Here is a 63,032-nt window from a genome sequence, read left to right on the forward strand (position 1 = left end):
AGCCTTTCTGATAAGTATATGTGAATGACATATTGTTGATCGGAAATGATGTAGAATTTTCTGTAAAGCATAAAAGAGTGTTTGAAAGGAGTTTTTCAAAGAAAGACCTCAGTGAAGCTGCTTACATATTGAGCATCAAGATCTATAGAGATAGATCAAGACGCTTGTTTTCAATGAGTACATACCTTGACAAATTTTTGAAGTAGTTCAAAATAGAACAGTCAAAGAAAGAGTTCTTGCCTATGTTGCAAGGTGTGAAGTTGAGTAAGACTCAAAACCCGACCACGGCAGAAGATAGAGAGAGAATGGAAGTCATTCCCTATGCCTCAGCCATAGGTTCTACAAAGTATGCCATGCTGTGTACCAGGCCTATTGTATACCCTGCCCTGAGTTTGGCAAGGGAGTACAATAGTGATCTAGGAGTAGATCACTGGACATTGGTCAAAATTATCCTTAGTGGAATAAGGATATGTTTCTCGGTTATGGAGGTGACAAAAAGTTCGTTGTAAAGTGTTACGTCGATGCAAGTTTTAACACAGATCCAGATAACTCTAAGTCTCAATCTGGATGCATACTGAAAGTGGGAGCAATTAGCTAGAGTAGCTCCGTGCAGAGCATTGTTGACATAGAAATTTGCAAAACACATATGGATCTGTATGTGACAGACCCGTAGACTAAAACTTCTTTCACAAGCAAAACATGATCACACCTTAGACTCTTTGGGTGTTAATCAGATGGCGATGTGAACTAGATTACTGACTCTAGTAAACCCTTTGAGTGTTGGTCACACGGCGATGTGAAGTATGGGTGTTAATCACATGGTGATGTGAACTATTGGTGTTAAATCACATGGCAATGTGAACTAGATTATTGACTCTAGTGCAAGTGGGAGACTGAAGGAAATATGCCCTAGAGGCAATAATAAAGTGGTTATTTATATTTCCTTATATCATGATAAATGTTTATTATTCATGCTAGAATTGTATTAACCGGAAACTTAGTACATGTGTGAATACATAGACAAACTGAGTGTCACTAGTATGCCTCTACTTGACTAGCTCGTTGGATCAAAGATGGTTAAGTTTCCTAGCCATAGACATGAGTTGTCATTTGATCAACAGGATCACATCATTAGAGAATGATGTGATTGACTTGACCCATTCCGTTAGCTTAGCACTTGATCGTTTAGTATGTTGCTATTGCTTTCTTCATGACTTATATATGTTCCTATGATTATGAGATTATGCAACTCCCGAATACCGGAGGAACACTTTGTGTGCTACCAAACGTCACAACATAACTGCGTGATTATAAAGGTGCTCTACTGGTGTCTCCGATAGTACTTGTTGAGTTGGCATAGATCGAGATTAGGAAATGTCACTCCGATTGTCGGAGAGGTATCTCTGGGCCCTCTCGGTAATGCACATCACTATAAGCCTTGCCAGCAATGTGACTAATGAGTTAGTTGTGGGATGATGCATTACGAAACGAGTAAAGAGACTTGCCGGTAACGAGATTGAACTAGGTATTGAGATACCGACGATCGAATCTCGGGCAAGTAACATACCGATGACAGAGGGAACAACGTATGTTGTTATGCGGTTTGACCGATAAAGATCTTCGTAGAATATGTAGGAGCCAATATGAGCATCCAAGTTCCGCTATTGGTTATTGACCGGAGATGAGTCTCGGTCATGTCTACATAGTTCTCAAACCCGTAGGGTTCGCACGCTTAAAGTTCGGTGACAATCGGTATTATGAGTTTATGTGTTTTGATGTACCGAAGGTAGTTGGGAGTCCCGGATGAGATCGGTGATACAACGAGGAGTCTCGAAATGGTCGAGACGTAAAGATCGATATATTGGACGACTATATTCGGACATCGGAAAGGTTCCGAGTGTTTCGGGTATTTTTCGGAGTACCGGAGAGTTACGGGAATTCGCCGGGTAGTATATGGGCCTTATTGGGCTTTAGGGGAAAGAGAGAGGGGCTGCCTAGGGCAGGCCGCGCGCTCCCCAAGGCCTAGTCCAAATTGGACTAGGGGGAGGGCCTGCGCCCCCTCCTTCCTTCTCTTCTTTCTTCCCCTTCCTTTTCTCCTACTCCTAATACTTGGAAGGGGGGAATCCTACTCCCGGTAGGAGTAGGACTCCCCAAGGCGCGCCATAGAGAGGGCCGGCCCTCCCCCTCCTCCACTCCTTTATATACGGGGAGGGGGCACCCCATAGACAACAATTGATCTGTTTGATCTCTTAGCCGTGTGCGGTGCCCCCCTCCGCCATAATCCACCTCGATTATATCGTAGCGGTGCTTAGGCGAAGCCTTGCGTCGGTAGCAACATCATCACCGTCATCATGCCGTCGTGCTGACGGAACTCTCCCTTGAAGATCTGCTAGATCGGAGTTCAAGGGACGTCATCGAGTTGAACGTGTGCTGAACTCGGAGGTGTCGTGCGTTCGGTACTTGGACCGGTCGGATCGTGAAGACGTACGATTACATCAACCGCATTGTTCTAAGGCTTCCGCTTTCGGTCTACGAGGGTACATGGACACACTCTCCCCTCTCGTTGCTATGCATCACCATGATCTTGCGTGTGCATAGAAAATGTTTGAAATTACTATGTTCCCCAACAATTGTGGCCATGGTTAAAAAATTATATAAAATTTTGCATATTTCGGTGCGGTCCGAACTATTTTTAATCCCGAAATTTCGAGTCACATTCAAACTGATTTTAAAAATAAATGTATATCAATATAAAATCCAACAAATTGTCCACGCATAAAAATCAGTGCAATTTAAAATCTCGAAATGAAAAATAAATAAATTTGAAACTAATTGCCGGTTTGATGTATTTTAAAAATATACAGCCCATTTCTCATTACTGATAGGCCATTTTCTCGGCAAGCCGAATGAAGCTCTCCTCGTCTTGAAAGATTTGCAGCCCAACAGGCCTGACAAAGCAACTTACTTGACAAATCACAAAAAAACTGGGCTGGCCATTTTTAGAAAGAAAAAAAAACTACTGGGCTGGTCTGTGGTAAACATAAAAGAAAAGGCTGTCTAGACAGGCCAGAGTGCCCCGCACATCCCACTTGACACCCTGCTTCCGTCTCAAAAACAAATTAGATAAATGCCACTCCAATTATGGCAATTCATAAAAATGCCACTGCAATTTCCAAACTTTGAAAAATGCCACTGCAATTTTTGCAAACTTTCAAAAACGCCACTGTAATTTTTGCAAACTTTGAAAAACGCCACTCCGGACTTCGAAAAATGCCACTGGAAATGGCATTTTTCAAAGTTTGGAAATTGAAGTGGCATTTCTCGGAATCACCAGATTTGGAGTGGCATTTATCAAATTAACCCAAAGCAAAAATAACTGGGCGAGCTGCTGGGTCCCTCGTGTCAGCCGCTCGCTGTGCAATTCGACTACGTTGACAATGGCACGGGACCCAGATGTCAGAAATCCATTAGGAGGAGCCATTTTTTATTGGCTTGAAATAAGGAGGCACTTGCTTGCGTACTGCCATGACCTTGGTGGGTCCCTGCTGTCATCCTCTCCACGTACAATCATCTCATGATTGTGTACGCCTCAACCTGGTAGGCCCACAAGTCAGCCTCTAAACCCGTTGCAGACAAATACAACCCATTTAAAAAATAACAGCCCATTCCACGGAAAGTTCAACATTCAGAGCAAAGTAACAGGTCTGATCCAGATATAGAGTACTGAACTTCCACGTCGACAACCATCATAGCCAAGTTAACTATCTACTCCCACTAATACTCTAGTAGTGTACAAGTACTAACTTACTCTTAGCTAACTAGACGATGCCGGCCGCCATCTGCGGTACAGGCTAAACGCCGGCACCGGCGTCCTCTGCCTCGCCTCGGACTTGCCAAAGGTGCGATAGGGAGTGTTGCTCGCGCGCGTTGGCCCTTTCCATGCCGGCGTGGTCCACCGAAGCTTCAGCTTCTAAGCGGGAAACCCACTTGACGAGCTGGTAGTAAAATTCGACGTCACGAATGCATGCGTGCCCGACAGCCTCTAGGGCTATTTGTCGGGCGCCGGCCTCCACGTAGTCGGCCCAGTTGCGGGCGCTCTGTCGCGACCCAGAGCATCGGTGCGCTGCTGCTTCATGTCCCCCTAGCGGCGCAAATCGGCGATACGCTGCTCCTCCGCCAGGCGGTCGCGCTCCAACAACCCCTCATACTCCGCATTGCCATCTAAAGACCGATAGAATGCCTCCTCCCTCCGTCTGCCTTCCGGTGAAAAACCGAACACTAGTTCCGGCGGTGACCGCCTCCGGCGTCGCCTATCGCGAATGGGTGGGGGCATGGCGGACGTGGCGAGAGCGAGGATAAGTGGCGAGCGACGTCGGGCTGGTGGGGGCTTAGGAGGATAGGGCGAGTTGGGTGATGGTGCCACCGGAGAAGCCCGGGAAACAGTAATTATAGGCGGAAGGTAGGCGAACCAGCGTGTCGCGGGAAACACGACGGTCATCGCGATCATCGGAATTCAATGCATAAGCAGTCATGGCTTAGCGTGCCAGCTTGCCGTGGAAAACTAGAAAAACTGAAATTATGACTGTGTCGTCCAGTCCCGTCAGTGGTGCGTCCCGCCCGTGCTGGGTGGCACGCCGGCATGACGGTCAAACGAGTGCACTCGAATCATCCAGATGAGGTACTCCCTCCTTGGCAAAAATGATTCCACCACTCATCATCTACCTTGGTTGGTGAGATTTTTGAATTAAGCCCTGCAAACCGGAAAGGAGGTAGTACGTGTGTGATCCGCCATTTATTCGTGTAGGATCGAGTAGGTCGTTTTTTGAATTGAGCCCTGCAAACCGGAAAGGAGGTAGTACGTGCGTGATCCGCTATTTATCCGTGTAGGATCGAGTAGGTCGGATAGTGTACGTGTAGGATCGATTAGGTCGGATGGTGTACGTGTAGGATCGCATTAGCTGATGAACGTTCACTGGGAGATAAGGCATCATGTTGTGCACAGCAGTAAGAGCCGATCCGTTCGAAATGTTCACACGAGACTCACAGGCCTGGCATTGTAATATGTTCACATTAGTAGCCCAAATTCAAAACCAACTAGTACGATTCCCATACATAAGATCAACATGTTAATGCATCTCAATAATTCACAGATCATATACAAATATGTAGCTCCAAAAGCAAGGATCTAGAAAAAATATATGTTCTTCCTACTAACATGGATGCTTCTCTTGGACAACATTCAGTACAGAGTGAAAGACAAATTTGTTTGTGAAGTCTACAATTCCTCTTGCAAACGTAAGTGGTTTCATCAACAGCTGGAACCATGAGAATGAACCACATGATGGAGGAACATCCACTGCAATATGATTTGGTCTTCTCTCGATCACACGGCGAGACTATTTTCGGAATACAAACTTTAACTTAGGTAAAATGGTGCCCATTGTATAATCAGACCAAAGCAATGAAGCACCCAGTGTTGGCCAATAAATAGTACAGTACTACTTTTCTGCAGTCCATGAAGTGACTATCCAATCTTTCTGTGTCTATTTTCAAATGGCACTACATGTAGTGAGTATACTATTCTCTTGTGCAGTTCAACCAAAATTGCGGTCACTTTGTTTGTTTGCCAAATAGCAATGGACAGACATCTCTATCTGCACAAATATCAAGCAGCTAGTAAACATATACCCCACCTTGTATTTTCGGTTTAAACACGCCTCTTCTGCTTAGCATCTATCATGTTTTGCACTGGACAATTTGATACAGTCATGTTTTGCCCTGGACAATTTCATACTGATTTGATTTGCTCGTTCAGAGCAGAAATATAGCGCCTATTCTTCATAAGACCAAGGATATCCATGTTCGCAGTGATGGAAGAGGTGAAATCGATACAACCGAAATTGAGCATCCAACCATTGAATCCCGTCCTGCACCTCCAATGTAGGTCCACCCTGCCAATAAATTCACATGCAAACCACTAGTATTACTATCTAATGACAGTACAAAAAGAGTAGCAAGATAGTAGCAAACCATGTACCTTCGTAATGAACAGCTCATAGTGCCACCAATTGGATATAAAGGTTTGGAAGAAAACATGCTCCTAATGTTGAACCATTTGGACATTTTGTGCAGTTCCACTAAAATCGAGCATCCGTGTTTGCATAGATATTGAAAGTGTGATTAATATAAAAGTGGCACTAGTTGAAGCATAGACTCACAAATATAAGGATTCCAATTTCTTAATGGGAAAAGGTAGCTGATGTCTACTACGCAACCTTCTTCTTGTAGACGTTGTTGGGCCTCCCAGTGCAGAGGTATGATGCCCCCGATTCAATCGTACACTAATCATACACGCAAATGTGTACGATCAAGATAAGGGACTCACGGGAAGATATCACAACACAACTCTAGACACAAATTGAAATAATACAAGCTTCATATTACAAGCCAGGGGCCTCGAGGGCTCGAATACAAGCTCGATACACAAGCGTCAACGGAAGCAACAATATCTAAGTACAGACATAAGTTAGACAAGGATGCCTTAAGAAGGCAAGCACAAACATCAACGATCGAAGAGGGAAGGTCTCCTTCCTGTGACCTCCTAACTACTCCTGGTCTTTGGTGGCCTCCATGTAGTAGTATCTGTCGGCGGTGGCATCTGGCTCCAGGGATCCACCATCTGGTTGGAACAACCGGAAAGAAGGAAGAAGGGGGAAAAGGGGAAGCAAAGCAACCGTGAGTACTCATCCAAAGTACTCGCAAGCATCAGATCTATACTAAGTATGCATTGGTATCAAATGGAGGGTTGTATCTGTGGACTGAACTGCAGAATGCCAGAATAGAGGGGAAGGCCTAGCCTATCGAAGACTAGCATCTTCAAGCAGCTCCAAGCATCTTGCAGCATGTAGAAGAGTAAAGAATAGCAGTTTAATTAACAAGCATGTTGTAGCATTAATGCCCAGAGATCCTTCCTCGACTCCCCGCGAGAAAGCAATCCCGGAGCCACATATCTAAGTATCCATTTCTAGTTGTAAAAGATCAGGATATAAGTCTGAACGTCCGTTACCGTGGACACGGCTATTAATAGATAATCTTCCCTGCAGGGGTGCACCATGTTTTCCAACACGCTCGATCACTCTGGCCGGACACACTTTTCTGGGTCAATGCCCGACCTCGGAAGATCAACACGTCGTAGCCCTACCTAGGCTCAGCAGAGAGGTCCCCGCCGGTCTACATCCTAAGAACTCCGGGGTCTGGGCCCATCGCCCGTTGCACTCTGGGTCGTTGCGAGCAGGGCGGACCAGGCTCCACCACTATAGGATGGTGCCGGCCCAGCCGTGCCACAATGCTGAACTGCATGTTTGACAAAGCTTCGGCTGATACTGCGACATCGAGGCCCATAACTATTCTCGCGTGGTGGTTAGTGCGTAAAGGCCAAAGGCCAATTCAGAACAAATACCCAAACCAGCATGCGGAGACAAGCAGAGACTCACGATAATGTGACCCCGTCGCGCCGTCTCGAGGAAATACGGCAAGGGCTAGCCCAGCCCACTCGGGGGCGGCCTGCCTGCCCGGCCGTGCCTCGTAACCATCTTGTGGGTGCTCTCCGGGCCGCCTGACTTTCACCAAGGTATCAAGTAAAGTCAAGGTAACCGTGTGTCCAAACATCAAGGGGAAAACCCGAGGAATCACCCACGGAGGATTCCACTCGATGCAATCATCAAGGTGAACGTAAGAGGAACCACCCTCAAGGTTTACACTTGAGGGGTTGCACGACAGAGCCGTATCGGGAATGGTGAAGGAGGAACCACCCTTGATGACCACGACCGAATAGCTACACTACAGATATCTCATCAGGAGTGATGTATGAGGTTCCACCCTCGGCACTCGATGGTAACTCTATAGAGTCGAGCAACAAAAGGGGCGTGATGTGATGTGAGGTGTCGGGCTCTGGTCGTCGATCACGTTGCTCGAGTCGTCGATGATGAAGCAGGGGCAACAAGGACAAGGTGGGGGTCACTGATGGATCACTAACCAACCTATACTAAGCAGTTTAGGATAAACAGGTAGGTAACAATAAGCAGGTTACAAAAGCAGGATATGCATCAGAATAGGAGCAATCAATAATAGTAGCGAAATCTAATGCAAGCATAAGAGAATGGAATAGGCGATATCGGGATGATCAAAGGGGGGGCTTGCCTGGAAGCTCCGCTGAAAGGGAAGAAGGGTCGTCGTCGACGTAGTCGATCACAGGGACATCAACAGCAGTCTCGGGGTCTACCGGAGAAGAAGAGGGGGAAGAAACAATAAATACAGTGCAAACAAGTGCAAAACTATGCATGACAAGACAATAAGCAGCGCTAGGGGTGTTCTAACATAGTACTACGCGATACCGGCGAAGGGGAATAACATCCGGGAACGTTTTCCCGAAGTTTGGCATTTTCGGACAGATGAAACGGAGGGGGACGGTTGAAGGTTCGCTATGCTAGGGATATGTGGCAGACAAACTGGCTGCGTATTCAGATTTGTCTCGCCGTTCTGAGCAACTTTCATGTATAAAACTTTTTCATCTGAGTTGCGGATTATTCTCTACGATTTTTTTTAAAGATTTAAACAATATTCTGAAAATCCCTGAAATTTTGCCAAGTCTGAGAATTCGACAGTTTTAAACATCACTTGGCTGTTTTCAAAAGGCTACAACTATGGATCTATACCTCCTATGATTTTGTGCCTTATATCAATTTTGAGCATTTTTCTGTGATCTACATGTTAGTACCAATTACATCCATATTAGAGTTCATTTGCTTGATCACCAACAGCTCTAAAGTAGCTATGAAAATAAAGCTGTTTTCTGTTTTTCTGTTAACAGAATATAGAACTTTGTGATTTTCGAAGGAATTAATCCACGCATTATCTGAAGCAGGTCCAATGGAACAAAATGAAGCTTGTTACGTCTACTTTCCATTAATATAAGTTTCACCCATGTTAGGACTTGTCTTAACGCTGTTTAGGGGTTGTTTAAAGGCCTAGTCAGTGTAATATTAGTAAAGCTTGTTACTGTAGCAGTGTATGCATACAGCAGGCAGTGGCTGCAGGCGCTCGCGTGCCGCAGCTGCAGCGGTGGCGAGCAACGCGGCTGCAGGTAGCAGAGCAGCGGGGGCCGAGCAGCAGCAGGGCGAGAGGGCGCGACCGGCGCGCGGGCGGCGGACAGCGCACGCCGCCTGACGCGAGAGGAGGCGATGCCATGGTCGGAGCGAGGCGAGCGGCAGAGGCGGGCTGCAGAGGGTTGCGGCACGACGGAGGAGGTAGCAGCTCGCAGTAGCAGGCGAGCACAGGCGGGGTGGAGGCAAGGCACGGCTAGCGCTGGCGCGGGGATGCGGCGGGGTCCATGGGCAGCGGCGGGCGAGGGTAGCAGCCGGCGCGGTCGGGCGCGGCGAGGCGCTCGCCCGCGGACAGAGTGGGTCGCAGTCGTCGCGCGGCTGGGCGGCAGCGGGGTCGCAGGGTTCGGCCAGGGCACGGAGGGGCGTGCGCGCGGGCTAGCAGGGGTGCGGAGCAGGGCGTGTGCTCGCGGACGCGGTCGGACGGAGGCCGGTGCGACACGGGCAGACACACGGGCGAGTGCGGTCTCGGGCGGGGCCGCGGTGCGGCAGACAAAGGCGGCGTCGACAGGGGCAAGAGGACGAGCGGGCAGTGGTGCAGCCACGGTTGCGTGTGAGCGCACACGGGACAGAGTCGAGGAGCGGTGAGCATCGTCCTACGGCGGGGGAGAGCATCGACGGGCAGTGGCAGAGGTAGGGAAAAGAGGGGAAGGTGCGGCGCTCACTGTCGTTGACGAGAAAGGGGGGGTCGTCGAGGCTCGACAAGGCCGGTGAGGAAGAGATGGTGACGAGCGTCCACGGAGCGGCAGAGGCGAGGTCGACGCGGCGACGGGGTCGGGGCGCCGCGGGTGTCCAGATCCAGCGAGGGGAGGAGGGAAGCAGCGATGGAGGGAGGAGCTAGGGTTCAGGGAGCTGGGGCGGCTAAATAGGCGGCGAGTGCCGGCGGATGGCCGCCACGGCGTCGGCCTGTGCCGTGGCGGGCACCGGACATAGCCACCGAGGGGGGTATGAACATGGAGATGGGGAGCTGGGCCGGTCCAGCTCGGCCAGTGAGGCCAGCTGGGCCATTTGGCCTAGGCGGAGGGTTTTTTATTTTACTTTTCTTTAGCCTTTTTCCCTTTTCATTTTCCCACCTCCATTTCATTTATTTTAGGGCAATAAACCACTTTATAAAAAGTTGGTTCACCACCAATATTAAGAACTAAAATTTGTCACATGAACAACATTTTAAATTTGCCATTTGAAAACTTTTGAGATTGACTTGATTTTGAATTTTGAATATAGAGTGGGTTTGAAACATCAAGAGTTTATCAATAGTAATCGTGGTGATGTGGCGTCATTAGCAGAGGGTTACTGTAGCTTAATTATCCGGACGTCACAATTCTCCTCCACTACAAGAAATCTCGTCCTGAGATTTAAGGGGTGGAGTAAGGGGGAAAGACTCGGGAAGGACGGAGCCCAACACAAGATAGGTACCTGGGGGCTATCTCAGTGAACATGGCATAGAGGCATCTCTCGAGTTGAAAAGTCAAGAAAGCCATCGAGAGCAAGGTAAGAAGGTGCAATAAGAAGCTTCAACCGGGTAGGCAATCGTTCGTTGCCTGAAATAGAGGGTGAATGGGGTTCAGAGCAATGGGAATAAGTATTGTGTCTGATACCAGAATAGATCGCCTCTCGAAAGGTGGCTCGTGATGTTCATACGAAGCCAAGTGTGAGGAATAACTTTAGAAACAGGGGTGTACATGAGAGTCAGGTTTCGATCCTGTGGAACTGTGGGTTATGGGCCCACCATGTGGGTTAAAAGCAGAAAGGGTGCTAACATTTGCACGGTTATGATAGCAAGGCAGGTCGGAGGATAGCCTGTCAGTTATATTGGCAACAACGTTGGTACCAAGGGCGAGGGACGAAGAGAACCATTTTCCTGCTCGTTAAGACGAGGCGGACCAATAGGCAAAGTTCTCGTCCATCGGCGGCTACCGGATTGTCATCAACAATAGTAACAAGGTCTTACTGACAGAGTTGGTACACCGAGGTGTTTACATAAGCAGAGAATTATCACTGCTTAGATATGTTAGGTTACAAGAAAGGTTAAACAAAATAATGGAAAGGAAAGTGTAGACTCGAATCAGTTATCGGCGTTCTCGAGTGTCTAAAAACACAGAACCCGTGGAAAATTTGAATCGGGGAGAATAATAGTTGATGAAGAACTCATAAGAAGTTATGTAGTTTCGTGATATTCTCGAGATACTAGAGGGTAATACTCAAATGTAGATCAAAGTAGAGGTTGGACAGGTGAAATGATCTGAAGAAGACAAGTACTTTAACTTGTCTGAGAAATGGAATCAAAGGAGAACAATCATGGTTGGAACCACGGTTGCAAAGGACCAAGCATAGATACAAGACGAACTTATCACAAGGGGATTATTATTATTACAAGAAGCTTCCATGATAAGTTCTAGATCGGGTCCATGGGCATGAACACAAAGGTTCAAGGTCGACTCCCACTTCTCTAATGCACAACTTTCCACTCACTTCTCGTTTTCGATGAAGCCGTAGTGTTGAGATTTTATCTGGCATAACACCAGTAGAGTATGACCCATAGAGGTCTCCGGGTTCACACAGATTAGGGAAGGCATAGGTTCAACCCATTAGGGTCATCTTAGGAACATATATCACAAACTTCACGAGTAAATAACTCAAGCCCGAAAGCAGAGTATGATTGAGAAAGCAGAAGATACAATTTACCAAAGGCATTATGTATCCGAGGAAAAGCTCACAAGGTTACTGAATATGAAGGAAGCTGTTGGATAAAACTCAACAAAGGATCTGGTGGTTCACAAGGGATTTGAGGTGAGCATCGGTACTCAACCAGAAGAAAAAAAGAATGCAAGGATATCATATTATAGAAACAACTAACTAATTCAAAGCTCGAATGCAAAGGAATTATGATTTCCAAATCGGGGGATCAGAAGCAGAGGCCCTGATCAAAGACAAGTAAGTTGGATAGGCATAGATCGACAATCAATCAAGGTTTGAATTGCCGAACACCAGCTCATGTCCGGGGTGGCGTCTGAGCCGAAGGGAAGAATTATAACTATGATTGATGATTGCAAGCATTCACAAACATATCGAATCAAATGTTCAAAATAAAGATGACAAAAGATACTACTGAATATTGCCAGACATATGGAAAGTATCCATAGTGCAAGCAGACAAGGAGGAGCAAGAGCAATAGGTTACTAAGGATTTTCGGAAGATCAGATAGTATTCCAAAGAATTTTGTGAAACAAAGAACAACTATGGACGAACGGATACTCGACAAGCGCGAGTAATTATCCGTAGGGGTATTCATGTGGCAAAGAACTGCAAGGCAGTAGGCTCAACGGATTCTCGGGAATACGGAGAGTATCTTCGGAATCTTCTGGTGCACCAAGCAATCATCTAGAGCGAGGGGCTCTCCGGAGGAAGTATTTACGAGAAGCTAGAGTTAGTGTTAGCAAAATCATTTAACCCGAATAGAAGAGAGATCGGAGTCCCAGAGTATAGACGAGGAGTAAAAGATCCTAATACCACCCAATTGGCGACGTGGGCCCGAAAGCCACACAGTCATGTTAGTAAAATAGTTTTCAAAGACTAGACTCAACTTCGGCCAAGGAGTTGGAAAGGGGGTTCCTACAGGCAGTCGGCTCTGATACCAACTTGTGACGCCCCCGATTCAATCGTACACTAATCATACACGCAAATGTGTATGATCAAGATCAGGGACTCACGGGAAGATATCACAACACAACTCTAGACACAAATTGAAATAATGCAAGCTTCATATTACAAGCCAGGGGCCTCGAGGGCTCGAATACAAGCTCGATACACAAGCGTCAACGGAACAACAATATCTGAGTACAGACATAAGTTAGACAAGGATGCCTTAAGAAGGCAAGCACAAACATCAATGATCAAAGAGGCAAGGCCTCCTGCCTGGGACCTCCTAACTACTCCTGATCTTCGGTGGCCTCCATGTAGTAGTATCCGTCGGCAGTGCATCTGGCTCCAGGAATCCACCATCTGGTTGGAACAACCGGAAAGAAGGAAGAAGGGGGAAAAGGGGAAGCAAAGCAACCGTGAGTATTCATCCAAAGTACTCGCAAGCATCAGATCTATACTAAGTATGCATTGGTATCAAATGGGAGGGATGTATCTGTGGACTAAACTGCAGAATGCCAGAATAGAGGGGAAGGCCTAGCCTATCGAAGACTAGCATCTTCAAGCAGCTCCAAGCATCTTGCAGCATGTAGAAGAGTAAAGAATAGCAATTTAATTAACAAGCATGTTGTAGCATTAATGCCCAGAGATCCTTCCTCGACTCTCCGCGAGAAAGCAATCCCGGAGCCACATATCCAAGTATCCATTTCTAGTTGTAAAAGATCAGGATATAAGTCTGAACGTCCGTTACCGTGGAGACGGCTATTAATAGATAATCTTCCCTGCAGGGGTACACCACGTTTTCCAACATGCTCGATCACTCTGGCCGGACACACTTTTCTGGGTCAATGCCTAGCCTTAGAAGATCAACACGCCGTAGCCCTACCTAGGCTCAGCAGAGAGGTCCCCGCCGGTCTACATCCTAAGCACTCCGAGGTCTGGGCCCATCGCCCGTTGCACTCCGGGTCGTCGCGAGCAGGGCGGACCAGGCTCCACCACTACAGGATGGTGCCGGCCCAGCCGTGCCACAATGCTGAACTAGACGTTTGACAAAGCTTCGGCTGATACTGTGACGTCGAGGCCCATAACTATACTCGCGTGGTGGTTAGTGCGTAAAGGCCAAAGGCCAATTCAGAACAAATACCCAAACCATAGTGTATTATTAGCATGCGGAGACGAGCATAGACTCACAATAATGTGACCCCGTCGCCCCGTCTCGAGGAAATACGGCAAGGGCTAGCCCAGCCCACTCAGGGGCGGCCTGCCTGCCCGGCCGTATCTCGTAACCATCTTGCGGGTGCTCTCCAGGCCCGCCCGACTTTCACCAAGGTCTCAAGTAAAGTCAACGTAACCGTGTGTCCAAACATCAAGGGGAAAACCCGAGGAATCACCCACGGAGGATTCCACTCGATGTAATCATCAAGGTGAACGTAAAAGGAACCACCCTCGAGGTTCACACACTACTGGAATCTGGCATTTTGTCGTCTGCCTCCTCTTTGCCGTCTGCCAGCTGACGGCAAAGAGGCTCTTTGCCGTCCACTTCCACAAAGCGGACGACAAAGAAAGGGCTGATGGCAAAAATACTATTTGCCGTCAGCTGCTTCTTTGCCGTCAGCCAGCTGACGGCAAAGAGCTAGAAGGCAGACGGCAAAGAGCCAGGTGGGCCCCACAGGGCACGGCGTGGCTAGGTCAGCTTCTTTGCCGTCTGCCTAGTCTTTGTCGTCTGCCTTCTGGACCTTTGCCGTCCGCTGGCGGACGGCAAAGAAATGGCCTAGCTAACGGCCGTCTCCCCCTACTATGCGCGCTCTCTGTCTCTCCGGCCCCACCCCACCTCTCTCTCCCCTCTCTCTCACCCCGCGCCCCCAACTCACCCGCGCCCGCACCGCCGCCGTCGAGCACCGCCGTCGCCCCACCCTGCCGCAGCACCACCCCGCCGCCCCGGAGCCCTGCGGCCCCGTCGCCACCACCGCCCGGCGCCCCCTCCGCCCAGCCAGCGCCGCCTCGCCGCCGCCCCACCCCGCCGCAGCACCACCCCGCTGCCCCGGAGCCCTGCGGCCCCGCCGCCACCACCGCCCAGCACCCCCTCCGCCCAGCCAGCGCCACCCCGCCGCCCCGGAGCCCTGCGGCCCCGTCGCCACCACCGCCTGGCACCCCCTCCGCCCGGCCAGCGCCCCTCCGCCGCCGAGCAACCCCGCCGCCCGGCGCCCCTGGGCCTGCCGCAGGCCGTCCCACCCCTGCCGCAGGTGAGCCCCGGCCGCACCCCTCTTCTCCTTTTTTTCTGTTTTTTCTGTTTTTTTAGTTTAGATTACTTTTAGTTTTGTTTTAGATTTAGTTTAGTTTAGATTACTGTTAGTTTGGTTTTATATTTAGTTTAGTTTAGACTAGCAAAAATGCCCGTGCGTTGCAACGGGAGAATGCAAGGTGCGAGAATCAAGCTAGTGGCATAAATATTGTATTGGTGCAAACACTTATCATGTATTTTTTTACCATTAAATCACTATTCTTTCTTAATTACAATATACCATGAATAATATTTGCTCTCCTCCGTAGCTCAGAAATAAATGGTTCAAATTAGCAATTTAGTTCGGGAAATCAGCCAAATAAGTTAATAGTACTCCCTCTGTTTCCTTACGTTTTGGTGGTTCAAATTAAACTACCAAAACGTCATATATTTAACAATGGAGGGAGTACTTCTGAAATTATGTATAGGAAAAATTGCGCCCTTGTTGACATGTTTGTTACCACAAATTATTTTACAATGTAAGATTATACAAACAACAATATATGTCCCAGCCTTTTTCCAACAAATGACAGAGTAGAGGCCATGTACACATTGTTAAAGAATGAGAATATCAGACTTATATATGGTTGGATGGATTGTACCTACAAAAATTCCCTACAAATAAACATATCTTCTTTGCTGAATGTAACTTCACCAATCAAACCTGAAGAATCCCAGAAAAAATCAATCATAGACTTCACATGGAATCAAACTTTTTTTTTCGAAACGGAGGAATAAGATTTCCCTCATCTATTAAATAAGGAGAGAATAGAGTTAGAGTTTTACAGGACACCCCATACAAGCGACATGGCAATTACTCACACAAAATGATAGTCCCTAGTTTCTTTGCGCCGGCAGTAATCCATAACTTTGCCTCTCCAATGATGGTTTGGAGGAGAATAGGTGGTGGCGCAAATTTTTGCCGAAATACCCTAGCATTTCGCTCGTTCCAAATGGTCCAAGAGGTGAGCATGATGAGAGAGGTCATGGCATGCCAATTCGGGTTTGGGTCATCGGTTCGCTTGACCCACCACTTCTTGACGGAGTCATCAAGATGCCATTCGGTAATGTTGACGTGAGGTAGCCCAAGCTTCTCGATGATAGATCTCCAAAGCCTAAGTGTGACACGACACTTGAAGAAGAGGTGTGGCCCCGTTTCTTGCTCTCTCTTGCATAGTGGACAAAGACCACAATTGACCCAACCATGCTTCTCCAATCGATCGGCAGATGAATTGGTGCCTAAAACTGCTAGAACAAACATGTTCAACTGAATTGTTTTCGGCACTGGATCAACTCATAATCTTACTTATACATTAAAATGTATGATGCTTATAAACCAAGATAATTTTTTAGACAGCTAAAAAATAATGTACAGGGACTGCCCGTAGCATAATTGATGGTTACATGAAACATCTAAAATTTTAAGAATCAAACATGATCCAAGGAAGTGACACACATCTGCAAGTATCTAATAATAAAATCCATATGAAAGATAACCTCCACTGATTGAAAAATTGTGAGTTCCACTCCTTTGCTTCAATAGCAACGGCCACTTAGTCCAGCACATCCCCATCAGTAGAAGGCAAAAATGGATACACATCTATATGGGCCTACTCCTATCATAGTTTATACATAGCAACAAACTGAGATTACATATGGCTACATAATAAGATTCCTTTGCATCATAGTGTTCTTACTTTGAAATATGGTAGCACCAAATTGGAAGATTCTAATTTGTTAGTTTTGGCACAACGGAAAATTCAATGCATATACCTACTCAACACCAGGATCAAGCAGCAGCACGTTGAGTGAAACTAACAAATTTCAGTCACTGTCTGCTGGATTTTTTTAGCCATAAGAGTAAGGAAAGCATCTGAATAGATCTCAGTATTCAAAATTAAAATTAACAGACCTACAACATGCATGTTTATGTATAACATGTCTGCAAGCAGTATCTTTTTTGAGGATTACATCAAGACTTAGGCCGACGTCAAGGCTGCATTGTTTTCCTTCCAGAGCTGATCATGGAGTTGGTCCGGGACACCATACGCAACCACAAGGTCTCCATGAGCTTTTTTAGCATCATTGGCTAGTTCATGAGCCAGCCCATTGTTTGTCCCTCTTGACAGTTCTGATGTGATAATGCCTAAAAATTACTCAGCGCAGATTTAATATCAACAATAATTGGGTAGGACAATGATCTGCTTACAGAATCAGCCCCTAGCTCATTTCCCCACTGCGTAGTCGATCTCCACCACCAAGGAGCCTCAGAATACGTTATACAATTCCTTCAGTCCAACTGTAATAGCGCTGGCTTCGGCCTCCTTGACAATTATTCATGCATCCAGAAATGCAAACACGCCACCAAGCTCTAGCACCTTCGCCTCCGACATGGCAATCAAGCATACTCGGAGCCCATGCAATGGGCCCCACGATGATCTTGCACCCTTGCGGCTCAACCGGCGACGTCGTCGGCGGGTCAAGGCAGCGGCAGAGCAGGCGTGACACAGATGCCACGAGCTGCTTGGCCGCCTTTCCTCAAAATTCAACACAACAACAAAGAGAACTTGGCTAGAGATTGCACTTGAACACTTAGTTGCAATAGAAATGATTAAAACTTTCAAGAATACAAATTTGGCTGTCCGTTACAGTGGGAGATGCAGTGTATACGACGGCAAAAACAGGCAAGGAAAAAAACAGGAAATGGTTAAATGTGCTTTTACATTCTGACAGCATCCTTTTGCCCTGCATCACATATAGTAATGATGTCACAAGCATGCTCTTGACGAGAACGATTCACATGTGCTGGCGACCTATAGAGGATGGAGAAAAGAAGGACAGAAGAGGGAGGCTTGTATCTATCAAGCATAAATATTTACTGAATAAAATCGATCTGATCCGTACCAACTTGAGCAGGATTGTCGAATAGCTTCCTCTTATATAGCATCTACATCAGAAAATCCGGCACACCAAATATATACATATGTTCAGAGATGACACAGATATCATTCTGACAATGTAAACCGTAATAAGTTACAACCTCCATTACACATGTAATTTTATCAAATTGACAAGGCAAGTTATAGGAATCGTAACCTAAAAAATGGTATGTTCCTGTTTGAGATCTTTTATAGAATCAATAAGGTATAACGACATTAGGGATGAAGCATCAAAGATCAATTAATAAAATCAGGGATTAGGGAATCATACTTACCTTGTTAAGAATGATACTGATGGAATTAGTGAAGGGATGTGTGGTACGCAGGCCAATGGACCCGTGCATCCTTGATGCACACATGTACGTACACGAAGGTTGCTGGGTTGATACTTGAAAGGAGATCGATTCATCTGTCAGCCGGACATACACGAACACGATTTTGTTTTGTATCTTTCGGGAAAGGCATCCTTTCTTGACTATGTATCCATTACTAAATGAAAGTTATTTTCAGATTTTTTAACTTGGAAGATCAATAATTAGCCTCGATCCATATCGAGTATGTAGCAGTCCCCTGTTTTCCTTGAAAAAGCAAGATTGCGATTGCACATTTTTTATATTCAAATAGTCAAATTAATACATTTTGTTAAGAAAAAAATCCTTTAGGTGTGCCTTTTGTTTCTCGAGGGTCCACTGGTTCTGTAGTATTTGTGTCTAATTTTTTCTAGAATTCATTTTTTACTTTTTGTGTGGTGTATACAGTCAAACTAACTAACATATGCGTTCAATAGTGATTAGAAGGCACTTTCAGTCAGTTAGATGGATAAAGATCAAGCTTGGCACCACAAAAATTGAGAGGAGAACTGAATATGAATTATCCTCCATTAATCATTCATATGATCCTTAGATCATCGATCTACCAGTACTGGCAGTACATGAGTCTAAACAACATACATCTTGTGTGAGGCAAAATAAAATAAGTTTCATGAGTATCTTATGGCCATACCTGACACATAACATTATCTCACCAAATTTATCAAATCCATGGGAAGCACATTTGAAGAATAACAGGTTGAGGAAAATAAGTGCCAAACCAAATTCTTCTGAGATACTCAATTTCATGAACACAGCACTCCCACTCCTCCCTATATTTGCAGCAAGCAGTTCATGAGAAAATCAACATGCAGTAAATGAGAGGTAGTTGAAGAAATATATCAATAACTTGCGCTGAATATAGCTATCTGATATGGATGTGTCGATCCAACATGAGTTATCTCTGTCTCATGCACTGACTATTGTGTTATAGTTGAAAAAGTCAATTGTGAACCCCATAAAACTAACCACTTGTCATTGACGGGAGCAACTTGAGGCCAAAGTCGGAATCAGCTCACGTGTTCTAGCAAAGGAAGATGTGATCTGAACAATGGCAGAGAGATCAGTCCTAGATTTTTTCAAGCAGAACAAATACAAAGATTGCAGAAAAAAGGTGCAGTACTTTCTGACCAGACCAAGAAGAACATTACTTTTTATGACTTTAGATGAAAATTTTACAGAATAATTTGGCAAAAGCTAGTACATACCTCTGGGGTAGCATGTTCGGCAGGGGATGTTCTTCCGGCTCAGATGTAGTACGCTTGGGCGGCGGATTTTCTTCCGGCGAACTCGGCTGAGACGATCCTGGACGACTCTTCAAAAGTTGCGATATGAAGCGATTTAATGAAGATTCCGGTCGAGGGCTCCTTCTAATGGCAGCCAAGTCCCTCTGAAATCTGGGTCGGGCACGCCATGGATTCGTGTTGCAGCACTTATCCTGGGGGAACACGGACTCCGATCCAAATCGGAGACATACGGCAGCAGGAGGTTGAAGATCGTGGTGGTGCGGGAGAAGATTGAGATGGATAGGGAGGGGAACGAGAGCAGGGCGGCGGCGCCGCCAGAGAGGAACGGGCGCGCGGCGGCGGCGCTACCGTACGCATTGAGGAGCCCGTGCTCCTGTGTCCTACACGTATTGTTTTTCTGCAGGCCCATTAAAAAAGGCCCAATCTGGAACGAAACACAAACTTTAAATTGTACTGCGGGTTAATTACCTAAAATTACAGGAGGGTTAGAACGAATCAGGTCGAACGGACGGACGAACATGCTATTAGTACCACCTCGTTTATATTACGATTTTGTCCATACAAATCGTAAAAACGTATTATGACATGAGAAAAAAGCGTATTGTGACGGTGAACCCGACAAAGTCAATCCGTGTTTTATTATTACGAGAACGTACCGGTCAATCGAGTTGCAGAGACAAAATTTAGTACCACCTCAAATATGTTTTAAATTGAAATTGAAAGCGTAAAATCTCGGGAAGAAGCGTATTGTGACGGTGAACCCGACAAAGTCAATCCGTGCTTTATTATTAGGGAAAGAAAAAATAACTAGCAAATATGCCCGTGCGTTGCAACGGAAGAAAAAAAACTCAATCTTAGGAAAAGAGTGGTTTAAGAGCCCACATAGATACACGCCCACCATTTCAACATGGCAGAGAAGCAGTAATAGCATAAACCATGAATATGAAATATTACTAAAGCTTAATTTCCCAAATCAAGTTTAATAGTGCCAACAATAGTTACAGAGGCATGCATTGTTTTCCACTATAGAGATTGCTACAGAGTATCTACTTCTAGTGTGGATTTTCTAACTTGTAGTTGTATTTTTTACATGGTCTTCCTTGGTCTTTGTACCCGAAATATGACTGTTTCTTGCAAAAAGAAAACAAAAACTCAAATGTGCAGTTATTTTTTTTCATGTAGAGCATACATGTTTTGATTGTTTGAACCTATTCTTTAAAGATGTTTTGATTGTTTGCATCTAATTTTAAATTTAGAAAAGAGAAAATACACTCAAATCGTTGCTCCAAACATCAATTTTGTGAGTGCCCGTGAGTTTTATACAATTTTATATGGGTGTTCGGCTCGGCTCCCATCCCATGGACATATGTTCATGTTCTTACAAACGCTTGTAGACGGTGGCAACTGCTGACGCGGATGGTGGTATGTGTGCATGGCATGGTGGTCTTGGCTCCCACTCACCGCCGACCATGCTTCTCGACAGATTGGTCCTAGAGTATTCCTATTCCTATCGTCTTGAAGCTAGCGTTTATCAGGTGTCGTTGGAGGAATAACCTGAGGAGCATGGCGTGCTTCCTCATTGCATCACTCACCGCCGAGTCCATACTGGGTTATTCCTCTTTATTTTTTTGGCAGCAACATACACGGTGTGTTTTTCTAATTGAAATCAACCGATGTGCTTGCGGGAACCATGGGAGTATTTTTCCGTGATGGAAATAAATTCGTGAGTTTTTCCTTGTGTACACGACTTGCTCATCTACTACTCCCTCCGTCTCAAAATTCTTGTCTTAGATTTGTCTATAAATACGGATGTATCTAGTTACATTTTAGTGTTGCATACATCCGTATCTAGAGAAATCTAAGACAAGAATTTTGGGATGAAGGGAGTATTTCTTTGTGTATATTCATCATTTTACCAAACTTGCCCATCTTCTATCGAGTGAACCGCGTTTCGGCTAGCTCTGAGGCATAGTGATCCGTGTACATTTGTTTTCAATTAAATTTAAATTCCTCCATCATGACCAAATCCTATATGTTCCTGGTTTAAGCACATTTAAATTGATCCAGGGCAAATATCGTCACTTCAAAACTCGAGGGGAATTTTCCTCACTTCTTTTAGTTCTCTGTTTATTCTAAATTAGAAAGAAATAAAAACAGCAAAGAGAGAGAGAGGCCCACTTGCCTAGCTGGTCTAGCAAAGGCCCATCTCCTGTTTCTCTTACCCTACCAGAAGTTGCTCAAAAAAACATAGAGCAGACCGATCCTAAAATTCCTCTCCTCTCTCTCTCGATCCTTTCCCTCTTGCGCCGCCATACAGGCACGCTAGCCCCCATGCCCCGATCTCCTCGCTTCCCCCGCTGCCCGCGCCTCTGGCAAGGCGTTGCCGCCGGCGAGCTCCTCCTCCGCGCCTCCTCTCCTTCCTTTTCTTCCCTCCCCTGACCTCGACGGTGAACCAACGCCGCCCAAGTTTGCCCGCTGCCGGCCCACCCTCCCACAGTCCATCGCCACCTCTATTCTGGCCATGACATCGCCTGAGTTCCCTCTATTCTTTTGCCCTCCCACAGTCGACCACTGCCTCTGCTCGGGCCATGACATCGCCTGAGTTCCCTCTGTTCTCTTTCTTTGTTAATTCCTTTGATTCTTGAGGTAGCATCTCCCGCTCCATTTATTCCATCTTTGACCAACTCCTTTGATGCTACTTGTTATCGTCAACTCACAAAACACATTTAAATTGGTGGGACTGTCTACAAGTAAACGATGTGGGACTATCTATTAACCATAATCTTCTACATTTTATTACAGAAACACTCACTGGGGCTGGAACATCTCACGCAGACAGGCTGAGGCCCAAGTGGCAACGCATCAGCCACGAAACGATCGCAAGGCAAGGCCCAAGCAAGAGCGCAGATGGAACATATATAGTGCACGTACAGACGCGTATAGATAAACGCGCCATTGAAGAAATAGATAGTACCACCTCGGATATTAAGGAAAATATGAAATCAAGAAAAAACGGACAGGAAGAAGCGTATTATGACATGGGAAGAAAGCGCATTGTGACGGTGAACCCGACAAAGTCAATCCGTGCTTTATTATTAGGGAAAGACTAGCACATATGCCCGTGCATTGCAACGGGAGAAATTAGTCTATACATCAAAACAACATCCGAACGGTGGCGTCCGGCGATGACACGGAGGTGCACGCCAAAATCTAGAATGTAGTTATTTTTTGTTTCTCCTAAAAATCAGATTATTTGCATGAAGAAATGATGGGTAACGTAATAGATGCACTATTTTTTTATTAAAAAATTACAGACTAATAGCACAACATAAAAATCAATGAGTTTATCCCTTCACATCGAACCACGGGCCTCTGCATTTTCTATTTATCCCATGTCAGCACAAACCCATATAGACAACAGCAACAAAACTTCTCATAAAAGACAGAGTTGAACCAAGTTGAGCTGCACTCTAGCTTCGTGTGGTAGCATAAATTGGGACGGCTCATGTTGTGCTGTGGTAGCATACACTGGGGCATCTCTTGCTGTGCGGGGTGGGTTGACGGCAGAAGTCTCGCGTCTCACAACAGCAGCAACACGTGGCCTAGCAGTCGGAGTAGGAATGCAGCTTCGATCGTCAGAGCGTTGTGTGGTGGTGGCGGACAGACAGAGCATGCAGCGGCAACCTTCGGACCTCATCTTGTTTAAATACTCTTTATGCAGCCCATAATCCTCTGCCTTTAATTACTAAGGTAGCCTACAAATCCTCTTTCTTTTAAATTATGGGGCAGCCCACACAATCCTCTGTTTTTTGTCATGGAGCGTGCACAACACGCCCCCCCCCCCCCCCCCCCCCCTCTTGTTTATTTAGCTCATATCCTTTAGTCACAACAATGTTCCTTTCCTCCTTCCCCACGTTTGCTTGTTGACCATAACGTATATGAACAGCTGCAAATCCTTTTCTGACAGCGAGGTGGAAGTACTAAACATGGCATGTGCTAGCTCAGTGATTGGTGTCTCCTAGACTGAACGAAAGGTCCTGAGTTCGACCCCAGTATTCTACATGGCGTCTATTTTTTGCTGCTTTTCAAAAATCCCACGCTTGCCTCTGTCGGTCAGATGCGCCAAGGCCCATTACAGCAGGGGCGGAGGCCCATTATTGCTGGCGAGGCAATGTTGACGAAAATATAATCAGGTGTGGTGCGTCAAAAATTAGTACCACCTCATAAAAAACAATAATAATATAGATCATCTAAGCGGGACAAAGCCGGAAAAAAAACTGAAAGCGTAAATTTACGGGAATAATATTCTACATGGCGTCTATTTTTTGCTGCTTTTCAAAAATCCCACGCTTGCCTCTGTCGGTCAGATGCGCCAAGGCCCATTACAGCAGGGGCGGAGGCCCATTATTGCTGGCGAGGCAATGTTGACGAAAATATAATCAGGTGTGGTGCGTCAAAAATTAGTACCACCTCATAAAAAACAATAATAATATAGATCATCTAAGCGGGACAAAGCCGGAAAAAAAACTGAAAGCGTAAATTTACGGGAAGAAGCGTATTGTGACGGTGAACCCGACAAAGTCAATCCGTGCTTTATTATTAGAGAAGATAGATTACTAGCAAATAGCAAAAATGCCCGTGTGTTGCAACGGGAAATAAAATAAAATATCATGTGGCGTAATAATTTGAGAACATACAAATTATTTGAGTATTGGCCCATTACGGAGGAAATGATCTCTTATAGCAGTAAAAAGAACACATCACGTGCTTAAGATCACTACATGTTATGTTTTTTAAGCTAGGCCCAAGAGGTTGAAAATAGTATGTCAACAAAATAAGATCAAAAAAGAACAAAATATTTTCTTTATGACAAATATATAAAAGTATGATACACTATATAAAATTGCATTACTAGGGAAAACCCTAGTAGTAGCGCGGGTTTAATGCCCACTAGTAGCGCGTGCTGCCGCGCTACTAATAAGGCGCTATAGCTATTACTTAGCAGTAGCGCGTGTGACACGCGCTACTGCTAAGACACATAGCGGCATCGCTTGTTCTCACCCGCGCTGCTGCTAATCTACACTAGTACAAAACAGGGCTTTCGTCACAGGGCAATATTCACATTAGTCCCGGTTCAGTCACGAACCGGGACTAATGTGAGCATTGGTCCCGGTTCGTGCGGCTAAGGCATTAGTCCCGGTTCACCTGGGCCCTTTAGTCCCGGTTGATGCCACGAACTGGGACTAAAGGGTGCGATGCCCATTAGTACCGGTTGGTGGCACCAACCGGGACTAAAGGTTAGTCCTTTAGTCCCGGTTGGTGCCACCAACCGGTACTAATGGGCTTTGAGGCATTAGTACCGGTTCATGGCATGAACCGGTACTGAAGGGCCCATCAAACTCTACCCCCTGCGACCGCCTTTTCAATTTTAGAAAAAACAAAAGAAAATGATGGAAATGTCAAAAAATAAAATAAAATAAGTTTCCCATGTGATATGTGGTCTAGTTGTTGGGAAAATTAACAAATATGAATTTCGACTTTATTTGCAAAATCTCTCTGGAATTTCTTAAAATGGGCATAACTTTTGCATATGAACTCGGATGAAAAAGTTTTTTATATGAAAAATCTTCTACTCGAAAAGTTACATCCGAATTTAACTGGGGGAACCTTGTTAAACATTTTCAAAATCCTCAAAAACCTAATAGAAAAAAAGTTACGGGGCTTTTAAGATCTGGAGAGGCAAAAAAATTCAAAAACTTTCAAATTGTGGTCAAACTGTGGTCAAACAATGGTCAAACTAACTATTCTAGAATATTAGTGTTACTAAATAATTATTTCAGTTTTTTTGAATTTTGGTCAAATCTGGTCAAACTGTGGTCAAACAATGGTCAAACTAATTATTCCAGAAATACTAGTGTTACTAAATAATTATTGTTTTTTAAAACAATAGTTTCAAACTCAAACAGTGAAATGTGTCACTTCATGCTCAAGCTAAATTCCTGAGGGTTAATAGAATTGACATCTTACTATTGTCAGGAAAACAACAAGTGCAGACTTGGAAACGAGGGAGAATAGAACCCGGAAGTTAAGCATGCTCAGGCTGGAGTAGTGAGAGGATGGGTGACCGTCCGGAAAGTTAGATGATTTGGAATGATGAGGGGTGATTAGAGATTAGAGGATAAATTGAGCAGTGATGAGGGGTGGTGATTAGAGATTAGAGGTTAAAATAATTCAGAAAATTGAAAATAAAAAAAAATCAAAAAAAAAAATTAAAAAAAATTCGCAAAAAAAAGTTTCAAAAAAAATATCATAAAATTTCCTTTAGTCACGGTTGGTAACACCAACCGGGACTAAAGGTGGAGCTCCAGGCTGCGTCCACGTGAACGGCCTTTAGTCCCGGTTCGTGTAAGAACCGGGACTAAAGGGGGGAGGCATTAGTAACGACCCTTTAGTCCCGGTTCAAAAACCGGGACTAAAGGCCCTTACCAACCGGGACAAAAGCCCTCTTTTCTACTAGTGCTAGCTAGTTGTAGCGTTCTTACTATCCATCGCTACTAGTATTATTATTTTTCATTTTTTTTAGTGTATTTATACGCCGTTATACAAATTTTGATACAATACCAATTATGAGGTTTATATCATTATGTCCATAACAGTGTGTCAAATGAAGGTGTATTAGGTTCAAGTGGAGGCAATATGTGGTGCATGTCAAAAGTATACTACTAATCCAAACTAGATCTAGTTTGGACTAGTAGTACTTTCGATGTGCACCACATGTTGCCTCCACTTGAATCTAATCCGCCAGCACAAGCTATTTAATCATCATCATAGTCATTACCACCAACAGCATTTATTTAATCACCATAGTCATAGTGTAGCACATAATCATCTTCAAACTCATTCTAGCTAGCTAATCACCACCAACACTAGATGCGGTAGCTATCTAATCACCACTAACACTAGCTAATAATAATCATCATAGTCATTACCACCAACACTAGCTATTTAATCATCATAGTCATAGTGTAGCACATCATCATCTTCAAACTAATTTCTAGCTAGCTAATCACTCCTACTGCTCTCTCTCAGGTAAAATAACATAAAACATGTGTAGCTCTCCTCCTTCATCAAGTTGGAGCATGCAGATGAACCTGTCTCCTATTCGTGGGCTGCGCTTCTGATTGCTGCCCCCTAGTACTTCTCTGTGCTCCTCCATCACAAATTTGGTCCAGTCTTTCACTATTAAGACTTCCTCGCTATTAGAAATCCTGAATGTACTAAAGTGCATTGTAGGATATCTTGGCCGTAAGCTAACAATACTTATGGTACCTTTAGTCTCGATCCCATGAGGCACAACATTCATCGGGAGTCCCTGTTCAAGAACATCGTATAGTAACATACTTAGCAATGAAGTTTAGCTTAAAAAATAATGTATGCAAAAGATGCACTGAGGACAAATAGTAAAAATCTTACCATCTTTCCTAAAAAGATGTGAACGTAGTTCAGTACGAACACTATTGGTCGCACGTTTTCAGTACTAACATTTCTAAGTGCAGGAAGAAAATTTGTCTTGACAGTATCAAGATCCTCAAGCCATGAAACATAATGACTTAGCTCCTCGCAGTTTAGTTCAGCCCCGGGACAGTAGGAGGTCCTGTCTACCAAGCGCTGGACATGTTTGCTTGAACGAAAATAAGCTGACAATAGAAATTAGTTGTCAACTATTTTTGAATAAACAATATCAAAGACATAAATATGGTTGAGAAACTCACATAATGGTATAACTGAAGGCGTCTGCACATCGACCCAGATGTCGGTATTACCTTCAATATCACCTTCCGGACGAATATCAAAGGTGATAACCATATCACGGCTCAAATGCATAAGTCTTGCATAGTGCTCGCCATGTTTTGCATCCAAAATAGGTGTAGTCATCTGCGTTGTATAATTTTGCGTGGAAAATATAACCATGCTCGGTCTTCAAGTACACTTTCTTTACCTCCATAGTACGAGTGAAACCTATCTTATCCAATAAAAAAACTCTTGCATGGCAGGGGATACGCTAGTAGAATAGTAAAAAATTAAATTATAAGTTGAAGCAAATGAAGCAGATGTCATGCTTAATTACGAAAAAAGACTTTTCATTGTGACTTACTGTATCCTCTTCGAAGTTCTCGTCCAGCTTAATGCTGAAGCGCCTATCATCATCTAGGAAGATTCCGGCAAAACATAGGCCACTCGGAGGTGTAACCTGCAAACATGACTGCCACTTGGGCAAGCACATATCCTATTTGAGCAACACAAGATATACATTTCAAAATATCTTATAGGACTCAAATTAGCATGCATTCAATAAGCAAAAGTAAATCATCTCATGCGTCCGTACATCGTCGAATATTATCACTAATACATCCCGAATAGTATCATACATATAACATCACTAATACAACTAAAACCCTAGCGCATGACGGGTATCTGCGCGGGCGGTGGACACCCACAGAGAAGGAACCATCATAGGATCATAGCTCCAATGAGATCCCTGGAGAACCTGCCAGGTATTGGAGAACCTGTGCTCCAACACAAACAAGTAGCGACGGACATGCGCGTCCTCCTCATTGACACGGTGACACACCACCCCCGCGGGGTCCTCGAGCCTCTGGACCATCACTGGCCCACGCGACCGCCACCAAAGAAGGTTCGGGTCAACGACAGGCTGGCTCCTCACCAACCTACGACCCCCGGTAGGTAGCGCCTCCCAGTACCACCCCGGCCGAGCCCAGTCCCGGACATGGCCCATCTGGTGACGTAGGTGTCCTCCGCCGACTCGACGACGAGGATGCGGGATAGGCATCATCGACGTCGATGCGGGAAAAATTGCTTTAACTAAAAAAATAACAACAAGTTCTTACTAACTAGTTCTATTAATTCAACTAGTTCTTACTAAAAATAAACTTACTATAAATAAAAATAAACTAGTACCTAATTAGTACCTAGTTCTTACTAACTAATTAGTACCTAGGAACTACTGCCCTAATTACCATCTAATTTGATGAACCTAGGGGTGGAAAGTGGTAGCGGATATTCCAATTATCCAACTTAAAAGTGAAATAAGTGGTCAAATTTTACTCGTTTTATTATGCATTACACTAGTGTTTATTCATCATCTAAGAAAACATCCCAGCCGCATCTATATCCGATTCATTTCCACCCATAGATGAACCCTAACTAATTTGATGCAACTAAAATTTGAAGAACCCTATCTAGGCAGAGGTAGGGGAGGGGGAGGAGCAGGCGTGCTCACCTCGGGTGCCTGCGGCGAGAGAGGGGCAGGCGGCGTCGAGGTCGGGGCTCGGGCGCGCGGCGGAGGGCGGCGTCGAGGTCGGGGTCGGGGGCGGCGTCGAATCCGGGGTCGGGGGCGGCTTCGAGGGTGTGCGGAGAGCGACGGGAGAGCGTGCGGCGGCCGACGGGCGACGGCGACAGCGGGAGGAGTTTGATTTGGGGCAAGTGGCAGTGGGGAAGAACGACCGCGCGGTTAAGTCAGAAGTAGCAGTAGTGCGTTCCAGAAAAGGCGCTGATAGCTACGGCGTTTTCCTCGATACACGCTACTGCTATTCCTTTCTCTTTTTTCCCTTTTTCATTTATTTTTCTTCACATTTTATTTTTTTCCTTTCACCTTTTTCTATTTCTTTTATTTTCATTTACTTTTCTATTTGCTTTCCATTTAAATTTATTTCCTTTAGCAGTAGCGCATTGCACCGCACACGTGCTACTACAAAGCAAGTAGCGGTAGCGCGGTTCTACGTAGATCGCTACTACTATGTGTAGCCTATCGGCTAAGCCATGGGAATTTTAGTAGCAGCGCTTTTATCTTCAGGCGCGCTACTGCTACAATTGTATCTGCAGCGCGGTTTACAGCAGCGCGCTACTGCTACTTAGCACCAGCGTGCTTTTTTGACACGCGCTACAGCTAAAGTTCTGTGTATAAGGTTTTCCCTAGTAGTGTTGGTGCTCATAAATCTTCTCTCACACATTTACTTTACTCTTGAAACATCTTCCATGCAATTCCTTAAACTGTTTCTCACGTAAACTTGCCATGCCAATCACTTTCTTTGACTGTATCATACATATGCCACGTACAGTCATCTTCACTCATGTTTGCAACAACTGCATTTCATCATGAAAGTATTTGGTATGAGAGTGGCAGTCACATCTAACTACAAAAGAGCCATCTCCATCATATTTCAACAAAAACCAAATACGTTGCCACATGATCCTGTGATAGCAACAATGGCTCACACTGCCACATTGAAAGCCAATAGTTGAACTGGAGAATAATGTCCTGGGTATTGCCAAATCTGTAACTAAAAAGTACTCTGATGTTACACAAATATTTAAGAAACTAATAATCATGTAATGAAGACCTTGATGTTCTTCAGTCAATGGCAAAGCTTTAGACTCCGGTGCTCATTGTTGAGCGAGTGAGTGTGCTGCCAAATTTATGCCTTCTGAAGTTTACAAAGTTACCATGGTAAAAAGCAAGAGAACCAACCTACATTTGTTCAAGAATTAAAGCAATTAAATGATTCAGGGCACATGCGAGTATAGCTGCTCTGAAAATGAGTGTCTTCACTGCTACATGTGGAAAGTACTCATTGCACACTGCATTTGGGAAGCTAGCAAGTATGTGATGCAGCTGGCAACATCAGTCAGAGAGACCATTCACCTCTGCTGAATCATTTATTTCAATATAACAACACAACACCTTATTATGCTGAGCATCACCACGCTGAACTAAACTGATCTAAAATTAAATCGAAGTCTTTGTGCATGGTAATGGAGGATTATCCTATACAGATACATTACCTAAATCGTTCGCTGGGCTGCTCAAGCGGCGGTGGTGGCGTACAAACTGTAGAGTTGAGTTGTTGCGTGTGTGCGGGGATTTGATCGGTGGGGCGACCACGACATCGTCAAGCTAAAAAATGTATAACAGGCCCCTAACCGAGAAACAATGGTCATATGATGAAATCAATTAGCAGCATTCAATCACGAAAAGAAAAGGCGTCAGATGGTATCTGCGGTTGCATGAGAGGAAAAAAAGGAAATCCAAGCAGCAGTTGGAGCTCGGGCAGAGACCAAACTTATATCTAATCCGACCGAGCTGGAGTACTGTTTGTGCCTACACATGGACAGGAAAAAAGACCAAGACTTTGATGCCTATGGGTTCTTAAAATTCTCACTGTGAATTGGATGGAGTATATATCTAGTAGGATTAAATTAACTGAATTATTGGTTGTGCAGGATTAATCACTCAACACTCATCGTGGATTGGATGGATGGATATATCAATATCAACTATGCACAACAGAGAAAGGTCCGTTAAAATAAACCATGAAATTACTGAAAAGTTTGTCAATGCTAGTAAACACGAAAGTTCACCACCGGTTAGTGTATGAATTGGTAAAGGCGTAAGGTATGAATATTTGCTAGAGGTACCTTCAAATAGCCAGGCTCCTAAAAAACATATTGCCTCTCTCGCCATGTACATGAGCATGCTTCCTCAAGGCAGCCACATCAACAAAGGTCTTGCCACAGTTGTCATAGCTGCAGGAAGAGGATCTTTGTGGATGGTTCGACCTTGCGCGACTGCGCCTTTGGTTCTTGCTTTTGTTGCCGCTTTCCTTCAGGTCCTGTAGACATCCTATTTGAGCTCATACAGAATATATGTAGTTTGTCCGCAGAAGTCGACATACATTATCCCCGGAAAAAAAATCCACATACAGTATGTAGTTTGGAAAAGAGTTAAGCAACAATATATGTGAAGTAAAAGTGTAAGCAAGATTTATCTTAATAATAAACTATGAAACATTCTCATTCATCACACAACACTACATAGCTGAAACTGGTGTTCACTTCCTCGACCACATACCTGGCGCACATCACCTCCCCTTACTAAAAACTTCATGAAGCACATTAGAAATAAATTAATAGTACAGACTACTTCTCAATTAGGACGTGAGTGACATGTAAAAGTTGTGCCTCCAAAAACTACATGTATCAAAGATCTGTACTAATTCATCTACTCTTGCAAGCACTTAGTACTCACCTAGCATACCTACAGCATCTACATGATCATACAGCAACAGAATTATATAGATATATATGTAAAAAATGTCTACTGTGGGCAAGAGCTATATTTCCTACAGTAAACTGATGAATTGACAAACAGATGAGACCCATCAGATGCTTCAAAAGTACCTGCGCCAAAGTAGGTCCAGGCGACGGCTGATGATCTTACGGCAAAGTCGGCGGAGGTGATGGCAGATTGTCTTGCGGCAAAGTCGACGGCGGCGAAGTCGACGGAGACGACGGCTGCGAAGTCGACGATACAGTATATTACATTGACGTCAAAACCAATTAATCCACTCCACTAAATACACCTCCTAATTCTATTTTGCTAGGTGCATTAGTATATCTATTCATGTGTATGCAATTATGCTAATTGATAACTGAAGAAAGAACAGAATATAAAATTCAAGAGTTACTCCAGCATCATGTCCAAGAATTACTGTAACCAAGTTCAAGCCACCATGTTTAGGTATATGTAGTCAGCAACATTAAATTTCTTGCTTCAATCCTTGGCTAGACAACAATTTTTCAGAAAAAATATACTGAATCAGGGGCTTGTATGGCTGATTGGCTGAAACATAATGCAAAATACATATTAAAACAGAAAACGTAGTTGGTTTAAAGACTCCAGTGCATATCTTCCAAACTGTAATTGGAAGTAGCAACATTTTTCAGAAAAAATAAAGGAACGGAAACAAAGGAAAATCAATTGAATTCATCGATCATCCAGTGGTGTAACAACTACAGTAACATAAAAAACAACTACTGTCCACCATTAAGTTCACAACCAAAGCAGCATGGCTGTTTTTGAGAGGGGTCGAGTCATTACATACCTCTGGTGTAAAATTTGCTCTGTACCAGCCATGTGCTTTTAGAAGCCATCACAAATTGGTTCACATAACAGAAGCTAAACGAAGGTTGCAATTGATCCCTGCTAAACCTGCTGTCTTGAAGCTCCTGCACCACAAAACAAATATCAGTGCACTTTTGTACTAATCCAGACCAAAACAAATCAAAAGAACTATCAATTTTTCTGGCAAAGAGCAAGGGAACTATCGTAATCCTCCTCTGCCTGCAACCATCGACTTCCTCTGCCTGTAGAAGGCCACACACATAAACACGGACGCACATAAGCACAACACAGATGCCACATACGCCACACCCGGCAGGATATGTTGAGCCGCCGCCTGTGTGATGCGAGAGGAGAGCGGGGTTGGTTGGAGAGAGAGGGAGGTGAGGGCGGCTGCTGAGACCAGGAGTCGCTCTTGGCAGCGTGAGACGGGGAGGCCTCGAGCAGAGGGAGGCGAAGGACACGCGAGGGGACGCGGGGAAGCGATCGACAGCCGGCGGCGATTGGCGTTTGTGCGGCGGCTAGGGTTGGCAGGGGTCAGGGAAAAATCACGCTGGCGGCTCGTTCGACAACCAGGCACGAATCGTTTTTCTCACCAGGCGGTGGCAGAAGCTCTGTAAATTCTGTCCACTCCGATGGCATATGCTTTGACGAGCGAATCGTTATTTCCTTTGACCTCACTTAAACATGAACCGCGGGTTCAATAAACAAAAAATATAAGGACTTTTTCGCAAAATTATCATGACGGTGAACCCACCACACCCAACCCGTGCTAAGTAGGCTGGGCGGCACGTTGGAGAGCCGTGTACGGCTGCCGTGTGCTAGGCAGCTGTTGTGCTTAATGCGGTGGGCAGCCAACCAGCAGGACAGCACGCCGGAGCCACCGGCAGGGGAGCTGCGCAGGAAGAAAGGCAGAAGGGAAGGAGGCAGGCGTGGAGGTGTACGGGGGCGGCTGTGGATACCCACGCCGACAGGAGGCACATGGGGAGCGCCAGGAGGCGCGCGCGGCGGCCGGGACAGGCATGTGCGTTAGCCATTCCTTTGGGGTGGTGCTCGATTTCTTTCACGAGCGGACGAAAGGGAGGGCTGTAGGCAGTTGGCGGCTCTGTACGTCGGAGAACTGCATGTGGAGGTCATCGGAGGCGAGGTCGTCAGGGATGGGATCTCGTGCTCACCGTCGTGCTCGAGCAGGGCATATCGTGGTTGCCGTCCTGCTCGGGGAGAGAAGGACATGCTCGCGGACGGGAGCCCGGATCACCGTGCCTAATCCAACCTGTCTGAACTGCCATTCAGGTGATGGAGCACGCTGAGCTCATAGAGGGAGGGACTGGTGGGTTAGACTCCGATACAAATCAGGCTTGGGAGCGATGGACGCCGGTGCGAGGCGAGACAGTGGAGCCGATCGGCCGTCCACTATACAGGTAAAAATAAAATATGAATCCTTTTGCAACAGAGCGGGCCAAGGCCGGAACACATGTACTGCTGCGGCAGCCCAATACGGGGATAGAAAAAAGCGGACGGGAATTTTAGTACCACCTCGAAAAAGAGCGGAATAAAATAACTTCAAACTGAAAGCGTAAATTCACGGAAAGAAGCGTATTGTGACGGTGAACCCGAGAGAATCAATCCGTGCTTTATTAGCAAAAAAGGGCCCGTGCGTTGCAACGGGGCGGCATTCAAATCAATCCATCGAGAACATAAATATCATTTGATCAAAAAAAAGAAAGAACATAAGTGGCTGGGAGCACTTAAGAAATAGTCGTGCTAATATTACACATTTAGTAATTGACTACACACAAGCTTAGAGGCCACAATTTATTCTAAAAGCCTTAGTTTAATTTAGCGATTGAAACATCTATTATCCAATGTGTAAATACAAACAATGATTATATTGCAAAGAATGTATTACTGGTACAATCCAGTAGCTTACTCAATCAAATGTTTGCCACTACTTTCCATCAGTTTTCATTAATCAAATAGTATAGCGTACAAACCCGGCATCAAAAAATAATTCAAATCTCAAGCAAATCTGCTTCACTCTCTCAGTCTTATATAGACTTCCGAGTAATAGAATAGAACAAACTTGGACAAGAAAGAAGGATGAAATTAGTTAATTTGATGTAGCAGCTTCTATAGAGAAGACGATATGGGAAAATAGGAAGAACTTGAAGAAAAAAATTAAGTAAGATGCAAGTAACAACAGAAAAGAATTCGTAGCCTCAAGCAAATCTATGTCGCTCACTCAGTCCCAACTCCTCCGTAAAGACTTCCGATGAACATAATAGAACAAACTCACGTGTTTTGCCATGGAACAATGGCTAGTTTCTAGAATTAGTATTTTTTTTCCTTCCCTTTCCTTATCTCCCGCTCTCCACTAATAATAAAGTGAAACTTCTTATAAAGCCAAATTGCATAGTCTGGCTTTTGAAAGGAAAAAAATACACTACAACATGAAGTGATGTTTGACACACAACCTGGCAAACAAATAAAGATTAATTTGGTCAAAACTAAGGTCAAATTCTGCCTCACTCCGTAATATTATTCTTCATACACAATTATCTTTTACTCTAATGTGTTAATGCACAACACTTAAGAAATGACTTACACAACAACAGAACCATTAATAGTGATAGCAGAAGACCTTCATTCAGTATTAAATATATGTGCACAATGATCATGTCACAAACATGCAGAAGATTGCTTGAGAAACTACATGTTGTAGATATTCCCACCACTTTTTTGGATTTGCAAAGATTCATCTATATTTAAATAGTTTAAAAATTCAAATTAACACTTCTGAAATAAAAAGTCATTTTCATAAGATCTAGAAATCTAAGCTTTACACAAAGAGAAGTAACATAATTTGATATATAGGTGAAGAAATTTTGCTGGAACTATCACATTGCATCAGATGATTATACTGTGAGCAAAGTATGTAATATACTACTTACTACTGCTTGAACTTTGCGGCCATTGAGAAATATAAGCAGAGTTAAGTGCAGTTACATGTAAAATGCCCGTGCGTTGCAACGGGAGAAAAACATATAATGAATACGCAAACGGAGAAACAATATATCTAAATCTCATACTAAAACGTGGAAATATGATGTAACTTACAAAGCTTATTTTTCCGATTATCCCAAAATTAGTACCTGAATAACACATTGAATAAGGGCAACAGGTCATAGAGAAGTCAAATGAAAAACAAACTGAATTTCCTGGCCTTAATACATTGCATGGAGCTCCTTAAGAATCAGAGGGCCCTAATGTCTCATTTCCTGGATCTCCTGCAAGGCTGCAACAATCAATAGAGGCTTTTGCTTCTCTTATAGTATTGTAGTAGTCACGATAGCAGCGAAGACCACTGTGACACTAATATTATTATATCAGCCAAGATTTTAAGATTAGACAAAAAAAGTACCTTCGGTTATTGAAGGCACAAATTATTAGTTTTGGGAATCCTTGGATTGAGAATTATATTTGTGGCCCATTGATCATGTGGATGGAATAAGATGGACATGACACACACTGAAGTAATTCTCAGGTAAATTTTGGGTAAAAAATAACTCTTAATCTTCATATAAATTAGATAGAAGGAAATATCATGAAGATGTATGCAGAATTGCAGACATATGTTCTCACTTAGCAAAATAAGCAATGCAATTCGAAGTCAACATTGGTGTCCGCCCATATTGTAGTATAACAGATAAAGTAATTCGTCTCATGTTCTAGTATTGAAAATAAAGTAATCTTCAGAACTGATGTACCACCCTTATCCCACGAACTGCATTTGACAAGATAATTAGTAAAAGAACCTAGCAGATTCTTTCTGGTGAAATAAAATATATTTGCATGCTTAGACGTGTATTGAACCCTGCATGTTTAATTCAATCGTGCATCATGTTTTCTGCTAACCCTGCTACATCCCTTGTCAAAGTTTCGACTTTATTAAATCGTCAGGAAAGTAGTTTAAACTCTAAAAGAGGACAGGAAGTACCACTGTTTCCACCAAAACATTAATATACGTTAGGCATAATTACGCATAAAAGGGTGAGAAAAATGGTTTCTTGTTCACTATAAAATATGAGCCTGAAAACCATTAGAGTACCAGGTTTGTGGTTTTTGACATTCAACTCCCCTTAAACATTCTGGTGCTTCTGTTCTGCTAACTGTACATGCTTTGTTTCTGTATCAGTACTGTTACATCTGTACCATGTGACATGCTTTCAGTGTTCTGATGTTTCTCCTATCCTCAAGTTTATTAGTAAATTTTATTTGTACTAATAAACCCAGCAGTCATAAAAAAACTGAAAGATTGAAAGACACGTATAAAGATGATCTTATAAAACTTGTTCAAAGTTTTCCTCATGGCATCATTTTCTCTTAACTCGGTAAAATACGTTTCCAGTTGTACACATATGGTGCCAGCAGTGTGAATACTTTAAGACGGAATGATAAAATCACAAGTGCTGCAACATTTAATCCTAAAAAACAATTCAAGACATGTTTGTACTGAATATGTTGGATGTCAATACCAAGAGCATACCAATTTATCAAGAAGGGTGGTGAATTGTGAGCAGAACACGCTAGAAAGACAAAGCCTTTAAGATGTCCCTTTGAACATGAGATGCGGATCGTTTGTATTTACTGAATAGGTTCTGCTCCTGCCATTTACCTAACAAATGATTCAAGTTCCCCAGTTGCATCTAATTTTTTTAAGTAAAGATGTCAGATGTTAAGTTACTCACAGGGAATACAAATCTGCATCTCAAGCTCAAAGGTGCGGCACACAAGATTTCGTTCACTCATAGTCACACAATTTTTACAGAATTCATACAAACAATTGGTCGAATGGCACGCTCATTGAACGAGGCATTATCAAACACAATCATAAGCACAGAAGAAACTCACCTACATCTATCTCTGTGAACCAGCAAAGACATCCAAAATCCCACAACAATTCCAACATATTGCCCAATGCCATGCAGCAGCCATAAAATCCCAGTCACACATATGCAGATCCACAATTGTAATTAGCGTTCATGATCCAGGGGTCAGTGGAGAAACATCCCTGTCACATACTTCCGGAGTAGTCATTAGAGTAAATCAGTAAATCTCTTTGAATTAATTGCATACATACCTGGCCTTCGTCTCTGATTGATGCGCGGGATGCACCTTGGCTGTGTCCCGGACCACCACCTCCTCGCTCTTCACCTCTGGTCCACGGACGGCCTCAACGCCAAGGAGTTCGCGCTGCTCCGCTCCATCGTGGCCGCGCGCGCGCCCAGCAGGCTGCTTGTGGTCGGCCTCTCGCCGCAGCTCCTCGCGCTCGCCGCGGTCAACTCCGGGCAGGGCGCTGCCACCGCCTCCGACAGCGCCGAGGACGCGCGGGGCGTGCTCGTTGGGCGTGGCCCCAGCAGCTCGGCGGCCGTCCATGTTTCAAGGTACCCTGACCCGGCCGGGGAGGCGTGGGCAATGCTGCGGCGCGCGAGGTCGAGCCCGGTGTGCCGGCGCCCGACGGGGACGGTGCGCAAGTTGGGCTGCCGGCTGGTGCTGACCTCCTTGCCGCGGGAGGTGCTCGACGCGAGGTGGGACGTGGTCGTCGTCGACGGGCCGAGCGGGGCAGGTCCCGGGGAGCCGGGGAGGATGGGTGCCATATACACCACGGCCGCGCGCGTGACGGGGGGCGAAGCGGTGGACGTGACGGTGCACGAGATGAACCGGACGAAGGGAAGATCTGACGCCACCGCCAATATTCTCCACCCAGCAGCGCCATGGATGCCGACCGACGAGCGCCTCATCGCGGCTGCTGGCCGACGAGGACAGGGGAGCTCAGGTGCTGGGATGGAGACGCACCTACAGGGGGGCCGGGGACGCCGGAGGCGGAGGAGAGGCCGAGAGGGCCAGAGGCGGAGGGGAGAGCCGGACGGCCGACGAGAGCCCCGCCGGAGCCGTCCCCCCTTCGACCTTCTCTGCTCGGCGGCGCAGCTCACGCGCGTATCCATGATGGCGTCCATGATGTTCGATCGGCATGGTTCAGCGGTCTCTCAGATCTCGCTACTTATAGGTGTGCCACTCCTATCCCGATGGCTACGGAGGTGACGGAGTCTCCGAAACGTTTTAAGGAAATTTTAGCGAGAAGTTTGGGCATGTAAAACATATGGTACCACTTCGTGTATATGTTTTTAATTCAAAATGAAAGCGTAAACTTATGGGAAGAAGCGTATTGTGACGGTGAACTCGACAAAGTCAATCCGTGCTTTATTATTAAATAATTAGGGAAGAATTATTATTATATTATACTAATACAAATGCCCGTGCGTTGCAAAGGGCGAAAAAAGTTTGAACATACTCCACGTGGCATTGCACAACACTTCTTATACCCTAATGGCATTTGTCGGGGCCTAATTCAGATCCACGGTCTCATCCCATGAAAGAGTAGTTGTGCATGAAACAATCTTTCAGGCTAATTTTTTTTCCTTTTCAAAAAAACACCCTTTTTAAGGGAGTAAATTGCAGAAAACCACCAGTTTGAGGGCTAGGTTAGCAGAAATCACTACGTTACAGTTTCTTGGCAAAAAACACCAACTCTCTCGTAAACAATTTGCAAATACCACTGATCGGCGGATCGGGCACCGATAAGTGGATTTATGACAGGTGGGGCGCGGTTTTGTGACACCCAAAATTTTATTTGGCTTTTTCAAAACTTTTCCTTGTTTTGAGGGAGGTGATTTGAACTTTTCTTCTAAAAGAACTCTCCCTCTCAACATATTTTCTTTTATGACTAGTGCTTCATTTTTGGATTCACTCAAAACTTGATTTTGGTCTTGGAGGTTTTCCTCTTTATTTTGGACTCAAACCAAAATGTTTTTCTCTTGGAAAAATGCCTTTTGAAAATTTCTTTGAAAAAGGCCCTATAGCTTTTGGAATGATCCTTTGCCACTTTCAAAAATTCCTCTTGCCATGACCCAAGGGTAAATTCCCTCCCTTAAACCTCTCCTCACCTTTGGATCATGATTTGCATCAAATCCAGCAAGTTGAACCTCCCCATATGTTTATTTTCCATTTAAATCTCATCAAAACAATTTCTGCCTTCTACTTTGATCCTTGGAGGTTTTCAAAGGAGCTACCATTTCTGTTTTGATTTTTGCCCCCAAACCAATTGCCCTTCCTAGTCCTTTGAACCCTCAACCAAGATCCATGAAGATCCACTGGTCTTCAGTTCAAATTTTTCAAACTATACTTGCTGCAAGTTTGGACCAGATTTGCCAAATTTGATGAAATTCATTCAAATCCTTCTCCAAAAATTCTGAGAAAAATCAGGCAGCCTCTGGGTGCATTGAGAGGTCACCTCACCAAGTCCCAGCCCCAAGAAAATTTTTCTTCATGCCAAATCATTCTGTCAAACACCTGCAGAGCATTGTCAATGTCAAGTTCAGAGATTCAGAAATGCAGTTCAGTGATCTACTGTCGTTTTCTTCATAAACTGTTGTCGATCTCGACAGTGCCGCGTTGGCGCCTTGCTCCCCGTCCCCTCCCCCTTGTCCCTGCACCGCACAAGCGCCTGGACGTTTGCGGACGTCGGCGACGTGCTGGAGGAGGTGCGCGCCCCGTGACCGACGCCAGCGGCGGCTTTGCGGCCGCCAGAGAGAGGCGCGGCGCAGACGGCGCCACCCAGCGCCGCCCAAGCCACCGGAGATCGCCGCGTGGCCACCCACTCCCCAGAACGCGCTGCCACTCTCGTCGTGAACCGCTGGGCGCGGAGCGCGCTCTCTGCCGCCGTCGTGCCCGTGCGGCCACCCCACCGTGGACCAGCGCCATTACGCCAAGCCCGACCCAGTTTAGCAGTGGAACGGCACCAGTAAACCTCCCTGATGCTGCCTGGCCACTCAAACCCCCTGCTCAACCACTGCCTCGCCGTAATCGCTCACCGGAGATTTCCCGTTCACGGCCGCCCCCTCGATCCGCCTATAAATAGAGGCCCCGAGCTTCAACTCGAACCCACACCACCTCTGCACTCCACCTAGACCACACCAAGCCACTGGAAGAGCCCCGAGGGAGCCTTCTTCCCCGACTCCGGCCGCCGCGACCCGCCACGGGATCCAGCTCGATTCGCTCCCGTGCGTGCACCTCTGCCTCCCATCTCTTGCCAGTAGCTCTCTAGTGCATCCCTCCTTCTGACCTGCGCTTCAATTCGAAGTTTGCAGCACCCACCGGAGTTCTCCACCATCACCCGAGCCGCCGTCCGCCGGAGAAAGTGTCGCCGTCGACGTGGTGCTCTCCGTCGGTCGAGTCCACCACCCACCGACGCGGAAGGACACGCTGAAGCTCTTGGTACACTCCGATCTCCCTGTCTCGCCGTGGTTCGACGCCGGCGACCACCGCAGTCTTCGGGCGCCGGCGAACTTTTTAAACCTGACATGTGGACCCCCCCTGTCAGCCACTATTCTCTTCTCCCTCGAAACGTTTTCTGTTGGCGCCTTCGGGCAAATACGTCTTCCCTTTGAGCTGGCGCGTTTCTTTCCGAAGCGTTTTTTGTTTTCTCAGTTAAGCCCCTGGAACTTCTCTGTTTCATTACATATGAGTCCCTGGACAGAAACCTTTATAACTTTTTAATAAAAAGTGATTTTTGAGTGATTCTTTTTTTGTCAGTCTTGTATTTTTGTCTAGTTTTTTATGGGATTTATTTGGAAATTTTTTGGAACAACTTTTATGCACGCGTTGGTTTTCACGTTAGTATGCTTCTTCGCTATACCGTAGGTTCCGGAAGAGGTGACGGAGCCGCGAACTTCGCCGAGCTAGACTCCGACTTCTCCGAACCAGGCAAGCATGTTTGAATCTTTGATATGATAGGTGTTTTGCATGTTTGCGTGAGAGGTTGTGCGTGGCATCTGAGTGTCGGTGAGTACCTCGTTGCTTGTGAGGCAACTACCGGCATGTTCCAAAGTTGCGATGATCTCTGGTGAGAGATGGCCTAATCATGTGGTGACATGAAGGGCAGCAAGGTGGTACTGTTGTAGCATACCAGCCTTGCGTCATCCGACAAATTCCGACGTTAACGTGGACGGAGTCACGTTATCGTTCTTCCCCCTTCCGTGCTACCACTGGTTTTCTGCCAGAATGCAGTTTAGTAAGTTGGTAACCTCTTTCCGTGTACACACCAAACAGAGGGGCCGGGATGATGGTTCCATGGCCCTGGATTAAAGCCAGTCATCCGGTCAGGGGGCATGGGTGTTTCCGGTTGGGACCGAGAGGGGGGCACCCCTTAGAGCGCGCGTATAGAAATTTGATCCCATGCTACGCGAGGTTGTAGCCTCCCCGTCTCAAGGTTTTTCTTGAACGTTGCCGAGGGTGATCCCTGGCTTCGGAATGTTGAATGGGTGTGTACTGGTTAGACGTGTTTCTTCCAAAACACCGTAAACGGAACTAGTCCCCGTGACTACTGAAATCCGTTGGCTGTGGTTAAAGTACAAACTCTGCAGAGTCAAATCCTTCCGAGTCATCGTATCCACGGTCAGGTATCATGATCAGTGTATCCATATCTATGTCAAGTCCTCGTGGTTTGTTTCCGGTAAGTGAGCACGAGTAGTAGACTTAGCTGAACGTTACTCCTGTGGATGGACTAACCCTGTTGTTTATCTCATGCCTGATTATTCTCTAGATATGATTTAAATTCTGGAGCTGATAAGATGTTAAGTTATGAAGCCCTTTATGTGATGTCGCTCAGACGTCCGACTGTGGCATATTGATTATTTACGTTTGATATAAGCCCTTTATGTGATGTCGCTCAGACGTCCGACTGTGGCATGCACTATCTTTTATTTCCTTTTATAAGCCCTTTATGTGGTGTCGCCCTGACGCCCGACTGCGGTATTATTATTCTTGCAGTTTCCTCTCGAGGAGTCATTCAGACCCTCATTTGGCACCAGTATTACTATTCTTGCAGTTTCCTCTCGAGGAGTCATTCAGACCCTCGTTTGGCACCCAGTATTTATTTTGGGATTTCGGGAGGACTACCGCCCGACTTCTCTGTTACTTTCCCATGCATTATTATCTCTATATCTGAACACACTTGTTAATCTGTTCACATGCTTCATGTTTACATTTGTTATATCTTATGTCCGAACTGTCTTGCGAGTACTTTCATAGTACTCACCTGGCTTGTTGTTTTGGCCAGATGTTGACGAAGGCGATCTCTTGGATGAAGAGTTTGATAGTGCGTCCGACGCCTAGAGGAGTCCCAGTCAGTCCTGTGCGATCCCGGATATTGGTCACTTGTATTATATACGCTTCCGCCACCCGCAATAAGTCTCCTCGAGCCTCACTCCGACGCTCGAAGAGCTGTAGTTTTCAGGAATATCACCCACTTCGCGGTGATACTTATACCACCGTTGTTATCGTGAGTTAGTAGTTATGCCACCCTTTTCGCCGTTATGTCTATTCGGCGTGCATGTAATAAACTGTTGAGCCGTCCCCGCTCAACCTTGTATTATATTCAGTACTCCTGGTATTTTTCTTCTATGACCAAGATAATGTCTACCAGTGTGAAGGAATTCTTCTCTACTGGTCCGTAAAAGGGATTGGTCTCTCAATAAACATTTTATTGAAAAACCGGTCGTGACAGGTTTTTGCCGACGTGGCGCTGTCAGCTGGTCGGACAGCCGTTAGACGCCGTTAGACGACGCCGTTCGTTCTGTTTCCTCTTATCCCCCGTCTTCTTCCCCCGTTTCCCCCTTATTCTCCCCTGTTCCCGGTCGTGCGGCGCACCGTCCCCGCCCCCCGTCGCAGACATGAGTCCAGCGAAGTCGAGCGATGCTGGCGGCGGCGCCCAGCCATCCACTGGCGAGATGTGCGGGAGCTCGAACCCTACGAAGGCGACGGCAGAAGAAGAGGAGGAGGAGGACCCGCAGTACTCGGTGGAATTCAGGGCGGCCAGATCATTCGCCGCGGCGGTGAAGGCAAATCCAGTTGGAAGCCAGCACATTGCTTCAGCTTTCGGCGGCGTCTAGTGAGATCCCAGTCCCATTCCCCTCCCCAATCACATTCCCCTTCTGTTGCTAGGGTTAGGGTTAATGTAGTTCTAGGGTTTATGTGTGTTGTAGTTCTAGGGTTTGTGTGTGTTATAGTTCTGTAATTAGAATGATATAGTTCTTTAATTAGATGCTTACAACTAGGGTTTCTGTAAATAGAAGGATATGAATCGTTGCACTCAAATGATGTTCTGCTCTGGTCTGTACTAGCTTGCTTCAGTTTTCCTTAAGTACTTATAGTGCACTATTGTATTATTATTTGCAGTCTTGAAGATGAGGTTTGGGAATTGAGGATGCATTTTCATGACAGAGATAATATTGAAAGGAGTATGATGATGTCAGACATCACATATTACAATTTGGTAGCACTTATGGAGATAGAAGGGTATGGTTTTAGAGATTATATGTATTATGTGAGGGACCCTGGGCTAGGGATTGAAGGAATGGAAGAAATAGATGATGATGATAAGTTAGAGGAAATTTTAGACCACATAGTAGAGCAGAATAACAAGATATTGAATGTGACAATAGTTAGGGCCAGTGCAGAGAAAGTTCCCAATATAAATACCAGTGTTAATGTCATTGAGATGCAGACCCCAATAGAACAAATTGGAGAGCCCAAACTGTATCAGATTGATGATGAAGGAGTGTTGTTCAATGCTGAAAATGTGCATGTAGAAGCTGAGAGTTGTGATGCAGGAGGAGAACAAGAGCCAATGCCCTTGCAGTTTGACACACAGCAGAGCAGAATAAATGTGAGCCTGGAACCTGCTTTAGGTGATGCAGTAGTGGAAGAATACCATGTGACTGACAATTCAGAGGAGCAACTGTTAATAGAGCAAGAAATAGAGGAGAAAAGGAGAAATGAAATTGAAATTTTTAGGAAGAAGAAGAAGGAAAGAGCGAAGAAGACTTGTTTGAACAGGAAAGCAGCAGTGATGGACAATAAAGAGGATAGTGATGATGATGATCTGGTAGAATATGGTGATATCTTAGCTAGGCTTGAGGAGATGAAAAGACAGAGGAATGACCCAGAACTTCATTTTGAAGGGGACACAGATGTTGAGGAAATGTGTGACTCAGAGGTGGATGATGAGCTGTATGTGCCACAAGGTGAAGAAGAGGATGTAGAGGAGGAAGAGGAGGAGGAAATGGAGGAAGAGGAACAAGAGGATGAGCTAGGGCAAGATGTACCAAACAAGAGAAGGGCCAAGAGACAAAGAAAAGGCCCAACAAGCAATTCACATGGGAGTATAGAAGACATGTTTGAGGAGGACTGGATTCCATCATCTGATGAGGACATGAAACCACAAGACCTTGGTGTGGAAGATGATGATGGTGCTGAGGCATTGGCATATGTGTTGCCCAATGGTAGAAAAAGCAGAGCAAAGAAGATGAAGAAGAGGTTATGGTTTGATGAGCACAGAGCTCATCCAGAGGAGCAATTTGTGAAGCATCTTTGCTTCTTAAATGTGTACCAGTTTAGAACTGCACTTCAAACCCTGCACATTGCTCAAAACAGGAACTTTGTCTACCATAGAAACTGTAGTGATAGGGTGATAGCACATTGCATAGATGAGCAATGTCCCTTCTATATAGCAGCTTCTCAGATTGCAAATGAGAAGTCATTTACAATTAGGAAGTTGTATTTAGTGCACACATGCCCTTCTATGTCAGAGAACACTAAAGTCACTGCTAAGTGGGTTTCAAAATTCTATGACGAGGCTATCAGAAATGACCCATGCACAACAATCACAAGTATTATTAATACTGCAAAGAGCAAGTATGGTGTGGACATATCAACACACATGGCATACAGGGCAAAGAGGGCAGCAAAGGATGTTGTGTTAGGAGACCAGAAAGCCCAGTACACCAGGATTAGGGATTATTTACATGCTGTGTTGGATACAAATCCAGGTTCAAGATGCATTGTGACAACAAGATATCTGAAGGAGCATCCAAGCACTAACCCTAGGTTTCATGCATTGTTCATATGCTTGAATGGATGCAAAGAAGGGTTTCTCAATGGCTGCAGACCATTCATAGGTAAGTCAATAGTATTTGTGCTAAGTGCTACTAATGTTTGATTTCATGTGCTAATCAATTGTGATTTCATTTATTTGTTCTAGGTCTAGATGGTTGTTTCATCAAGCTCACTACTGGTCAACAAATTCTAGCTGCAACTGGAAGAGATGGGAACAATAATATTTTTCCCATTGCTTTTGGAATTGTTGATAAGGAGGACACTAACTCCTGGACCTGGTTTTTATACCAGTTGAGACAAGCATTAGGTGGAGAATCTGGGAAGTTTGGGAACTACACAATAATTTCAGATAGGCAGAAGGTAATCAGTTGTAATTACTTTCTTTATTTACTGTCTTGTATTTACTTTCTTTATTTACTTTCTTGTATTTACTTTCTTGTATTTACTTATTGTACTATCACACACACAGGGCCTTTTAAAAGCCATTACCAGAGTGTTTCCCAATTGTCCCCAAAGTTTTTGTCTTAGACATATCTACCAGAACTTTCAAAATGCTGGGTTTAGAGGGCCTGAATTAAAGCAATACATGGATGCAGCTAGTTATGCATACACTAAACATGGTTTTAAAACTGCAATGGCTGAATTAAAGAATGAGAGTGAGGCTGCTTGGGAATGGCTAAGCAAAATACCTAAACACACTTGGGCCAGACATGCAATGGATATGAACTGCAAAACAGACTTAGTTGTTAACAATCTAAGTGAGGTTTTCAACAAGTGGGTTCTAGATGTCAGGGCTAAACCAATTAGGACCATGGTGGATGGAATTAGGACAAAGTTAATGGTCAAGTTCAATGCAAATAGAACAAAGACTGAGACTGTAAGATGGGAAATTTGTCCAACATATGCTAAGAAATTAGAGGAAGCAAAGAAGTTTGCAAGGAACTGTCATGCTTTGATGGCTGGGCCTAATATTTACCAAGTCACTAGTGGGGAGAGAACTTATGCTGTGAACCTACAACATAGGACTTGTGGGTGCAAGAAGTGGGATATGACAGCAGTTCCTTGCAATCATGCTGTTTCTGCCATACACAAGGCTAAGCTTCAGCCAGAGGACTTTGTTCATGATTTCTTCAAAAAAAAGATGTACCTGGCAGCTTACAGTCCCATTATATATCCTGTACCTGGACCTGATATGTGCCCAAGGACAGACAGTATGGACATTGAGGCTCCAGTTTTCAAAGAACACAAGGGAAGGGCACAGACTAAGAGGAGAAAGGGCCAATATGAGAAGCCAGCTCCCAAAGACACCTCAAGAATGGCCTCAATTACCTGCTCTAATTGCAAAAAGGTTGGCCATAGATACACCAACTGTAATGTTGCTTTGAATCCATCACTGGCAATGAGAAAGAACAGGCATGAGGTAACCAATGTCCTAATATTGACTATTTGATGTTGCTTTGAATTCATCTTCCTGTTCTTACACTATTTGATCTTTTTGTAGCCAAGCAGCAGCTCCTATGAACCTGATGCAGCCACACCAGCAAGGAGGGCCTCTTCTGCTGCTGGTGCTTGAAAGGATCGATATAGTTGACTAGAGGGGGGGTGAATAGGCAACTAACAATTTTTAGCTTTTCTTTACCAAATTAAACTTTGCATCAAAATAGGTTGTCTAGATATGCAACTAAGTGAGCAACCTATATGATGCAACGACAACAAGCACGCAATCAAGTAAGACATATAACACAAGTAAACTAGCTAAAGTAAAGGAACGAGATAACCAAGAGTAGAGCCGGTGAAGACGAGGATGTGTTACCGAAGTTCCTTCCTTTTGAAGGGAAGTACGTCTCCGTTGGAGCGGTGTGGAGGCACAATGCTCCCCAAGAAGCCACAAGGGCCACCGTATTCTCCTCACGCCCTCACACAATGCGAGATGCCGTGATTCCACTATTGGTGCCCTTGAAGACGGCAACCGGACCTTTACAAACAAGGTTGGGGAAATCTCCACAACTTAATTGGAGGCTCCCAACGACACCACAAAGCTTCACCACAATGGACTATGGCTCCGCGGTGACCTCAACCGTCTAGGGTGCTCAAACACCCAGGAGTAACAAGATCCGCTAGGGATAAGTGGGGGGAATCAAATTTCTCTTGGTGGAAGTGTAGATCGTGGCCTTCTCAACCAATCCCGAGCAAATCAACAAGTTTGATTGGCTAGGGAGAGAGATCGGGCGAAAATGGAGCTTGGAGCAACAATGGAGCTTTTTGGGGGAAGAGGTAGGTCAACTTTGGGGAAGAAGACCCCTTTATATAGTGGGGGGAACAAACCAACCGTTACCCCCCTTCAGCCCCGAAGAGAGCGGTAGTACCGCTGTGCCAGCGGTACTACCGCTTGCCACTATAAGCGGTACTACCGCTGCACACCGCGGTACTACCGCTTGGCCCACAGCGGTACTACCGCGGAGGGAGGGCGGTACTACCGCACAGGAGCGGCACTACGGCCCCCACAGCCGCGGCCAGTACCGTAAAACCCGACACGAAAAAGGAGCCCTCGAATCGAGGCGGTACTAGCACGAGACCACCGCGGTACTACGGCTTGGGGCCACTAGCGGTACTACTGCTCTGGAGCGGTACTGCCGCCCCCAGAGCGGTACTACCGCTTGTGGCGCCCAAGCGGTACTACCGCTCTGCCCCGCGGTACTACCGCTGGGACCAGAGTTAGTACACACATGGGGCTACTGGCGGTACTACCGCTACGGAGCGGTACTACCGCTTGTAGCACCCAAGCGGTACTACCGCTCAGGGCCGCGGTACTACCGCTGGGACCAGAGAGGGCACAAAGAGAGGAGACCCAAGCCCATCATCGAAACAGAAAGGCTCGGAGGGAGGGGCAAAGGAAGTGAACGTGATGATTCCGCCCTAGCCTTTCCAAAACGGACCCCCTCTTGATAGTACGGTAATCCCTATGAAACTAGTCCACCAAACTAATCCGAAAGCACTACACCGTCTTTGCTTTAAGATCCGAGGGGAGAAAATCATCTCGTGCGAAAAGGATGAATCTCTGAAAAACACTCAACGCACACGATTAGTCCGCAAAAGCATTGTCATCAATCACCAAAACATCTTAGGGATAAAAATGCCCTTACAATCTCCCCCGTTTTGGTGGATTGATGACAATACGGGATTTGCACAATTGGGAAATAACAAAGGAAATAAGCAAACCCCAAATCTCTAAAATATAGACGGGCTCCCCCTAGATGTGTGCCATCAAGATAAGTGCTTTGAACTGCACGACACACATACTAGGATCAACACTCCCCCTGTATTTTAGAGACCAACAACCTAAGCGAGATACAAGATAGCAGGATATATAACATAATGAAGCCTATAACTCATGAGATATCAAATGACTAGACAAAGATAAAGATATGATAATGATAGGGTAGCATATGTCTCACACCATATGACTCGAACTAAAGTCTCACTGAACACAAAACCAAGCAAAACCAAGCAAAGCACAAAGTAGCACATAAAGGACAAAGGCAAAGACACACTCGCAACACAACGACACAAATCCCTAAACTCGCTCCCCCTTTGGCATCGAGACACCAAAAGGGGCAAAGAGCTAACCTACGGCTCCAGGTGAGAGCGTGCTGAGGATCTCGAACATCAGGACTCTGCGTGATCATCTACACTGCCGTCCTCGCCCTGAAACTGCTCGGCATCTAAGTCGGTCCACGGACAGTGCTGCTGGATCCACTCCTCCTCCTCAGTAATCTGACCCTCAGAGCCGCTGGTGACTATGGCACCCATCTGACGCATCAGCTCCTTGTGACGTCCTCTTGCCTTCTTCTCAGCCACATGAGTCATGTACTGACCATGAGACTCCATGCAGAACAGCTTCTTCATCTTGCGTTTGAGCTTCTTTGCCCAAGAGGGCTCTGCTGCAGAAGGCTCTGTCCCAGGAGGCACATAATCCTCATCATCCTCACCGGCATCAGCCTCGTCCTCGGTCTCCATGGCAGCAGCAGAAGATGGAGCTCCAGATCTACGCAAATTATCCTTTTTCCTCAGACGCTTGATCTCATGAGAGACCAACTCTCCAGTTTCCAGCTGCTCCTCAGGATAGGTATGTCTCCAGGCCCTCTCAATAAGCAACATGATGAACGGACCATAAATTGGGCACTTGCGCTCAGAAACAGCCGCCAGAAGCTCAGACCACATGACGTGAGAGATGTCCAGGGACTCGCCGGTGTTTGCGTCCTTCTCACGCTGGCAGAAAAGAAGCATGTCCACAAGGTAAGAGTGTACCATGTCCAGATTCCCAATACGAGGGAAGAGAGTCTCGCGGAAGATATGGTGAAGGATGTCCAGATAGGTAGACAACTCATAGGTCTCCTTCCTGGTCTCAGGGTGGACCTTCCGAGTACAGTAGGGCCAGAGGGCTTGCTTGTGAGTGGAGGTGACATTTTGGTGAGGACGAAAACCAACTGGAGTCTCGAGCCCTTGATCTTCCACCTCAAGCAGCCCCATGAAGGCCTGCCACTTGACAGCTAACACCTTTCCATTTGTCATCCAAGTCAGAGTCCTGTCTGCATCAGTTCCTAGGTGAACAGTGGCAAAGAACTGTGCCAGCAAATTTGCATCAAAATCCTTGTTGAACTGCATGATCCTGAGAATGTTCAACTGAGAGCACATCTGTAGGGCATCACCAAAGTACTCAATGTCCTTCTCCATAGCATCCATGTTGATGGAATGAACATTGACAAAGAGATTCTTCTTAGCCTTGATCACATCAAAGTATGTGGCATACTGAAACCGGTTCCAGAACGGGCGATTGACAAGATTGGGTTCTTGGTCTTCCTCATAGGGGTTGCGCCGACGCCTGTCCCAGAATTCCTTGCTAGACATCTCAGTCACTTTCTTGCCACTTGGCTTCGGTCGGCTGGCAACCTTCTTCTTGCGAGGAGGATTAGCACTGGAGGAAGCACCCCCTGCTGGCTGTGGAGCACTGGAAGAACCACCTGCAGTCTCAGATGAGCGGTACCGCTTCGACGTTGACCGCCCGGGGTTGACACGGCGGACTTGCTGCTCAGGATGTTCATAACCTGGAACCAAACACACGGACACCAGAAACAACCAGAAGGAACGATCAAAACCAAATAAACACAACAAAGATGGATCAACATGTGGTAGGAAACAATGGAACTGGGCATCCAGCGGTAGTACCGCTTAGCCACATAAGCGGTAGTACGAGGGCCCATGACCAAAACTCGTCTTTGAAGCACAAGTACCATAAAAAATGGCTAATGTGAAAGAGTGAGATTAGTTTATGCATTATGGGGGGAGGAAGAGTTCATTGAGAGAACAACACTCCCCCTAAATCCATGCCTACACCTAGACAAGAATGCATGATGAATGTGAGGGGTGTGCAAAGGTTCAAACTGTTGGGGAACGTAGTAATTTCAAAAAAATTCCTACGCACACGCAAGATCATGGTGATGCATAGCAACGAGAGGGGAGAGTGTTGTCCACGTACCCTCGTAGACCGATAGCGGAAGCGTTATTACAACGTGGTTGATGTAGTCGTACGTCTTTACGATCCGACCGATCAAGTACCGAACGTACGGCACCTCCGAGTTCTACACACGTTCAGCTCGATGACGTCCCTCGAACTCCGATCCAGCCGAGTGTTGAGGGAGAGTTTCGTCAGCACGACGGCGTGGTGACGATGATGATGTTCCACCGACGCAGGGCTTCGCCTAAGCTCCGCAACGGTATTATCGAGGTGTAATTTGGTGGAGGGGGGCACCGCACACGGCTAAGAGATCACAAGGATCAATTGTTGTGTCTATGGGGTGCCCCCTGCCCCCGTATATAAACGAGCAAGGGAGGAGGAGGCCGGCCCTAGGAGGGGGCGCACCAAGTGTGGAGTCCTACTAGGACTCCCTAGTCCTAGTAGGATTCCACCTCCCATATGGAATAGGAAAAGAGGAAGGGAAAAAGAGAAGGAAGGAAGGGGGCGCCCCACTTCCCTAGTCCAATTCGGACCAGACCAAGGGGAGGGGTGCGGCCACCCTTGAGGCCCTTTTCCTTCTTTCCCGTATGGCCCAATAAGGCCCAATACGTATTCCCGTAACTCTCCCGTACTCCGAAAAATAGCCGAATCACTCGGAACCTTTCCGAAGTCCGAATATAGTCGTCCAATATATCGATCTTTACGTCTCGACCATTTCGAGACTCCTCGTCATATCCCCGATCTCATCCGGGACTCCGAACTCCTTCGGTACATCAAAACTCAATAAAACTGTCATCGTAACGTTAAGCGTGCGGACCCTACGGGTTCGAGAACTATGTAGACATGACGGAGACACGTCTCCGGGCAATAACCAATAGCGGGACCTGGATGCCCATATTGGCTCCCACGTATTCTACGAAGATCTTTATCGGTCAGACCGCATAACAACATACGTTGTTCCCTTTGTCACCGGTATGTTACTTGCCCGAGATTTGATCGTCGGTATCTCGATACCTAGTTCAATCTCGTTACCGGCAAGTCTCTTTACTCGTTCAGTAACACATCATCCCGCAACTAACTCATTAGTCACAATGCTTGCAAGGCTTATAGTGATGTGCATTACCGAGTGGGCCCAGAGATACCTCTCCGACAATTGGAGTGACAAATCCTAATCTCGAAATACGCCAACCCAACAAGTACCTTTGGAGACACCTGTAGAGCACCTTTATAATCACCCATTTACGTTGTGACGTTTGGTAGCACACAAAGTGTTCCTCCGGTAAACGGGAGTTGCATAATCTCATAGTCAGAGGAACATATATAAGTCATGAAGAAAGCAATAGCAACATACTAAACGATCGGGTGCTAAGCTAACGGAATGGGTCAAGTCAATCACGTCATTCTCCTAATGAGGTGATCTCGTTAATCAAATGACAACTCATGTCTATGGCTAGGAAACATAACCATCTTTGATTAACGAGCTAGTCAAGTAGAGGCATACTAGTGACACTCTGTTTGTCTATGTATTCACACATGTATTATGTTTCCGGTTAATACAATTCTAGCATGAATAATAAACATTTATCATGATATAAGGAAATATATAATACTTTATTATTGCCTCTAGGGCATATTTCCTTCAGTCTCCCACTTGCACTAGAGTCAATAATCTAGTTCACATCGCCATGTGATTTAACATCAATAATTCACATCACCATGTGATTAACACCCATAGTTCACATCGTCATGTGACCAACACCCAAAGGGTTTACTAGAGTCAATAATCTAGTTCACATTGCTATGTGATTAACACCCAAAGAGTACTAAGGTGTGATCATGTTTTGCTTGTGAGAGAAGTTTAGTCAACGGGTCTGTCACATTCAGATCCGTAAGTATTTTGCAAATCTCTATGTCTACAATGCTCTGCACGGAGCTACTCTAGCTAATTGCTCCCACTTTCACTATGTATCTAGACCGAGACTTTAGAGTCATCTAGATTAGTGTCAAAACTTGCATCGACGTAACCCTTTACGAGGAACCTTTTGTCACTTCCATAATCGAGAAACATTTCCTTATTCTACTAAGGATAATTTTGACCGCTGTCCAGTGATCTACTCCTAGATCACTATTGTACTCCCTTGCCAAAATCAGTGTAGGATATACAATAGATCTGGTACACAGCATGGCATCCTTTATAGAACCTATGGCCAAGGCATAGGGAATGACTTTCATTCTCTTTCTATCTTTTGCCGTGGTCGGGCTTTGAGTCTTTACTCAATTTCACACCTTGTAACACAGGCAAGAACTCTTTCTTTAACTGTTCTATTTTGAACTATTTCAAAATCTTGTTAAGGTATGTACTCATTGAAAAACTTATGAAGCGTCTTCATCTATCTCTATAGATCTTGATGCTCAATATGTAAGCAGCTTCACTGAGGTCTTTCTTTGAAAAACTCATTTCAAAACACTCCTTCATGCTTTACAGAATAATTCTACATTATTTCCGATCAACAATATGTCATTCACATATACTTATCAGAAATGCTGTAGTGCTCCCACTCACTTTCTTGTAAATACAGGCTTCACCGCAAGTCTGTATAAAACTATATCCTTTGATCAACTTATCAAAGTGTATATTCCAACTCTGAGATGCTTGCACCAGTCCATAGATGGATCGCTGGAGCTTGCATATTTTGTTAGCACCTTTAGGATTGACAAAACCTCCTGGTTGCATCATATACAACTCTTCTTTAATAAATCCATTAAGGAATGCAGTTTTGTTTATCCATTTGCCATATTTCATAAAATGCGGCAATTGCTAACATGATTCAGCCAGACTTTAAGCATAGATACGAGTGAGAAACTCTCATCGTAGTCAACATCTTGAACTTGTCGAAAACCTTTTTGCGACAATTCTAGCTTTGTAGATAGTGATACTACTATCAGCGTCCGTCTTCCTCTTGACGATCCATTTATTCTCAATTGCTTGCCGATCATCGGGCAAGTCAACCAAATTCCACACTTTGTTCTCATACATGGATCTCATCTCAGATTTCATGGCCTCAAGCCATTTTGCGGAATCTGGGCTCACCATCGCTTCTTTATAGTTCGTAGGTTTGTCATGGTCTAGTAACATAACCTCCAGAACAGGATTACCGTATCACTCTGGTGCGGATCTTACTCTGGTTGACCTACAAGGTTTAGTAACAACTTGATCTGAAGTTTCATGATCATCATCATTAACTTCCTCACTCATTGGTATAGACGTCACAGGAACCGTTTCTTGTGATGAACTACTTTCCAATAAGGGAGCAGGTACAGTTACCTCATCAAGTTCTACTTTCCTCCCACTCACTTCTTTCGAGAGAAACTCCTTCTCTAGAAAGGATCCATACTAAGCAACGAATGTCTTGCCTTCGGATCTGTGATAGAAGGTGTACCCAACTGTCTCCTTTGGGTATCCTATGAAGACACATTTCTCTGATTTGGGTTTGAGCTTATCAGGATGAAACTTTTTCACATAAGCATCGCAACCCCAAACTTTAAGAAACGACAACTTTGGTTTCTTGCCAAACCACAGTTCATAAGGCGTCGTCTCAGCGGATTTTGATGGTGCTCTTTTTAACGTGAATGTAGCTGTCTCTAATGCATAACCCCAAAACGATAGTGGTAAATTGGTAAGAGACATCATAGATTGCACTATATCCAATAAAGTACGGTTATGACGTTCGGACACACCATTATGTTGTGGTGTTCCAGGTGGCGTGAGTAGTGAAACTATTTCACATTGTTTTAACTGAAGGCCAAACTCGTAACTCAAATACTCTTCTCTACGATCAGATCATAGAAACTTTATTTTCTTGTCACGATGATTTTCCACTTCACTCTGAAATTCTTTGAACTTTTCAAATGTTTCAGACTTATGTTTCATCAAGTAGATATACCCATATCTGCTCAAATCATCTGTGAAGCTCAGAAAATAATGATACCTGCTACGAGCCTCAATATTCATTGGACCACATACATCTGTATGTATGATTTCCAACAAATCTGTTGCTCTCTCCATAGTTCCGGAGAACGGCGTTTTAGTCACCTTGCCCATGAGGCACGGTTCGCAAGCATCAAGTGATTCATAATCAAGTGATTCCAAAATCCCATCAGTATGGAGTTTCTTCATGCGCTTTACACCAATATGACCTAAACAGCAGTGCCACAAATAAGTTGCACTATCATTATTAACTTTGCATCTTTTGGCTCCAATATTATGAATATGTGTATCACTACGATCGAGATCCAACAAACCATTTTTGTTGGTGTGTATGACCATAAAAAGTTTTTTTTATTCATGTAAACAGAACAACAATTGTTCTCTAACTTAAATGAATAACCGTATTGCAATAAACATGATCAAATCATATTCATGCTCAACGCAAACACCAAATAACATTTATTTAGTTTCAACACTAATCCTGAAAGTATAGGGAGTGTGCGATGATGATCATATCAATCTTGGAACTACTTCCAACATACATCGTCACCTCGCCTTTTACTAGTCTCTGTTTATTCTGCAACTCCCGTTTTCGAGTTACTACTCTTTAGCAACTGAACCAGTATCAAATACTGAGGGGTTGCTATAAACACTAGTAAGTACACATCAATAACATGTATATCCAATATACCTTTGTTCACTTTGCCATCCTTCTTATCCACCAAATACCTGGGGTAGTTCCGCCTCCAGTGACCAGTCCCTTTGCAGTAGAAGCACTTAGTCTCAGGCTTTGGTACAGACTTGGGCTTCATCACTTGAGTAGCAACTTGCTTGCCGTTCTTTTTGAAGTTCCCCTTCTTCCCTTTGCCCTTTTATTGAAACTAGTGGTCTTGTCAACCATCAACACTTGAAGTGGTCTCGTCAACCATCAACACTTGATGTTTTTCTTGATTTCTACCTTCGTCGATTTCAGCATCACGAAGAGCTCGGGAATTACTTTCGTCATCCCTTGCATACTATAGTTCATCACGAAGTTCTACTAACTTGGTGATGGTGACTAGAGAATTCTGTCAATCACTTATTTTATCTGGAAGATTAACTCCCACTTGATTCAAGCGATTGTAGTACCCAGACAATCTGAGCACATGCTCACTAGTTGAGCGATTCTCCTCCATCTTTTAGCTATAGAACTTGTTGGAGACTTCATATCTCTCAACTCGGGTATTTGCTTGAAATATTAACTTCAACTCCTGGAACATCTTATATGGTCCATGATGTTCAAAACGTCTTTGAAGTCCCGATTCTAAGCCGTTAAGCATGGTGCACTAAACTATCAAGTAGTCATCATATTGAGCTCGCCAAACGTTCATAACGTCTGCATCTGCTCCTGCAATAGGTCTGTCACCTAGCGGTGCATCAAGGACATAATTTTTTCTGTGCAGCAATGAATATAATCCTCAGATCACGGATCCAATCCGCATCTTTGCTACTAACATCTTTCAACATAATTTCTCTAGGAACATATCAAAAATAAACACAGGGAAGCAACAACGCGAGCTATTGATCTACAACATAATTTGCAAAATACTATCAGGACTAAGTTCATGATAAATTTAACTTCAATTAATCATATTACTTAAGAACTCCCACTTAGATAGACATCCCTCTTATCATCTAAGTGATTACGTGATCCAAAGCAACTACTATATGATTCACGCTCGACCTTTCGGTCTCTGTGTTCCGAGGCCATATCTGTATATGCTAGGCTCGTCAAGTTTAACCTGAGTATTCCGCGTGTGCAACTGTTTTGCACCCGTTGTATTTGAACGTAGAGCCTATCACACCCGATTAACACGTGGTGTCTCAGCACGAAGAACTTTTGCAACGGTGCATACTCAGGGAGAACACTTTTGTCTTGAAATTTTAGTGAGAGATCATCTTATAATGCTACCGTCAATCAAAGCAAGATAAGATGCATAAAGGATTAACATCACATGCAATCAATATAAGTGATATGATATGGCCATCATCATCTTGTGCTTGTGATCTCCAACTCCGAAGCACCATGCTCGTGATCTCCATCTCCGAAGCACCGTCATGATCACCATCGTCACCGGCTCGACACCTTGATCTCCATCGTAGTATCGTTGTCGTCTCGCCAACTTATTGCTTTTACGACTATCGCTACCGCTTAGTGATAAAGTAAAACTATTACATGGCGATTGCATCTCATACAATAAAGCGACAACCATATGGCTCCTGCCAGTTGCCGATAACTCGGTTACAAAACATGATCATCTCATACAACACATTATATCACATCATGTCTTGACCATATCACATCACAACATGCCCTGCAAAAACAAGTTAGACATCCTCTACTTTGTTGTTGCAAGTTTTACGTGGCTGCTATGAGCTTAGCAAGAACCGTTCTTACCTATGCATCAAAACCACAACGATAGTTTGTCAAGTTGGTGCTGTTTTAACCTTCGCAAGGACCGGGCGTAGCCACACTCGGTTCAACTAAAGTGAGAGAGACAGACACCCGCCAGTCACCTTTAAGCAACGAGTGCTCCGAACGGTGAAACCAGTCTCGCGTAAGCATACGCGTAATGTCGGTCCGGGCCGCTTCATCTCACAATACCGCTGAACCAAAGTATGACATGCTGGTAAGCAGTATGACTTATATCGCCCACAACTCACTTGTGTTCTACTCGTGCATAGCATCAACGCATAAAACTAGGCTCGGATGCCACTGTTGGGGAACGTAGTAATTTCAAAAAAATTCCTACGCACACGCAAGATCATGGTGATGCATAGCAACGAGAGGGGAGAGTGTTGTCCACGTACCCTCGTAGACCGATAGCGGAAGCGTTATTACAACGCGGTTGATGTAGTCGTACGTCTTTACGATCCGACCGATCAAGTACCGAACGTACGGCACCTCCGAGTTCTACACACGTTCAGCTCGATGACGTCCCTCGAACTCCGATCCAGCCGAGTGTTGAGGGAGAGTTTCGTCAGCACGACGGCGTGGTGACGATGATGATGTTCCACCGACGCAGGGCTTCGCCTAAGCTCCGCAACGGTATTATCGAGGTGTAATTTGGTGGAGGGGGGCACCGCACACGGCTAAGAGATCACAAGGATCAATTGTTGTGTCTATGGGGTGCCCCCTGCCCCCGTATATAAACGAGCAAGGGAGGAGGAGGCCGGCCCTAGGAGGGGGCGCACCAAGTGTGGAGTCCTACTAGGACTCCCTAGTCCTAGTAGGATTCCACCTCCCATATGGAATAGGAAAAGAGGAAGGGAAAAAGAGAAGGAAGGAAGGGGGCGCCCCCCTTCCCTAGTCCAATTCGGACCAGACCAAGGGGAGGGGTGCGGCCACCCTTGAGGCCCTTTTCCTTCTTTCCCGTATGGCCCAATAAGGCCCAATACGTATTCCCGTAACTCTCCCGTACTCCGAAAAATACCCGAATCACTCGGAACCTTTCCGAAGTCCGAATATAGTCGTCCAATATATCGATCTTTACGTCTCGACCATTTCGAGACTCCTCGTCATATCCCCGATCTCATCCGGGACTCCGAACTCCTTCGGTACATCAAAACTCAATAAAACGGTCATCGTAACGTTAAGCGTGCGGACCCTACGGGTTCGAGAACTATGTAGACATGACGGAGACACGTCTCCGGGCAATAACCAATAGCGGGACCTGGATGCCCATATTGGCTCCCACGTATTCTACGAAGATCTTTATCGGTCAGACCGCATAACAACATATGTTGTTCCCTTTGTCACCGGTATGTTACTTGCCCGAGATTTGATCGTCGGTATCTCGATACCTAGTTCAATCTCGTTACCGGCAAGTCTCTTTACTCGTTCAGTAACACATCATCCCGCAACTAACTCATTAGTCACAATGCTTGCAAGGCTTATAGTGATGTGCATTACCGAGTGGGCCCAGAGATACCTCTCCGACAATTGGAGTGACAAATCCTAATCTCGAAATACGCCAACCCAACAAGTACCTTTGGAGACACCTGTAGAGCACCTTTATAATCACCCATTTACGTTGTGACGTTTGGTAGCACACAAAGTGTTCCTCCGGTAAACGGGAGTTGCATAATCTCATAGTCAGAGGAACATGTATAAGTCATGAAGAAAGCAATAGCAACATACTAAACGATCGGGTGCTAAGCTAACGGAATGGGTCAAGTCAATCACGTCATTCTCCTAATGAGGTGATCTCGTTAATCAAATGACAACTCATGTCTATGGCTAGGAAACATAACCATCTTTGATTAACGAGCTAGTCAAGTAGAGGCATACTAGTGACACTCTGTTTGTCTATGTATTCACACATGTATTATGTTTCCGGTTAATACAATTCTAGCATGAATAATAAACATTTATCATGATATAAGGAAATATATAATACTTTATTATTGCCTCTAGGGCATATTTCCTTCACAAACCACATTGCTCGAATCAATGATATTTAGCTCATGCCTTAACTCGTGAAATCTTGCTTCATCCAATGGCTTCGTGAAAATATCTGCAAGGTTATCATGAGTGTTGACATAGTTGAGCTGGATCTCCCCTCGCCTGATATGATCCCGGATGAAGTGATACCGAATCTCAATATGCTTCGTCTTGAAGTGTTGCACCGGGTTGAGAGAAATCTTGATAGCACTTTCATTGTCACACCAAAGAGGCACTTTGTCACAAATGACACCGTAATCCTTTAAAGTTTGCCTCATCCATAAGAGTTGTGCACAACAACTTCCGGCCGCCACATACTTCGCTTCGGTGGACGAGAGGGACACACAACTTTGCTTTTTAGAAGACCAACTTACCAAAGAGCAACCAAGAAATTGGCACCCTCCGGAAGTGGACTTCCTATCCACTTTGTCTCCCGCCCAATCGGAGTCCGAATAACCTACAAGCTTGAAGTTTGCTCCTCTTGGGTACCATAGGCCAAAGTTTGGGGTATGAGCCAAATATCGAAAGATTCGCTTGACCGCCACAAAGTGGCTTTCCTTAGGTGCGGCTTGAAACCGTGCACATATTCCCACACTCAACATGATATCCGGTCTAGATGCACAAAGGTAAAGCAAGGATCCAATCATAGAGGATATACCTTTTGATCCACCGCTTTACCATTGGGATCAATGTCAAGTTGGCACTTGGTGGGCGTTGGAGTGGAAGCCGGCTTGACATCACTTAGCTTGAATCTCTTTAGCATGTCTTGAGTGTATTTGGCTTGGTTGATGAAGGTGTCACGACTGGTTTTTCAATAAAATAATTATTGAGAGACCAATCCCTTTTACGGACCAGCGAGGAAGAATTCCTTCTCACTGATAGACAATATCTTGGTCACAAAAGAAAATTACCAGGAGTACTAAATATAATACAAGGTTGAGCAGAGACTGCCCAACAATTTATTACATGCACGCCGATAAAACTACACGGCGGAATAGGGTGGCAAACTACTAACTCACGAGGATAACGGAGGTGGAAATATCATCGCGAAGCAAGTGATATGATTCCAGAAGGCTACAAATCTTGCAAGGGCAACAATTAAAATGGTTCAAGGTTTTCAAAGGAACACAAATGGTTTTTCATGGGGAAGAAGTGCTTAACATAAAACTTACATGCGAAAAGCAAACACATGATACAGCACTCAGGATGCGCGTACACAATCCTGACATGTTATTAAAACTAGCGTACTACTCCGGAAGGCAGCAAACACACCAATACAAACTAGCGTACAAATAAAACAGCACATCATACAAGCAGACATAACACGCGGCTACTCGGTGCTCTCAGTCGGAGATGGTGAAGATCTCCTTCCCCTTGCCGATGGCAAGGCTCAGCGGTCCAGGAGAGTCAACCTCCACCTCCTCTCTAGCTGGCTCCTGGCGCGTGACGCTGCACTGCGGTGATGGTGCGGGGGCGACTGGTGGTAGAGCGCGTGCGGCAGGCGGTGCGGCTCTGACTGGAGTAGGAGCGATGACTCGGTCGAACTCCTCAGTGGTAGGCAGACGGCGAGCAGTGGCCAAAACGGCCGGTGCATACGAGGCTGAAGACGAGACGAATGTCAGAGGCGGCGCCGTGTGGAGAAGCTCCTTCCTGCTGGCAGGACAGCCCCGGACTAAGTCCATGCGGGCAGCCACAAGATCATCTACGAGGTTGTCGAAAGACTCCTCTAGAGCCTTGAGATACTCCACAACCATCTCGATGGCTTCGTCTCTTTCTCCCCGATGGCAGGCAAACGCATAGTGGATGGTGTACGGCACATGGCATGGGAGGTAGCGGTAGCGACGAGTCTTCATCGTAGGAAGGATGTCCCGAAGGCGAGCTATCGCCTCGCGGGCAGCCATCTGCATGGCATGCCTCTCCGTAGGCATGGCCTTTCCCATAAAACGGAAGTGGCGAGCAGCAGATCGTCCTCCCCTGAACTGCACCACGGCTTGGTGCATAGACACGTCGTCACTGAGCTTGTGCTGATAGAGTGTGAACTCCGGGCTAGCTGCTGGCCCGATCGCGAGCTTGGTGATGGAGACGAGGAGCTTGACAAACCCCTCGGGCACGTTGGTGAACACTCGATTCTCACAGCTGCTGCCAGCCATCTACAAAAGTAGGCAAAAATTCTGAGTAGTCATGTCATAAATTTATGATGACCAACAGAAAATAGCTACAATTGCAAAAAGCTGAAAAAGCACGAAAGATGCTAATAACCGATTAGCGATCGCACCTAGTGGCTTCCTACAGTCAGCCTGGCTCTGATACCAAGCTTGTCACGACCGGTTTTTCAATAAAATAATTATTGAGAGACCAATCCGTTTTACGGACCAGCGAGGAAGAATTCCTTCTCACTGATAGACAATATCTTGGTCACAGAAGAAAATTACCAGGAGTACTAAATATAATACAAGGTTGAGCAGAGACTGCCCAACAATTTATTACATGCACGCCGATAAAACAACACGGCGGAATAGGGTGGCAAACTACTAACTCACGAGGATAACGGAGGTGGAAATATCATCGCGAAGCGAGTGATATGATTCCAGAAGGCTACAGCTCTTCGAGCGTCGGAGTGAGGCTCGAGAAGACTTATTGCGGGTGGCGGAAGCATATACAATACAAGTGACCAAAATCCGGGATCGCGCAGGACTGACTGGGACTCCTCTAGGCATCGGACGCGCTATCAAACTCTTCATCCAAGAGATCGCCTTCGTCAACATCTGGCCAAATCAACAAGCCAGGTGAGTACTATGAAAGTACTCGCAAGACAGTTCGGACATAAGATATAACAAATGCGAACATGAAGTACATGAATAAGTTAACCAGTACGATCCAGGCATAGAGGTAATAATTGCTGGGTGCCAAGCGAGGGTCTGAATGACGCCTCGAGCGGAAACTGCAGAATAGTAATACTGGTGCCAAGCGAGTGTCTGAAAGACTCCTCGAGCGGAAAATGCGGAATAATAATACTGGTGCCGAACGAGTGTCTGAAAGACTCCTCGAGCGGAAAATGCGGAATAATAATATTGGTTCCAAAAGAGTGTCTGAAAGACTCCTCGAGCGGAAAATGCGGAATAATAATACTGGTGCCAAACGAGTGTCTGAAAGACTCCTCGAGCGGAAAATGCGGAATAATAATACTGGTGCCAAACGAGTGTCTGAAAGACTCCTCGAGCGGAAAATGCGGAATAATAATGCCACAGTCGGGCGTCGAGGCGACACCACATAAAGGGCTTATAACAGAAAAATAAGGACGGTGCATGCCACAGTCGGACGTCTGCGCGACGTCACATAAAGGGCTTATATCACAGCTCAATAATACAATAGTTTGGGAACATAATTCATCACGAGCATGAAACAAATATAAAGTTAGTCC

At 45.2% G+C, this 63,032-nt stretch overlaps 2 protein-coding genes and 1 long non-coding RNA gene across 7 annotated transcripts; 1 reads left to right on the forward strand and 2 right to left on the reverse strand.

Moving 5' to 3' along the window:
• Window positions 1-16,869: 16,869 nt before the first annotated feature.
• Window positions 16,870-20,006, reverse strand: LOC109786749 (uncharacterized). The gene is made up of 4 exons (XR_005771936.3): window positions 19,594-20,006; window positions 19,355-19,429; window positions 17,983-19,158; window positions 16,870-17,891 (listed from the first exon to the last, which is right to left on the reverse strand). It is a non-coding gene; the product is annotated as an uncharacterized lncRNA (long non-coding RNA).
• A 9,688-nt stretch (window positions 20,007-29,694) lies between these two features.
• Window positions 29,695-34,348, reverse strand: LOC109786750 (uncharacterized). Of its 5 annotated transcripts, XR_005771938.3 has the most exons (5): window positions 32,595-33,248; window positions 31,891-32,004; window positions 31,129-31,322; window positions 30,496-30,629; window positions 29,695-30,181 (listed from the first exon to the last, which is right to left on the reverse strand). XR_005771938.3 is itself a non-coding variant. In XM_040403472.3 (4 exons), the coding sequence occupies exons 1-4, from the start codon at window positions 33,898-33,900 to the stop codon at window positions 31,231-31,233; spliced, it is 444 nt and encodes a 147-aa protein (XP_040259406.1). In that variant the 5' UTR covers window positions 33,901-34,348; the 3' UTR covers window positions 29,844-31,230. The 5 variants fall into 5 exon arrangements, 1 of the variants encoding a protein (XP_040259406.1); XR_005771937.3 differs by having other exon boundaries at window positions 30,496-31,322; window positions 32,595-33,381; XR_002238423.4 differs by lacking the exon at window positions 30,496-30,629 and having other exon boundaries at window positions 32,595-33,202.
• A 3,432-nt stretch (window positions 34,349-37,780) lies between these two features.
• On the forward strand, window positions 37,781-38,713 carry LOC109786748 (arabinogalactan O-methyltransferase 2-like). The gene has a single exon (XM_020345306.4). The coding sequence runs from the start codon at window positions 37,781-37,783 to the stop codon at window positions 38,711-38,713; it is 933 nt and encodes a 310-aa protein (XP_020200895.3).
• Window positions 38,714-63,032: the final 24,319 nt, after the last annotated feature.

Source organism: Aegilops tauschii, chromosome 3 (genome assembly GCF_002575655.3).
Source record: "Aegilops tauschii subsp. strangulata cultivar AL8/78 chromosome 3, Aet v6.0, whole genome shotgun sequence".
Lineage (NCBI taxonomy): Eukaryota > Viridiplantae > Streptophyta > Magnoliopsida > Poales > Poaceae > Aegilops > Aegilops tauschii.

Coding starts and splice junctions, on each gene's coding strand:
- LOC109786750 (XM_040403472.3), bottom strand. CDS start 33,900: ATGGCAGTTCAGACAGGTTGGATTAGGCACGGTGATCCGGGCTCCCGT. Junction 32,719..33,786: donor TGCCCTGCTCGAGCACGACG/GTGAGCACGAGA, acceptor TTTGTGGTGCAG/GAGCTTCAAGACAGCAGGTT. Junction 31,323..31,890: donor CTGGACCTACTTTGGCGCAG/GTACTTTTGAAG, acceptor GGATGTCTACAG/GACCTGAAGGAAAGCGGCAA.
- LOC109786748 (XM_020345306.4), top strand. CDS start 37,781: ATGCACCTTGGCTGTGTCCCGGACCACCACCTCCTCGCTCTTCACCTC.